This window comes from Coregonus clupeaformis, chromosome 6, assembly GCF_020615455.1.
Source record: "Coregonus clupeaformis isolate EN_2021a chromosome 6, ASM2061545v1, whole genome shotgun sequence".
In the NCBI taxonomy this organism is placed as follows: domain Eukaryota; kingdom Metazoa; phylum Chordata; class Actinopteri; order Salmoniformes; family Salmonidae; genus Coregonus; species Coregonus clupeaformis.
The window spans coordinates 2,298,786-2,359,733 of record NC_059197.1 but is presented as its reverse complement, the minus strand read 5'-3'; the positions used below and the strand labels follow the sequence as shown (position 1 = coordinate 2,359,733).

The window sequence follows — 60,948 nt, the reverse complement described above, 5'->3', positions numbered from 1 at the left end:
GTTAAGTGGAGGTTGGTTGTGTACCATTGGGTCATAACAGCATGGTGCCGAGAAGTATTCATTCTGTATTCAGTTCACATCCTTCTGGTACTCCTTTATAGCTTTGAACATGTTAGGTTATCCTTAGGCATTCTGTGCAGAAGTAAAAGGACACAGTATAATTCATTATGTGACTGGAAAGAGTAATGGGTTTAGTCCCTGCCAAGTGGTGATAGAAAATGAGAAATGCTCTATGACTCCTGACCTCTACCCTCAATTCAAAATTAATTCCAAACAAGGAAACAATTTGTCATTCATCAAGCCAGTATTCAGGAACAATTTGCGAGGAAATTCGTTTTTTCAGAATGGTAAAGGTCTATAGAATCACATTATCTGTCTCCATGGACTGGACACACACACACACATAGGCACGCACGCAGAGACCGACAGACAGACAGACAGACAGAGACACACACACACACGAACACACACAGAGAGAGACATAATCAGTTGGGTTGTGATAAGCTTTCATTTGTTTGGGGGAATAAAAAACGTTGACTGTTTAATTCAATGATCAAATAACAGACATTTGGGGATTTCTATCCAAAGCCAAGATATTTTAAGATTAATTGGATTATGGCCTCTATTGACGTGATATAATTCAAGTTTAGTCTATCCATCTATCATTTAGGCAGGCTATCGAAATACACAATATCAAAGCAAGAAGAATCTCAAACAAACAAACTACTGCGCTGTTGGGTTGGCTGCTTTGCTCCATATTGAACTTTGACCTAATCTTGTAATTCAAGGGCATAGGCAGTGTGTTTATAGTGGTGGAGGCAACTTCTTTGCACCAAAATGTTCTCTTAGCTTGTCCTGTCTCTTGCCCTAAGCCAAGACAGATAAGGTCAGCTTTTTCCACTGGTATTGCTTCTGGAATCTGAAAGCAATAGTAGCCAAGTAAATGCTCGAATGTGTTCATTAGCAGGCTTTCCAAATGATCAGTTAAAACAAAGGAAAATGGTCGCGTTTATCTTTGCCAGATAAGATTGAGGCGTAGAACAAAACTGTAGAAGAATTGGCTGTGCACCACTAGACTAGTAGAGGCTCTAGTTATTTAGCTTTATGCATTTCCCAAACTAATTAGCCCCTTAAGGTTCGGATAAATTTGTTTTAACACTGTTTAAGCAATCACTTAACAATGTGCTTTTAACAAACAAGGACCTGCTTGAGGTAAAGTGGAAGACTAAAATTGTGTGGTCATTATCTTAACGTAATTATTATTAAGATTATTCTCTTCACGTTGAACATGCAGATGGTCCGTGGGTTTTAATTAATGGAATTTTGATCTTCAGTGAGAACTGGGGATAGGCCTATGGGCAGTGTATCTTTAATGTTGAAGCATGACTTGTTATTTCTCGTCATGGGCCCTAATTAAATTCTGGATTTATGAATTATTGAAGTTATATTCAAGAGGAATCAGAGACAGGCAACTTTTTGAAATGAAGGTAAAATCAAATGTCAGTGATTGCATCTGATTGCGTCTAGACTCACCTTTGGGCAACTGTCCTCATGGCTGCTTTATGCAAAAGTATAAGAGTGAATTCGTACTCAAAGAAAGTTTCCAAACTTTGTATTAGGTCTCATAGCCTATACATGAATGTGTGTCTCGTTAATATATGTATATGCATAATATGATGTATCTTATTATTATTTAATTTCTGTGTATGTCTTGAAAGAATGCTTTGGGCAATTTCATTCAATGCATATTTTAAGTAATTGGTTCATGACAAATTCAATTTTTATCTATATACATTTTGTCAATAAATAAATCATCAGAAGGCCTACAGGAAAGCACCAGCAGGTTGAGCACAGTTACAGTTAGTGTAATTCAAGATTGTGGTATCCCTCCCAGGTCTCAGGTAGGGCTAAACATATCCCAGTGATTTATCATGTCGCTAACAGCCAGGTGTTCATTTCACTAACAATGGAGCTACGACGTCACTCAGAGCCGACGCCAGCTCGATTCTCTAATCACGCATGATAAAGCAGCCCCAGCCATTGATTCACTGTGGATGCTGACATGTTAATGCTATTTTTATTTAAGGCATCCCTTTGTGCACATAATCAAAGATGTTTTGTGTTTGAAGTGCAGGTGAATGAAATGGTGGGGAGTAGAAAGTAAATATGGGTGGACAGCCTTTGGTTAATTCATATCTCCAATTTTTGTATGGGGAGAGATGATAGTGAGTCGGTACAGTATGGTGGCCCTAAGGGGCAAACCAGATGTTTAAATGATAGGCAGATATCCCTCTTTTGATTATATCTTGTTGGAATTAATCAGTCAAAATATCAGAATAGACCAAATAAAATGTTTCAACTTTAATTTCATGCTCAATCTTGTTCTTTTGAACAGGGATCTCTATATCTCCTGTCTTTGAAGGCAAACAGAAAGAACACAAGGACATGATATTTCACAAAGGATAAGGGAACACCTACAGTATTTCTGTGTTTTTCACCACATAAAAAATATTCTGTGTAGGTGTAGAGAAAAACCTGCCACAATATTGTGTATTTGCAAGACTTATAGGGAAGTACAATAGTGTTTAGTCAAGACATCTGCATGTGAGAAACATGATGCAACGCAACCTCGGAAACATGATAGGAGCATGACAAATGGCAAATTCCTCCCAAATGGGTTGTGGGCTCGTAGCTGAATATATCATTCATCCAGCCTTACAAAATGAAATGTTATGGCCTCAGCATGTTTGTAAGAATGTAGGAAGTTGTGGAAGTGTCAAACAGCCAGGTGATGAACAAATAAGGTAATTACTTTTGCTCAATTTCAGTGCTCTCCAACCAAGTTGCATGAATCGAGGAGCAAATTGAAGTGAAGAGAAAATTCAGCAACTCTTGGAGGACAATGGAAGTTGCTAAAACCGCTTCATTATCGTTAATTAAGGTCCAATGCAGCCGTTTTTATCTCAATATCAAATCCTTTCTGGGTAACAATTAAGTACCTTACTGTGTTTTTTTTCCAATTAAAATGGTGAAAAATATAAAAAAGAATGATTCTTAGCAAAGAGCATTTCTCAAGCAAGAATTTTGCTAGGACTGAGTGGTCTGAGTGAGGAGGAAAAACTGAAAACTAGCTGTTATTGGTCTATTAAATAATTTACCGCCTGGTGATGTCACCAGGCAGGCCAAAACTCCATCCCACCAAAACAGGCAGAAATTTTAGGCTGTCTTTTTTAACCAGTTTTTACACTAAAAGTGCATTATCATAATTTTCACAATTTCACAGTATTATTCAAACCTCGTTGGATGGAAATATATATAAAACATAGGAAAATCAAGTTTTGACTGCACTGGGCCTTTAAAAGTAAAAAATGGATTTTGGCCCTTAGTCTTCGTTTGGGTTTTTGCTCATTTTCACTCAGTTTTGCTTATACAGTACTGGTAGAGTGTAGTACACAGTGGCATTGACTCATAAGAACTCATAATAAGTACTGGATATTCCAAAGGTGTCCCAGACCTAATTAATTTACTTTATACCTGTCAAAACCATGGACCCCCTCACACTCAGGACTGCTTAAGACGTCCTTTTGACTTATTAGTCAATGATAAGTTTGATCAAATTATGGCAATAACAAGTTTGATCAAATTAACTTAAGCCCTCACCTGACTCACCTTTGAAAATGCAGTAATTTGCATTCTTTAAAATCAGACTGACTGTATGGATTTGAGAAGAGCTTCTGTGGGTGCTCTGTTGACTACTTCAGCATAATATAGTGTTGTGCTGCAGACAGATAGTGCTTACTTGAACATGCTGGCATTTTGCCCGTGGGTTTCTCACGCTGACACTTTGAAGATGTCCAGGCCAGGGAAGACGTGATGAGGAAGAACGTCAACGTGTCTGTTGTCTATTTTATGGAGTTCTGGCAGTCTGAGAGAGTCAAGGAGATTCATGAAAACATTTTCAAGCATCAAAATGGAGTTGAAAGCATTCCTAGTTGAAAGCCCACATCTGCTGAGATGATTTGAGGGAGGAAAGTCATTTCTTATTTACTGACGCAAGATGTAAAAGAGAGACTAAAAAGCTAATGTCACCATGACATGAGAGGCTGCAAATTCTCTCTAGGCATAAATGTCATTTTGCTTTCATATTTGACAAGTGTTCCCTCCCAACTTCAGGCAGTTAATTAACTTTAGATTATATGTTTTTTTGTTGCAGTTGCATGCATTATTTATCTTCAATTAACATTTTAGCATTCTGTTGTGTAATTGGTAAAGTGTGAATGGATCACTCCTTGTGGATGTCTTGCACTCAGATGTAATCCTAATTCTCACTAGGCTTGAAATTCCCTTCACATATATTTCCAAAATGTCGATTTGTATCAAACCTTTAAGATGAGTATCATTGTTTACACAGTATCAAACTTTGGCTTAGATAGGGGTACATACACACACACACACCACACACACACACACACACACACACACACACACACACACACACACACACACACACACACACACACACACACACACACACACACACACACACACACACACACACAGGGTGGGGTGAATACTCCAATCAATAACATCAAATCAGCAAACACAATGAGATCATAAGGTAGAGTAAGGTTTAAACCAGTTGTCTTCTCTCAACCTGCCACCCATACAAAATCACAGCTCCTTCAGTAAACAGGTACACTGCCCTCCTATGGCCCTGGAAACATATTGCACTCTCATCTTATAACTAACATAAACTCAGACAGAACTAATGCGCTCAAATATTCTAGGCCTGAATGGAGACCATAGGAGCAAAATATATTATTTTGTCTTCCCAGTTTTTGTCAATGATGTATCAAGACATTTTTTCTCCATGGAGATACTTCTTGAATAGAGATCAATAAATGAATTTTGGGGGAGAGGAAAAGAGGAATTGTCCCTGCAGTCTCTGAGCTGAGTCAGATGTGAGGAGTCAAGTTTGGCTCATTAAGTGACTTAACAACTTAATACAGTGTGAAATAGGCTACTTTATATTCTCGTAAAAATCGGACTAAATAAAAATTTTTATTCAAGTAGGCTAATTTACAATAGTGATAAGACAAACTATAAAAACAGCTGTACTTACCATTGTTAATTACTTCATTATCCATAAAGTGATTAAATGACAATAGTATTTTATAGGCGTAAGGCACACCCTAACTGCGTCATATTAGGTTTTATAACTTGGTGTTTTATTATATATACACACTACCAGTCAAAGGTTTAGACACACCTACTCATTCAAGGATTTATCTTTATTTTTTACTATTTTCTACATTGTAGAATAATAGTGAAGACATCAAAACTATGAAATAACACATATGGAATCATGTAGTAACCAAAAAAGTGTTTGACTTTAGATTCTTCAAAGTAGCCACCATTTGCCTTGATGACACACTCTTGGCATACTCTCAACCAGCGTCATGAATGCTTTTCCAACGTTCTTGAAAGAGTTCCCATATGCTGAGCACTTGTTGGCTGCTTTTCCTTCACTCTGCCGTCCAACTCATCCCAAACCATCTCAATTGGGTTGAGGTTGGGTGATTGTGGAGGCCAGGTCATCTGATGCAGCACTCCAACACTCTCCTTCTTGGTCAAATAGCCCTTACACAGCCTGGAGGGGTGTTTTGGGTCATTGTCCTGTTGAAAAACAAATTATAGTCTCACTTAGTGCAAACCAGATGGGATGGTGTATCGCTGCAGAATGCTGTGGTAGCCATGCTGGTTAAGTGTGCCTTGAAATCTAAATAAATCACAGACAATGTCACCAACAAAGCACCCCCACACCATAACACCTCCTCCTCCATGCCTCACGGTGGGAACCACACATGCGGAGATCATCCGTTCACCTACTCTGCGTCTCACAAAGACACGGCGGTTGGAAACAAAAATCTCAAATTTGGACTCATCAGACCAAAGGACAGATTTCCACCCGTCTAATGTCCATTGCTCAGGTTTCTTGGCTCAAGCAAGTCTCTTCTTCAAATTGGTGTCCTTTAGTAGTGGTTTCTTTGCAGCAATTCGACCATGAAGGCCTGATTCACGCAGTCCCCTCTGAACAGTTGATGTTGAGATGTGTCTGTTACTTGAACTCTGTGAAGCATTTATTTGGGCTGCAATCTGAGGTGCAGTTAACTCTAATGAACTTATCCTCTGGCAGCAGCGGTAACTCCGGGTCTTCCTTTCCTGTGGCGGTCCTCATGAGAGCCAGTTTCATCATAGGGCTTGATGGTTTTTGCGACTGAACTTGAAGAAACTTTCAAAGTTTACATTTTCCAGATTGACTGACCTTCATGTCTTCAAGAAATGACAGACTGTCATTTCTCTTTGCTTATTTGAGCTGTTATTGCCATAATATGGAGTTGGTCTTTTACCAAATAGGGCTATCTTATGTATACCACCCCTACCTTGTCACAACACAACTGACTGACTCAAAAGCATTAAGAAGGAAAGAAATTCCACAAATTAACTTTTAAGAAGGCACACCTGTTACTTGAAATGCATTCCAGGTGACTACCTCATGAAGCTGGTTGAGAGAATGCCAAGAGTGTGCAAAGCTGTCATCAAGTCAAAGGGTAAAATATATTTTGATTTGTTTAACACTTTTTTGGTTACTACATGATTCCATATGTGTTATTTCATAGTTTTGATATCTTCACTACAATTAGTCTACAATGTAGAAAATAGTAAAATAAAGAAGAACCCTGGAATGAGTAGGTGTGTCCAAACTTTTGGCTGGTACTGTATATATATATATATATATATATATATATATATATATATATATATATATATATAATCCAGGCTCTGTCGTAGCCGGCCGCGACCGGGAGACCCATGGGGCGGCGCACAATTGGCCCAGTATTGTCCATGGTAGGGGAGGGAATGACCGGCAGGGATGTAGCTCAGTTGGTAGAGCATGGTGTTTGCAACGCCAGGGTTGTGGGTTCAATTCCCACGGGGGGCCAGTATAAAAAATGATGTATGCACTCACTAACTGTAAGTCGCTCTGGATAAGAGCGTCTGCTAAATGACCAAAATGTAAATGTAAAATATATATATATATATATATATTTGTATTACACTAGAGGGAGACAAAGACCTTTCGTAGATGTTACAATTGACGTTATGTCATGTTTTCTAAGATGTTAAGTCCCATTCTGTAACTAAATTGAGAGTAAAGCGATAGTAAATTGAGAGTAAAAGTGATAGGAAGTAGCATTGGCAGAGCACACAATGACACATTTGTTATGTTATTGCGAAGTTCTGTTGTTGCTGTTATCAAATTAAATCAAATTGTTGCTTACACAAATTTGGCTAATGTTATCGTGGGTGTAGCGAAATTCTTATGTTCCTAGCTACAACAGTACAGTAATACCTAACAATACAAAACAATACACGCAAATCCCAAGACATTTAAATAAAGGAATTAAGAAATATAGAAATATTAGAATGAGCAATGTCAGAGTCCAGAATATAAATATATATGTATATGATGGTGTGTATAGACATTATGGACAGTATATGAATAGAAAAGGTGTGTACAGCAGTAGTTATATATGATGAGCCTTGACTAGAATACAGTATATACAGTTGAAGTCGGAAATTTACATACATTTAGGTTGGAGTCATTAAAACTCGTTTTTCAACCACTCCACAAATTCCTTGTTAACAAACTATAGTTTTGGCAAGTCGGTTAGGACATCTACTTTGTGCATGACACAAGTAATCTTTCCAACAATTGTTTACAGACAGATTATTTCATTTATAATTCACTGTATCACAATTCCAGTGGGTCAGAAGTTTACATACACTAAGTTGACGGTGCCTTTAAACAGCTTGGAAAATTCCAGAAAATGATGTCATGGCTTTAGAAGCTTCTGATAGGCTAATTGACATCATTTGAGTCAATTGGAGGTGTCCCTGTGGATGTATTTCAAGGCCTACCTTCAAACTCAGTGCCTCTTTGCTAAGACCTCAGAAAAAAATGGTAGTCCTCCACAAGTCTGGTTCATCCTTGGGAGCAATTTCCAAAAGCCTGAAGGTACCACGTTCGTCTGTACAAACAATAGTATGCAAGTATAAACACCATGGGACCACACAGTCATCATACCGCTCAGGAAGGAGACGTGTTCTGTCTCCTAGAGATGAATGTACTTTGGTGTGAAAAGTGCAAATCAATCCCAGAACAACAGCAAAGGACCTTGTGAAGATGCTGGAGGAAACAGGTACAAAAGTATCTATATCCACAGTAAAACGAGTCCTATATCGACATAACCTGAAAGGCCGCTCAGCAAGGAAGAAGCCACTGCTCCAAAACCGCCATAAAAAAGCCAGACTACGGTTTGTTACTGCACATGGGGACAAAAATCGTAATTTTTGGAGAAATGTCCTCTGGTCTGATGAAACAAAAATAGAACTGTTTGGCCATAATGACCATCGTTATGTTTGGAGGAAAAAGGAGGTTCTTGCAAGCCGAAGAACACCATCCCAACTGTGAAGCACGGGGGTGGCAGCATCATGCTGTGGGGGTGCCTTGCTGCAGGAGGGACTGGTGCACTTCACTAAATATATGGCATCATGAGGAAGGAAAAGTATGTGGATATATTGAAGCAACATCTCAAGACATCAGTCAGGAAGTTAAAGCTTGGTCGCAAATGGTCTTCCAAATGGACAATGACCCCAAGTCTACTTCCAAAGTTGTGGCAAAATGGCTTAAGGACAACAAAGTCAAGGCATTGGAGTGGCCATCACAAAGCCCTGACCTCAATCCTATAGAAAATGTGTGGGCAGAACTGAAAAAGCGTGTGCGAGCAAGGAGACCTACAAACCTGACTCAGTTACACCAGCTCTGTCGGGAGGAATGAGCCAAAATTCACCCAACTTATTGTGGGAAGCTTGTGGAAGGCTACCCGAAACATTTGACCCAAGTTAAACAATTTAAAGGCAATGCTACCAAATACTAATTGAGTGTATGTAAACTTCTGACCCACTGGGAATGTGATGAAAGAAATAAAAGCTGAAATAAATCATTCTCTCTACTATTATTCTGACATTTCACATTCTTAAAATAAAGTGGTGATCCTAACTGACCTAAAACAGGGAATTTGTACTAGAATTAAATGTCAGGAATTGTGAAAAAAATTAGTTGAAATGTATTTGGCTAAGGTGTATGTAAGCTTCCGACTTCAACTGTCCATATAAAGTGGGTAAACAGTATGTAAACATTATTAAAGTGACCAGTGTACAATGACTATGTACATTGGGCAGCAGTCTCTAAAGTTCAGGGCAGGGTACTGGGCAGATGTCGGCTAGTGGTGACTATTTAACAGTCTGATGGCCTGGAGAAGAGGTGTTTTTCAGTCTCTCGGTCCCAGCTTTGATGCACCAGTACCGTCTCCGCCTTCAAATGAAAATATATTTTTTCGGGCACATGCGCCGAATACAACAGGTGTAGACTTTATCGTGAAATGCTTACTTACGAGCCCTTTCCCAACAATGCAGAGTTAAAAAGTACGAATTTTTTTAATTAAAAAGTACAATATTTTGGGGGGTTGTTGTAACAATAGTAACAATATCAAGGCTATATACATTTACATTTTAGTCATTTAGCAGATGCTCTTATCCAGAGCGACTTACAGTTAGTGAGTGCATACATTTTTTCATACTGGCCCCCCGTGGGAATCGACCCCACAACCCTGGCGTTGCAAGCACCATGCTCTACCAACTGAGCTACACGGGGCCCTATATACAAGTAGTACTGGTACCAACTCAGTATGCAGGGGAATGAGGTAGTTAAGGTAATATGTAAGTGTAAAAGTGACTAGGCAATCAGGATGGATAATTAACAGGGGTCAATGTGAATAGTCTGGGTAGCCATTTGCTTAACTGTTCAGCTGTCTTATTGCTTGTGGGTAGAAGCTGTTCAGGAGCCTTTTGGTCCTAGACTTGGCACTCCGGTACCACTTACCGTGCGGTAGCAGAGAGAACAGTCTATGACTTGGGTGGCTGGAGTCTTTGACAATTTTTAGGGCCTTCCTCTGACACCGCCTGGTATAGAGGTCCTGGATGGCTGGGAGCTTGGCCCCAGTGATGTACTAGGCCATACGCACTGCCCTCTGTAGAGCCTTGCGGTGGATGCAGTCAGTCAAGATGCTATCAATGGTGCAGCTGTATAACTTTTTGAGGATCTGAGGGCCTATGACAAATATTTTCAGCCTCGAGGAGACATTGTCATGCCCTCTTCACGACTGTGTTGGTGTGTCTGGACCATGTTAGGTCCTTAGTGATGTGGACACTGAGGAACTTGAAGCTCTCGACCCACTCGACTACAGCCCTGTCGATGTGAATGGGGGCATGCTCGGCCCTCCGTTTCCTGTAATCCACGATCAGCTCCTTTGTCTTGTAGACATTGAGGGAGGTCTTTGATCTCCTCCCTATAGGCTGTCTCATCATCGTCGGTGATCAGGCCTGCCACCATCGTGTCGTCAGCAAACTTAATGAAGGCGTTGGAGTTGTGCGCGGTCATGGGTGAACAGGGAGTACAGGAGGGGACTAAGCACGCACCCCTGAGGGGCTCCCGTGTTGAGGGTCAGCATGGCGAATGTGTTGTTCCCTACCCTCACCACCTTGGGGCGGCCCATCAGGAAGTCCAGGATCCAGTTGCAGAACGAGGTGTTCAGTCTTAGGGTGCTTAGCTTAGTGATGAGCTTGGAAGGCACTATGGTGTTGAATGCTGAGCTGTAGTAAATGAACAGCATTCTCACGTAGGTGTTCCTTTGTCCAGGTGGGAAAGGGCAGTGTGGAGTGCGATGGCGATTGCGTCATCCGTGGATCTGTTGGGGCGGTATGCAAATTGTAGTTGGGCCTAGGGTGACGGTTAAGGTGGAGGTGATATGATCCTTAACTAGCCTCTCAAAGTTAATGAGTGCTATGGGGTACAGGGACAATGGTGGACATCTTGAAGCAAGTGGGGACAACAGACTGGGATATAGAGAGATTGAATATGTTGTTGTTGTTGTGTAAAATGTTAATGAATTGTTGTGATGGATTGGCAATATTCCAGCTCCAATAGAACATCTAGCATGATTGAATTAATTTCTGTGATAAATGAATGTATTTCAGAGCAGTAACAGCCTGGTATAATTATAAAGTATTGAATGTGGGTCACAATTGTGGGTTGTACCCTTTGGGAGATAGGAAACTGTACCGTACTCCATAGATACGCTTGTTAAACAGAAGAGGAGGAAAAAGAATTACTGGCTGAATCAGTAGCAGCATACAGATAATGAAATGTTGAACTTTCATATCAATGATGTAGGCCTATGCTTTGGGTGCATTACTAGCTAAGGTTGTGATAACCCTTGTGCCCTGTACTATGTAGTCATTATCTTCATGTCTGGCTAGTGCATGACCCGCACAACTCTGTCATCATGGCATGGTTAAGTCGAAGCCAACCAATCTGCTCCCTGCTCGGGGCTTGCCTGAGTTGCTATAACGACAGATGCTATATCTGTCACCGGTGGCCCCAGAACAAGAACATGGCGGTGGTGAGATTGCTCTCCGAGGACTGCCCCCCATCCTAAGGTGCTTAACACCAGCTGTGCACTGCGGAGGTGGATGGATATTACAGATGGATGGCTAAACCCACCTAGACTTGGCCTAATTCATTCACACTCTACCTCCTCAGTCTCAATCAGCTTGGTGCCACCACCCCCAGTCCATCACCACCCCCAGTCCCCAGTCAAGACATGTCGTCGAAACCTTGTGGGTGGACTAGTCACATTGCATCTGTGGCAAATGGGATGATGCTCCTTTTCCCTGTGGTATTCACTATTCAGTCAATAACTAAATAGTTATATTTTATCTGTTATGTTTTTGAGGTATCTAAAAACCGTTACAATGCCTTCCTCTGTTATTAGTCACACAATCAGTAAGGAGGCTGACAGACAGCTTTGCACAAATTCTTATTGAGTGTTGATTTATTTTGAGCATTTCAATGAAACGCGACCTGCTTGTCTCGTCTCTGTGGCAACAGTGTAATTATATAGATTTTCAAGATCAATGTAGAACGACTTTACAAATGAGATAAGTATGGAGAAGGGTTCGGATACATTTGGAATGCATTGTCCTTTAATAGCTCAATACAGAGATAGTGTATAAGAGATACAGTGACATACATTTACATTTACATTTTAGTCATTTAGCAGACGCTCTTATCCAGAGCGACTTACAGTTAGACATACAGTATATGGTATGATTGTACACAATAGATACACTAATTGTAACTATAGAAGTAGGCACATATTTGAGTCTCAATAGCAATGCTACTGTAGATTAAAAAACAACAACCTAAACAGCCAGCATATGGTTTAGCATGATCAAGTATTTGGCTATTGGGGCATACAGTAGTTGTATTATGCAGCATCATTGTTTTGAATTTCTTCAGATGCCATTGAATAAACTTCATAGCTCACAACACGCTGAGTAAAAAAGCCATATTGATGATGTGAGTAAAAGATGGAGGAATCTCTGGGACCAATTACTGTGACTTTGTACCATCTTTTTTCTTCTTCTTTTGTAAAATAGCCTAGTCACTCTCTAAGATCCAAATACACATCTTCTCATACCAGGCTCTTTCTGTGGAAGAGAATTGAACTTAAAAAGGAGCTTCTGACATAGTTGGCTAAATGGAGCCTTGGAGTCACACTAAGAACCAGCGTGAGGACTCAGTGTTCATATCATAAACCACAGTCATACTGTGCATTAAACATATCATTTCACCAAACAACTTAAGTGAAGTAAACTTGAAAAGTTATGCAATCCAATTTCTGTAAAAAGATAATGAAGAGACACCGGTCGTATAAGAGCAAAACCTTGACCCGTAATAATAATAATATGCCATTTAGCAGACGCTTTTATCCAAAGCGACTTACAGTCATGCGTGCATAAATTTTTTTTGTGTATGGGTGGTCCCGGGGATCGAACCCACTACCTTGGCGTTACAAGCGCCGTGCTCTACCAGCTGAGCTAATCTCGCCAATGATGTGCAGTGCAGTATAATTGTTAGCATTTTAACAACATTTGACACATTTAAAAGTAATTTGCTTTGAAGTAATTCCTTGGTCCTCTGCAAGAGTAGGTTCAGTTTTTTTCTGTGGGTGACATTCAAATGGCATGAACAACTTCTTAATCATCAAATCCCTGCTGTCTGGCACAGAGTGGTTCAGAGTGAAATAAGAAGGGAGAGTACAACTTGAGCGTTCAAGTATTTGGCTAGCTCACACCACAAGACCAAGACAAAGGGGACTCCACTTGGCAGGTTTCCTGGTTGCTGAGAGGCGCTGTGACATCTTCACTGAATGTTCCCTTCAAAGAGTTCAGTCTGTATCGTCAGGTGACTATGAACTGCTTGGTACACCATTGGTCAGTACCTGAAACAGAGGACAGACTAAGTTGCTTGATGTGTTGAAAAATTCATATTAGGTACAACAATAACAGATATTCTAATACAGATTCAGAAATGTAAAACAATAAACTTTCTTCCACTTAAAAAAAACAGAAAGTACCACTCTAAAAACATGTACTGTGCCTCACACAGCCCCTTAGCAATACTAAGAAAACATGTCTCCGTCCACTGTTCTGAGAACTCAGCAGGGGGTATGTTCAGAGTGTTCAAAGGCCTCATTTCTATCACTGATGTAATCGGGCCACTCTCCCTTTGAAAACAACACTTCAAATCAGGTACCACAGAATCTCATGTGGAGAGTGGATTTCTTATTTAACTATTGTTTTCACCTCTCATTATTTTCACTATTAGGTAGACTTTTAATATTAGTACTAGTACGATGAGTGAGAAAGAGCTGATGGTAAATGGAGATAAAGCCCAGAGATGAGTGGTTGAGGAAGGGAACGTTATTACTATGGTGTGAGTGAGTAAAGTCTTATGGAAGAAAATGGTTGGATGCGGGTGCAACAGAAAGAGACTCGGTTAGTTACATACGATGAGTTGAAGGGGAGAGTGATTATCTGATCGAGATCAGATTGAGAGGCACATTCAAAATACCGTATTGTTGTGAGACAATCACTTTTATTCTGTAACTGGAACACCCAGATTCTCTTTATTTTCTGAGGGAATGGCTAGGTAGTCTGTCCTGTAGATGGGTAGAAAGAGAGGCAAATCTAAGACCCTGTGGTGCATCCATGGAGCACCAGACTGTGTATATTTCAGTGGGGCTTTCTTATTGAACTCCGTCAATGCAAAACAATTGAGACAACTGCAAAACAATTGAGACAATTGGGATACGTTTTCATTGGGAATGTTCCAGTTTATTCGTGACAATATGGCAACAGCAATATCGAACATAAGCCTGGATACTGACTTAGAAACTATGACACATTTGCTAATAGGATTCCCACAACCCATGAGTTAGCCTATTTCCTAACTATCCAAGTAAGAGGACCATGTCAAATGAAAGTGGGAAAACGGTAGGAAATCGGTTAATCACAGGTGCAACTGGTGGAGATCATCCTGTCTCCACAGTCCACAATTGATGTGATTTAGGATCAGTAATGCATGCTACAGATCCTTTTAAATGGATGCATTATCCTGTACTGTTGAACAGCCAGTCACATATTATGGCTGGCTGCCATCAATGTGCCTCTAGTGTTTATCTGCTCAAACAGCTCAATACCATAGCTATGTCCCAAATGGCACCCTATTCCCATAGTGCACTATTATTTACCAGAGCCCTAAGTCCTGTCAGCACTAGAACGGATGGAGGTCACGCCTCGCAACACACCACTGGTGGTTAAACTTACTGTGGTATTCCTGGGCATAGGGTCATTAGGCATTGCCTCTAGACTGATGCAAAGTGCAAAGTGATCTCTATTTAAAAAGGATTTGTGGAACAACTGTCATGAACCATGTAATGTAGCAGCGTACTCTCTTCATTTGTTCAGAAGTGCATTATTTTAACCCATTTCTCAATCGATGCCTTCAGGCATTCTCTCAATTTCCTAAGTAAGTTCTGTGTACATCTATCCTGCACTATTGGTACTTCCAGTGTAAGGTACAGGAAATAGCGTCATTGGATTCAAACATGCACTGTATATTACCCAATATCGTATTGCAAGGTTGAAATTTGATGGCCACAATCCACTGTACCGACTTCCATCTACCGCTCAGCACCATCACCAATCATTGGGAGCTGACAGCACAGGAATATATTTAAGCCTTGGCCACAGAACAAGTCAATTTCAGATCCGGCTGCAAATCCACAGAGCACTGAATTGGTTGTTTGAAAATGGCAGAACAGGATTCAGCAGAGCGCTCCAAACAATCCAGGGACCTCAGCAGAAAGACGACTTACTGAAACAGCTGACCGACTACTATTGACCGACTACTGATAGCAGGTGCCTTCAGACCATTACACCTCCATTACACTCTTTCACAAACCTCACAACCTATACATTGGATACTGCATGGCCTAACAGTAAATGTAAACTATTCACTACCCCCAAGTTATTGAAGGGGTCATAAAATCAGCAAGGGAAATTGTACGCCACATTGTCAGTAATGCCTACTGTGGGTAAGGCCAAAACTCCACATGCAGTATGAGATACTTAGCATCGTATCTATACTGTATATGCTGAAGCCAACTCTAGTCGTCAATCATTGCCCTGCACCATACATCTAGATACATGGTGCAGGGCAATGATAGACGACTAGAGTTGGCCTTGGTACATACAGTATGGAGACGAGGCCATGATATATGAGGCTACGAGATACGAGGCTACAAGATACGAGGCTACGAGTTACAACGCTACGAGATACAAGACACGACTGTAAGATACAAGCCTACGGGATTCGAAGCTACGAGATACAAAGCTACGAGATACAAGACAAGCCTATGAGATAAACAGCCATGAGACACATGGCTAAGAGCTACTCACGCGGTGTCCTGGGCCTGCTCGTCTGACCTGGAGATCTTCCTGTAGCAGTAGACCATCTCCACCAGGAGCCAGCAGGTGAGGAAGACCAGCAGGACGTACATCATGATCTCTGAGTACAGGGCAGTGGTGTTGTCACTGGCTGCCAGATAGACACACACAACCCATAGAGATGGATATAGGGCACACTTGCTACAAAGTCGGTTTTAGCATTGGCAGCGCCATCAAAGGCTTTCACCATTTTAAAGTAGTCAACTGGGTGGGACTACCTATGGGTTAAGGAAGGATAACAGAATTCCATCCAAGTCAGCAGAAGGGATTAGCCAAGTACTCCTGAGCAAAGATTCAAGCACCACAGGTGGCAGTTAAATCATTAACTTTAGCTTTATGCCTGTTCAGACTATACACACTCTAACACAGTAGGTGGAGCTATACACCTTTTTAGTTTGATTACAAACCGCCAATAAACTCATAGAAGTAAAAGAAGAAGACATTGACTACTTTGAAATTGATATAGCCCTCAATGGTTCTGCCCATGCTGTCACAGAAGTGATGAATGGCAAAGATAGGTATGCCCTCTTTCCATCTCTATGACACAACCCACACCGCATCTGTTTGGATAGAACACTGCAAGACAACAGAAATAGACAATGTATTTAAACTGCATTGGTTTGATAGGGACTTACTGTAAATTTTGCACAGACTGTTCTGCAATTATGTAATTTGTGAATAAGGCATAGAGCAGTAAAGATAACTATGTGTTAGTTAGATAACCATTTAGGCCTATTTGTTTGTATGGGACGGTGAACAGATTCTCAATGTGTTTTGAGACCCAGGCCTATTTGTTTGTATGGGACGGTGAACAGATTCTCAATGTGTTTTGAGACCCAGGCCTATTTGTTTGTATGGGACGGTGAACAGATTCTCAATGTGTTTTGAGACCCAGGCCTATTTGTTTGTATGTGACGGTGAACAGATTCTCAATGTGTTTTGAGACCCAGCATATCAGCCATAATAAATAACTGTCCTGTCGCCACTGGCAATGAAATGACAATTCTAATTAAAATGGCTTCAGTATGCAGCAATCTATTTTATGATTGGTCCATTCACTCATAATCAAAATGAGAGAACAGTCCCAAATGTGGGCATTACGGCTTGTTCTGTTAGCCAGGTGAAGTCAATCTCATTCAGTATAGGAGGCAGTTAAGCATGCTTTGTCTGTACATATGAGAGTTTCTTTGGTACATATTGAGAATATACATTTGATTGGATAATGGTCCAATCATAAAGATGGTAAAATCAAATTATTGCTAGTATAATCAAATGTGTAAAGTATACAGGATAGTGTTTCACGTAACCTTATTGGGAATAGCCAAAAAGTCCTCACATGATGCTTTAGTGTTTTCCTGCATGAATCCTACATTCTCTACCACTCTTGTCCAGGCAATTTATTGCCAGCTAATAGTTAGTGTAGCTCTATGCAAAACACATTAGATATTGTAGCTCATATTGATAGGTCAAATTCCCTCAGTTAAAAAATTGTCGTATTAAACAACGATTATGCAATCGCTTCCACCTGTTTTCTTAAATACACATGAGGTCTTAATTGAACTACACATTTAATTTACCCATTGTCATCCCTCTTGCAACAGTACTACCAGCCTTAAACTGGAGCGTTTAGGCTTCATATTTGTAACATAAAAGTGTAAACCATGCTATATCAAAACTTCTTGCTACAATACATAGAGAAAGAAAACAGCAAAAACATGTACGATAATAGCGATTCTCAATGTTATTTTTGTGTCTTTGTCAGTTTCAGATGTTATTGCTGATTTTTTTTACTGTGGCAATAAGGAAGTCCAATATACCACAATATATTGGTACAAGATTATCAAATGAATAGAGCAGATTAGATGTATACATTTAAAAAAAACTGTTTATAAGTGGAAAGATTTTCCTTCGATTTAAATAAGGTATTTTGGAGTTGGATCTGATGAGAACCACTGTCTCAATGAATTGATGCCAAACTCCAAGAAGCCTGAGGCACAGCATTTTCTGTGTGAAACTTCCAAATAGCTGCAGAAAGATATCAATATCGTAAATCCCTTCGTATATTGGAATGAAAAATGGATCGCTGACCCACAGCTTTTTGCAATAGGACACTACTATGGCATGAGATGCAAAAGAAAAGTTGTACATTTGACGTAATGTATACAAGGGCAAACTAAAATATAGTTGGTAATGACTATTGTCAAATGTAGATGTATGCAGATATGAACCAGCCAGCAGTCCACAATAGATAGGCAGATAGAGGTATTGTAAAGTGAATGTAGGAATAATTATATACAAATATACCTATTAAATAGTATTTTTGAGTGAGGTGAACATCCAGAAAGCATCCAGTAAATAGAAACCAAATGATGTATATTACCCCTTATAATAGATAGTAAAATAGTTGGTTAGAAAAACCAACTGAGCTTTGATAATAATAAAAACAGAACAAAAAAAACACAATTACTCATACAATACAACTATTAAAAACATTTAATGAAAATTGTAAATTAGATTAATATACCTAATAGCACCTAAGACCAAATAATACATTTTAATTTTAAGTTTTGTCAAAACACATGGCCACAACCAAGAAGAATAGGGTATACGGCCAGAGCATGTATAAATACGCAAACCACAGATAGTTAAGCCTCCAGCTAGGAGCTTGAAAGCACAGGAAGTACAATTACAAAACAAGAAGGAACAGGAAGTACCCTTACCTTCTTCTCTGACCACCAGGTTGATTACCAGGCTGTTGGTAACCGAAGGAGAGTAGCAGTCAAACTCAAACTGTCGGAATACCACACACTTATAGGTGCCCGTGTCGTTCATTGTGACGTTGAGGATACTGATGGAGAGTTCCTGCAGATCTTTACTTCCATTCCACACCAGGCGACCCCTCCAAGGCCCGTCCAGCTCCCTGGGTTGTCCATCAAACAGGTAGATCTGAGGGGGCAATGTAGCAGGCACACACACACACACACACACTAATCGTTGTTAGCTAACTTTGCCAGATTTTTCTCTCATAGTTCAAAGTATTTGTGGGCCATACAGCCTGACCAGGAAAAGCCTCCATGCCCTAGTTATAGGCAATCATTCCTGGTCAGGTCACATGGTCATGAAAAACTGCTGGTCCTATCATCAGGTGAAATAATTGTAATGAAAATGTAGAAGTTGGTGTTTGTGAAAATGGATGTTAGATGGAGACCTACAGGCATGGGTTCTTCGTCAGGTGGGATGTAGTACCAGTCCACGCGTGTCTCTGCGCTGACCTCCTCTCTCTTCATACAGGAGATGCAGGTCAGTTTCATGGGGTTCCCAACGACTGCCTCTGTTTCCGAGGGCACATCCACACATACTGGCCTGCTCACCTGCACTGGTGATAGTAACACACAGAGCGGCATCACCCAAGCACCACATTGTAGCATGTACAGTACACATCACCCAGAGATACATAATCGTGTTTGTATTTGTGTGTGTGTGTGTGTGTGTGTGTGTGTGTGTGTGTGTGTGTGTGTGTGTGTGTGTGTGTGTGTGTGTGTGTGTGTGTGTGTGTGTGTGTGTGTGTGTGTGTGTGTGTGTGTGTGTGTGTGTGTGTGTGTGTGTGTGTGTGTGTGTGCGTGTATGTGAGAGAGAGAGGCAGGTTCGCGTTTTTTGTCATGAATCTTGTTCTGCAGGCAGCTCTGCAGAGTGGTCACAAAGTCATACAATCAGATTTTAAACCTAACCCTAACCTTAACCCTGACCTTAACCACACTGTTAAACCTAATGTCTAACCCTAACCATAAATTAATATAGCCAATTTTGACTTTGCAGCTGGCCTAAGGGAAAATCACTCAGTTCTGCCTCCAGGATAACACTCATGTGAGAGCAGGTGGGAATAAAAGACAGCAAAAACACAAATGTATGATTGTATTCTATTCAATCACACCCTCCGCCCATCACCCCCTGGTCTGTTGTCAGAGTGTGGTGTTCTATCGGATAACCCTGTGACCTAATTTGCTGCCCTCTTAATGATGTAATGTGCGCCAGCCTTGGATGAGCTCCCTGTTGTGCCAGTCAGACTGGCATAATGCAGTGCCATAGACACCACTGTTCTCAAATCACAACTCACTCACCACATAATACACTCTCACACCCCGTACCAAAATATATTTCACACTGGACTGACAACCGTGGACACATGCAGCGAGCGTAGTATCATCCACCCCACTACACAAGGGCTGATTCCCAAACAGCACCATATTCCATATATAGTGCACTACTTTAGACCAGGGCCCGGGTCAAAAGTAGTGCACTATGTGGTCAAAAGTAGTGCACTATGTGGTCAAAAGTAGTGCACTATGTGGTCAAAAGTAGTGCGCTATGTGGTCAAAAGTAGTGCACTATGTGGTCAAAAGTAGTGCACTATATATGGATTAGGGTGCCATTTGGGACACAGACAACCCCAGTTAGGTTGCTATAGTGATTGAGGGATGAAAATATGTGGTTTTCTGCATGGAGTCTTTGTGTGACTGACTGATGAAACACAGGGTTAGTATTATGTAACCCAGAGCCCCGGGCTGTCTGTCAACATCGATCACATCTCCAGCTCATTCTAAAGGGTCATACATGCAGCCACATGGAAACCGGGACAGTCACAGTAGTGAAAGTGACACAGAAACATACTGGGAAAGAGGCCTAGGTAGAAACCCAGTCTAAATTATATGTCAGTAGCCTAATGTTATGTATGAATTCATTTATTTCTTATTTCTGAACGGCAGCACAGACAGGGCTCATCTGAGGCTTTAACTTACTGAGAAGTGAGAAGAGGATCTACTGTATGCTCCCTATTTAAGTACCTCTATTAGTTTGTTCATGTTTTTAAATGTTGGAATAACTGGTGAAATATTTAGAATATTTTATATAAAAGTGAATGTTATTATAGGCTTACTATGTCACTTGACCGTGTCAAATCATGCCATACTAGCCTTAGTCAGACCTCTCAAAGTGGTCAGTTGAAAAAAAGGTCACGTAAATGATGACGGAACATAAAGGCCTAAGTGTTGGGATTTCAACTTGTTTGATTGTGATGTGTCAATTCATGTCAATAACCGTCGGATCACAAGTCTAAATTAGGTGTGATTTTAAACTATTAGAGACAAATACATAATGTAAGTGCAAACACTTACCTACTAAAACCAAAAGTAATAGGGAATGCAATATAACCCTGGTTCGAGTTCTCATATTCAGTGTTCTCTGGGATAGCTGTCTTGGGCACTCTCCCTGTTCACGATCAAAGAAAGAAAAAACACTTTAAGCCTCGAATAATCTCATATTTCATCTACAGTATTTCTATGGCGTGGTGGCGAATTGCCCTAGTTTGATTAGGCTATTTGAAGAGCGTAATTTCAGAACAATGGACAGCGCACCGCTACCCAGGAGATCAGTCGTCGATAATTATAACACATTCTCTGTAGAGATTTCACGAAGTGTGAGAAAAATCCTGCTTTAGGCTATATGCTGGTCTATCGATTTTGCGTTATGTTTGAAAGTCGAATAGGTTACACAATAGGCAACGATTGGTTATTTGCCAGTGTCTGAAGATAACATTAATTATATATTATCATTGACTGGCCTGTTGCCTAAGATTAATCATTTATCTTTTCGTAAACTTTTCCCACATTATTCCAGTCGTAGTATATTTGTGGTGAGAAAAGAAAATAACTCACACACTCACAGTCATTCACTAGATATTCCTCGCAGCTTCGGCATGAATAAAACCCAAAAGAGACCTGTAGATTCCACACTCCGCTTAGGCCACTTTCTATTGCGGGATCTGGGTGAGCGTCTAGAAATCCTCAATCATACAATGACAATGGATTGTAAAAAGTTTCATATGAATAGCAAATAATAAATTGGTTTGATGAAAATAGGCTACTCCTTTGTCAGAATCTTCATAAAAGGAGGAGCAATCCGAAAATGACGTTTCTTGTTCCGCTGTTCACTGCCTTTGTTTTTCGCAGTTATCGGCCTCTTAGCGCTCCGATAACATATCCCTTGATGCGCATGCGTAAAAGTCACTCCCTATTTACAGTAGCTCCTCTTGTTCCCAGACACATGGACAAAAATAAGTAAATCGACCATTAAACTATGAGAATGGCTTGCCAAGAAAAACTTCCAAAAGGACTAATTCGCGGTAAAAATTAGTTGGAGCACTCCAGGAAAAAGCTGATAATTATTTATTTTTCACTTTAATCTATTGTACAGGCTGCGAACAGATGACTTACGTTTAGACGTTTTTTTTCTGGAGTGCTCCAACTCCTTTTTACCGCGAATTAGTCCTTTTGGAAGTTTTTCTTGGTAAGCCATTCTCATGATTTGTGTCATTGTTGTTGAGCAACCCTCCTTTCCTTTGTTGGCTGAAGCTCAAAGGCCTACCTGAACTCCGACCATTAAACTATTTGCTTTCCTATTTTTAACAATTTGACCTTTCACTCTAAATAAATAATACATTTCAAAATGGCTATTTACATGAAACATGAGTGCCCTTAAATTGTGCACACTATTAAATTATACTTATAGGCTATCACAATTATCTTCAAATGAATAATGTTTTTATTTTTTAAAGTATTCAAACAAGTAATCCAATTCATAGTTAGCCTAAGTAACGGAATTTGAATGAATACAGTAGTAATCACTGCTCTTAAGTTCACACAGAACTGGACTACAAAAAAAGATAAGCCATCTAACAAAGATGGAGGACTGTTTTTAATTTAATACAAAGACATTTTCAGTGCAGGTTGTTCCTCAATCTTCATACATTTCTTTCAAGTTAGTTTTAGTTTAATTCATCCACACAAAGGAAGACAAACGAAATACCAAACAGTGCACGTAAAAACAAGGTAAAAAAGGTGTGCAGATGAGGTTTGAAACCCAAGAGAGCATATATGAAAACCACATCAAAAGAAAAACGATTATTTATATATGCATATATATATATATACACTACCAGTCAAAAGTTTGGACACCCCTACTCATTCAAGGGTTTTTCTTTATTTTTACTATTTTTTACATTGTACAATAATAGTGAAGACATCAAAACTATAAAATAACACATATGCAATCATGTAGTAACCAAAAAAGTGTTAAACAAATCAAAATATATTTTATATTTGAGATTCTTCAAATAGCCACTCTTTGCCTTGATGACAGCTTTTCACACCCTTGGCATTCGCTCAACCAGCTTCATGAGATAGTCACCTAGAATGCATTTCAATTAACAGGTGTGCCTTCTTAAAAGTTAATTTGTGGAATTTATTTCCTTCTTAATGCGTTTGAGTCAATCAGTTGTGTTGTGACAAGGTAGGGGGGTATAGAGAAGATAGCCCTATTTGGTAAAATACCAAGTCCATGTTATGGCAAGAACAGCTCAAATAAGCAAAGAGAAACAACAGTCAATCATTACTTTAAGACATGAAGGTCAGTCAATACGGAACATTTCAAGAAAGTTTCTTCAAGTGCAGTCGCAGAAACCAGCACTATGATGAATTACCAGCCTCAGAAATTGCAGCCCAAATAAATGCTTCACAGAGTTCAAGTAACAGACAGATCTCAACATCAACTGTTCAGAGGGGACTGTGTGAATCAGGCCTTCATGGACGAATTGCTGCAAAGAAACCACTACTAAAGGACACCAATAATAAGAAGAGACTTGCTTGGGCCAAGAAACACGAGCAATGGACATTAGACCGGTGGAAATGTGTCCTTTGGTCTGGAGTCCAAATTGGAGATTTTTGGTTCCAACCGCCGTGGCTTTGTGAGACGCAGTGTGGGTGAACGGATGATCTGTGGCATTGTGTTGTGTGACAAAACAGAACATTTTAAAGTGGCCTTTTATTGTCCCCAGCACAAGGTGCATCTGTGTAATGATCATGCTTTTTAATAAGCTTCATGATATGCCACACCTGTCAGGTGTATGGATTAATTTAGCACAGGAGAAATGCTCACTTACAGGGATGTAAACACATTTCGGAGAAAAAAGCTTTTTGTGCGTATGGAACATTTCTGGGATCTTTTATTTCAGCTCATGAAACATGGGACCAACACTTTACATGTTGCGTTTATGTTTTTGTTTAGTATATTTGTAATTGGCAGAATTCAAGGGGGTTGGGATTTTTTTGAAACTTTTTTTACTGAGGATTTCTGGAGACCGGTTGTAAACCATGGTTTCCAGAACCCATCTGCTGCTCACTTACAAGGTCTGAATAAGAGAAAGTAATGGTGAAATACAGAATTGAAGGATGTGAGAAAAGTCTGGTAAGCAGACTCCACATCAGCATGATTATAAAAAATGTCCCATTAAATATCCTCAATCAACATCTTAAAGTGCTCGGTATTACTTTTGTTAAATATTCTACATTTAATGCTACTATCCATTCCCACCTGTTCATTTCCAGCTGACGAAGAGAAGTGGAATATTGGAAATTGGTTATAAATGTCAGTATAAAGTGTACCTGTTTTTGCCACATTATTCAATTAAATCAGTAAAAATATTATCAATAAGGATAACTGATGAACTGGTCACTTTTGTGGGCTTGTAGATGAGGGGGATATAGATAGCTGGTGTATAAAGTATTCAAAAAGTCAGATGTCAGTAAGTGGTTCTCACTTTTAAATAAATTCATGTTGTAGTCACCTAATAGAGAACACATTTTATCTTCTTTATTAATCAAATCCAAGGTTGATGCAAGGACAACGTTAAAACTACCAATGTCAGTATCGGGTGGCCTATAAACACATCCAATTATAACTTTTTTACCATGAAGAGCGATTCAACGTCAATGTTATGAGATGCAAGTGCGAGGTCCTCTTTTACAAAGAATGTAAGACTTTTATGAACAAAAATGACAACAGACATCCAATGTACCACCACAGCCACACAAATGTTATATAACGTTGTTCAGCATCTGGAAGGAGAGTGCTTGCTCATAGCCACCCATTTAATACAGATCAGTGAAGCACAAATTTGTTTCTTCACCCCCTCAGGCATCTCTTCAAAGAACCACACAGCAGTGACAGAGCTCAAAGATCACCCTGGAGTAGAATCTCTCTCTCTTGATTTAATGTATACACTGACCTCGATGTGTACAGTATGTGTGAACGGTATATGTAGGGCTTTAAACTAGGGCATGTGTAGGCCATTGAAAAACACATAATTCTGAGCAAACCAAGAAAACCCATAAGCCTACAAAGCTTCTAATGCAACATTACAACCCCCGTGATTCTCTCTCATATTTGGTGCTTATAGCAGGATGCTGCAATGACCTTTCATCTACATCTTCATCTACACATGATCCCATGTAGCTCAGTTGGTAGAGCATGGCGCTTGCAACGCCAGGGTTGTGGGTTCGATTCCCACGGGGGACCAGTATGAAAAAAAATGCATGCACTCACTAACTGTAAGTCACTCTGGATAAGAGTGTCTGCTAAATGACAAAAATGTAAATAAAACTTAATCTGCATTTGACACAAACCGATGAGCTGTTCGATTACATTTTGCTCCACTGCTTCTCTCTGCCATTACCTCTGAGAGCAGTCATTATCCCCCCCCATCACCCACACACCAGTGTGAAAGAAGCCTGGGTTGCATCTCAAATGTCACCCTATTCCCAATATAGTGCACGACTTTTGACCAGAGGACACTATGGGCCCTGGTCAAAAGTAGTGCACTATAGAGGGAATAGCGTACCTTTTCAGACTCAGCCCTAAAGTACTGATGAAGAATCAGCATGATATCAACCATACCCATTATTCTCCATGAGTCACATTGAGTATGAATAATGTTTGCCTTCATAGACATTTATTTAGTAAAGACTAAGCTGTTTAATGAATTGTTAGTCATTGACATATGGAATATGATAAATCCGATTAGCACTTTAATGGATGGTACTGTGTGTGTGAGTATTCCATACATTGCAGAAATATAGTACATTCTAAACCCAGCATCTAAAGTAAAGCTATCTTCTTACCAGTAGTTCTACATTTCTCTGTGGCACTTCGACCTCTTAAACTCTCGACTGTTCTTTAATGTTCCTAATCTGGAAAGAATTCAAAGGTTTATCCAGTGAAGACATCTTAAAGCTCCATTCAACTTCATAAAGCAGATACAGTGTATATGTAGTGCTGCGATTTGAAGATCCAGTGTAATCTAACAATGAGATCACTGTGGTTAATATAGAGGAATAAGAAAGGCTTACCTGAAAGGATACTGTAGGTTGAAGGATTTAAGCTTACTACCATGGATTACAAATGTAATTTGAAGTACGTTGTCATTCTATTTCTATGGATGTTGTATGTGATACATTTTTCCAATGTTTATATATCAGAGCACATGGCTGATTAACCCAAATCATTATATCCACGTCATAAAGCAAGTAGGCAGAAATCATCAGTTGAATGACTAATTCCACAGCATATTACTTCTAATGAAAACACCTAAATAACAATGAAAATGGCAGTGTGTTGTTGCCAGCAGGCTGGGTGAGTCTCAGACACAGACTAAATATGGCAGGCCTGGTGGCTGCCACTGCCACATCCCAGAGATACGGGAACCATGGCAACAGTGATGCACAAGGGCCGGATGATGGGAACAAGGCAGAGAAAAGGAAAAACCCTTCGACTAACACAGGAGCAGCTCACCTCTGAGAAAGAGGAACCAAACTGGTTTGTTTATCATGCTCATTTCCAAGAACAAAACAAATAGATGTGTTGCTACACACTGGTTGAATCAATGTTGATTCCACGTCATTTCAATGAAATGACGCGAAACCAACGTGGAATAGACATTGCATGGACATCTTTGCCTAGTAGGTTCTGTGTAGGGTGAATATCAAGTGATCCATGTCCTTATAAAGGTACACACAACACTAAGCTTTGAGGGTGGTGGTAATGCACTCCAAGCAAATACAATCCATCACTGTTGGCCTACTTACAGTAAAGTACACTGATTAGATATAGACACCCAACCGGTAAGTGGATGCACTGGTCAGCTGACACTTTGGCTCAGCAGAAATATGAGCTTGGGATGATTGAAAATGGAAAACTAGCAGAAGTATGAGGCTCACCACAAGTGGGTGGTGTTCAGTAAGAAGAAAATGTTTTTTGTAACAGAGTGAAACAGGAAGGTACTGTGGGAAATTGTCCAACAATAAACACATTTGATGTAAAAAATAAAATTTAAAAAATAAAAGTATGTTACACACATTAAAAAAAAAACATGTTTTTCCTCAAATGTAAAAATAAATAAAAATAAGGATTTAGTCAAACATTTAAAAAAACATTAAAACGCTTTGTTCAAACGTTTATAAAACCCTAACTACAGGCCTGTGTTCACTACTGCATGCGGTTTGGGGCAAGTTAACCGATTTTCAGGGATTTGGAGGGATTTCAAGATTACAACATGGTTACAGCATGTGGAAACTGATGTTGGAACGTAAACGTGAAATCTGGCCAGCAACTATAGAAACGTTTTAATTAATGAAACTCAGTGCTAAATTAATGAGAAGTAGACTACATGTTTATCCCCAATGGTGTAGTTCAGACGTTCAATACAAACATGGGGGTTACACACTTCTATATGAGGAGGAGGATAGATTTTGAGGGGTCTGATCATTGTTATTGAGCATATTTTTTGTGGCATTACTGATCTACTCATCAATTTCAATATTGATGTACCACAATTTGAGATTTTAAAACTGCAACAAATATACATTTTTAATTGTACGTAACACAAAATTATCAAATGAAATCAAATAGCAACACTTACAGTGAGTCTGTATCCATGGGATCCTGAAAAAACTTCTTTATCAAATGTGTTTCCTCAAAAATGTGTGCCGCTCCAAACAAAACTGTAATGACCAAACAAGTTCAAATAACATTTGTAAAAAGTATTTTGTGTTTGTATCATGGTCTATGTATTGCAGCTGTCCATTGTTATGGACAGACAGTGATGGGACAGGAACAGTTGTGGGCTCCGCTAGCAGCTGGAAAAAGGTAACATCGTGCCAACCTGAGGAAAAAAACATACACAGGGCTTTACTTTCTATAAATAACACTGTTGTTGTTGTTTAAGCAACTAGGGAAGAAATAATATTGAAACATTGCAAATCCTTACATGAGAAAGATGTATGCTGGTTTACACTCTTAGAAGGAAAGGTGCTACCTAGAACCATATAGGCTTCTTCGGCTTACAAACCCTTTGGCAACCCTTTTTCTAAGAGGACAGTGTCAGCTGAGAGAGGTATGACAAGTAGTCAGATAGTGGGTGGTATGAGATATGATATTCAGTGAGACATTGTTTCTAATCTCCATGATAGGGGCTGTCAGGCAATGGAACTTTCTAAGGGGCATCACCCCATTTTAACCCGGGACTTGGCACTGAGTCATGGGCACTGATACTGATAGCCATTGACGATTGGTCCAGCTGACCTCCTCAATCTGCTCAAAGTCTAACCCCCCCGTAGGAATACTCCCTTTCTATTAGCAGAGTGCCCTGTGGATGAACTATCATGCAGCACTAATATTTTCTAGGTTACTCAGCCTGGAACGGGTCTAGGGGTTGGAGAGATGATAATACATTTACTGCTGCTCGGAGAGAGAGGGAAATGACCATTAATGGAATAAATAATATTGTGTAATAAAATATTCATAGATACTCTTGAAAGGTTCTGGGTCACTGGTACAAAGATGTTGGGTTGAAACAAAGAGAAGCAGGCGCCAGAGCAGACTGGTCATCCAATTAAACTGTGATGTTTTGATTTGACAATGGTGGCTGAAGCCTGAAAGATATGGAGGGCAATGACCTGGAAAGTATTTCTACTTGGCGACACTGTGATAAAAGCGATAGTGCACAAGCATAATTCATATCTTTAATAAATATCACTCCAATGAAAATGACCAGTTTGATTAAATCAGATGTGATAAACCTATTATACATCTATTATTCACACTATACACTAAAATGCACATAAAATCTACAAAATCACGAGAAGACAAATCATACCAAAACCACACACTTCAGTAGTGCCCCATTTTCACATGCTTCTGACTGGCTTATTCCCATACATCTAATTCTGGGTAGCCTGTTTTACCCATGCTTGTCATCTGACTGCTTGGTCCGTGGCTTTCTACTTCCTGATTGTATGGGCTCTGGTTATCTTCTAGTTCATGGTTCTTTGGTACCCTGCTGTATAGGTCCTCATGGTCTGGAAAATGACTGTGTTCCTCCTGACCGTCTGATCTATGGTTGTCTGGCTCTGGGTGTGGGTGGTCTCCTCCTCTTCCTCTGGACTGTGGCCATCTAGCTGGTGCCGGCTCATCCTGTTTAATATGATTTGCAGCTAGAAATACTTTTATCGCTGTAGTCTAAAATCAAATTAAGAAAACAAAGGATTGTGAACATTGTTTTACCATTTTTATGAAGTCAATCTCAAAAGTGCAACACAAACCTGTCTGACAAGAGGTGCTCTGTGAACTGGCTTTCAATGGGGACACGGACATTGAGAAAGTCCTCCACTAACTTCCCAGGAGACTGGTCTGAGGTCAGTGAGGTGTCCCTCTTTGCCTGAATAACTGGGTTACAGAAACTTCAATGCTTCTTACCTTGTTTACTTCACATCTGAAAGAGGAATTAAACTACTGAAGGCCATATATAGGCCATAGAGTGTAGGAGAGTGGCAATAAACTGTCCCACACTCTCAAGCTTTGCCTCACAGAGATACAGAATCTGGTTGGTGGTGTCAAAATAAAAGTCCCCATTGCAGTGTGACACCAGGCCCTCGTAGGCTGAGACAGGAACCGTTTTGGCCAGAAGCAGCGTGATCAGGGGGAAGATTTGGGTGTTGCACAGCAGTTTCACAACATGCCAGCCGAACAGGAAGACGGCAAAGTGCTGTGCGGAGAAGTTGTCCAGGGCAACGGGGATCAGGTGCACTGCTGGGTCCTCTGTGGTCTTGTCATTACTGGCTGGAATACAAACTGTAGTGTCAGAGGACATCATTAGTGTACTATACTAGTCAGCTAAGCAGATAAACACTAAGAGAGTAATGTTGTGGCCTACTTTTCTGAGTGTCTTACTGAACAATTTCTGTATTATGAGGGCAATGACATTTTAATTGATTGGTATACCAATACTTCTTTCCGTTTTTATAGAATTTATACTGTGAATAAAAGTAATATGCAGCATTTATTGATTTACAGTACAATTGACCATAGCCCATGATGGGCACTCTAGTCAATATTGCCTTGGACTCTAGTCTGTCTCGAGTCACAGTTGTTATCTCCACCATTTCAATCAACAGTTACAGAGGATTATCTCTTATCTCAGAGAAGAGAAACATGGAGCATTCAAGAGGTTCAAGCTGTCCCTAACCTCTGTCTACACCGGGTAGGTTCTGGAGGGACTCCTGTATCTCCTGCAGGTGTCACGATCGTTATGAGATGAAGCGGACCAAGGCGCAGCGTGATAAGCGTACATTCTTTATTTAGTGTACACAACACGAACCAAAACAATAAACCAAACGATACGTGAAGTCCTAGGTTATACACAAAACCTTACGGAACAAGATCCCACAATGACTAGTGAAAACAGGCTGCCTAAGTATGGTTCCCAATCAGAGACAACGAGCTACAGCTGCCTCTGATTGGGAACCACCCTGGCCAACATAGATCTAACCGATCTAGAACGAAAACCATAGCAAACAAAACATAGAAAATCCACATTCTGGCTCAACAATTAAGAGTCCCCAGAGCCAGGGCGTGACAGTACCCACCCCAAAGGCGCGGACTGCGACCGCGCCAACCAAACACAAGAGGGTAGGGGCCGGGTGGGCATTCCGCCTCGGAGGCGGATCCGGCTCCGGGCGTGACCTCCACACTCTCTCTACCCCCCCGTTGCGCCCCTGGTCTGGTCTGGCCCCGGGAGCAGGAACGGGCCGGACCGGGCTGACAACGCGCACCACTGGCTTGGTGCGAGGAGCAGGAACGGGCCGAACCGGGCTGACGACGCGCACCACTGGCTTGGTGCGGGGAGCAGGAACGGGCCGGACCGGGCTGACGACGCGCACCACAGGCTTGGTGCGAGGGACAGGAACGGGCCGGACCGGGCTGACAACGCGCACCACAGGCTTGGTGCGAGGGACAGGAACAGGCCGGACCGGGCTGACGACGCGCACCACAGGCTTGGTGCGAGGGACAGGAACAGGCCGGACCGGGCTGTGGAGACGGACTGGAGGTCTGGAGCGGAGAGCTGACACAACCCGTCCTGGCTGAATGCCTATCTCCACACCCTGTGAGTGAGGCATCAGCACAGGACATACAGGGCTGTGCACTCGTACTGGCGCTACAGCACGTGGCACTGGCGCAGGATATCCGGGACCGAGGAGGGGTACTGGAGGCCACGAGCGTTGAGCCGGCACACTCCGTCCTGGCTGCATGCCCACCTTAGCACGACACGTGCGTGGTGCTAGCACAGGACGTACAGGACTGTGCCGGAACACTCGCGGCACAGCACGTGGCTCCGCATAACCCGGAACCTGCCCAGTCTCACGCTGCCTAGTCTGAGTACGGGGAGTTGGCTCTGCTCTACCTCTAGGCTCCGCCAACCACCCTTCCAGCCCCCCAAACCTGGTGGCCTCCTCTCCTAGATCGCCGATGCGCCCTGTAGCTGCCTCCAGCAGCCCCGTCGTCCACGCCGTGTGCCCCCCCAAAAAAATTACTTGGGGTTGCCTCTCGCGTGTCCGTCGTCGGCACGGTTGGCGCCGTTTCTCCTCTCCTGCCTGGGCCTTTACTTTTGCCCATGGCCCTCTGCCCGCGAATATGTCCTCCCAAGACCACCATTCGCCCACCTGGGACATTGCCAACTTCTCCTGTTTGGCACGCTGCTTGGTCCTCTGATGGTGGGATCTTCTGTCACGATTGTCGACAGATGAAGCGGACCAAGGCGCAGCGTGATAAGCGTACATTCTTTATTTAGTGTACACAACACGAACCAAAACAATAAACCAAACGATACGTGAAGTCCTAGGTTATACACAAAACCTTACGGAACAAGATCCCACAATGACTAGTGAAAACAGGCTGCCTAAGTATGGTTCCCAATCAGAGACAACGAGCTACAGCTGCCTCTGATTGGGAACCACCCTGGCCAACATAGATCTAACCGATCTAGAACGAAAACCATAGCAAACAAAACATAGAAAATCCACACCCTGGCTCAACAATTAAGAGTCCCCAGAGCCAGGGCGTGACAGCAGGGTCCTGGACAGATGGGTCATGGCCACTAGTTTGGACAGGTGCTGATCAGGGGCTGTGCTCTGTAGGTGTACTAGTACAAAGAAATCAGAAGATAAGTCGGAAGTTAATACACAACACTGCAATGTCCTATATGTGTGGGAGTAGTTGCATGTCGTACTTCATAGGGTGACGCAAGTTGACCGAGTTTATAAATACTGTGTTGAAAAGCATTAAAGTCTTTCAGGTTGAATAAACAAAACCACTGTTCCTAGACGTGATCCAACTACGGTGTCCGTGTCTCCTCACTTCATAACTTAACACTATATACTGAATTTACAGTGGACCGAGGTTACATATTCTCGCAATATGCCTGGCTCTTCTAATCATTCCTATAAGAAGTTGTGTAGAAATATACTCACTGCTGGTGAATGAGTCTACAGGTGTACATGAGGGAAAAAATGTGTACAGTGTCTGTATCCTACCTAGATCATGAGGTGGTGGTCCGGTCTCATGGCTTGATGCAGGTTTGGTCATGTTGGCTGAGGAAAACTAAAAATGGAAATACTATGATGAGTTATTAGTCGAAGAGTTAGAAACAATATCCACATCCCATATTCCTTTAGATTGTCAAAGAAAACCTTTGGATGTAAATACAGGTATGCTGGTGAATGGTGGTGGTCAAAAAGCTCAATTTTTGTCTCATCTGACCAGAGTACCTTCTTCCATATGTTTGGGGAGTCTCCCACATGCCTTTTGGCGAAGACCCAATGTGTTTTCTTTTTCTTTAAGCAATGGCTTTTTTCTGGCCACTCTTATGTAAAGCCCAGCTCTGTGGAGTGTACGGCTTAAAGTGGTCCTATGGACAGATACTCCAATCTCCGCTGTGGAGCTTTGCAGCTCCTTCAGGGTTATCTTTGGTCTCTTTATTGCCTCTCTGAGTGGTGTTGCAGACTCTGGTGCCTTTCAGAACAGGTGTATATATACTGAAATCATGTGACAGATCACGTGACACTTAGATTGCACACAGGTGGACTTTATTTAACTAATTGGTTGCACCAGATCTTATTAAGGGGCTTCATAGCAAAGGGGGTGAATACATATGCACACACCACTTTTCCAAGTTATTTTTTTCATTTCACTACACCAATTTGGACTATTTTGTGTATGTCCATTACATGAAATCCAAATAAAAATCCATTTAAATTACAGGTTGTAATGCAACAAAATAGAAAAAACGCCAAGGGGGATGAACACTTTTGCAAGGCACTGTATGTTCATGTTCTGTTACTTTGCAGATTCTAGTAGGACTATTTCTAACCTGGGTTGAAATACTACTTGAAATCATTTAAAATACTTAATCTGTGTTTAATTGAGCATGACTGTTGCAATGGAACCAATATAAAAGTCCCAAAAGTGCAAACCTTGCCCACTTGGCCCTCCAGGCAGGCCAAAGTATTTGAAAGATTTAAAATAGTAGTTGAACCCAGGTCTGTTCCTTTCTCCCGTCCTATTATGCCATATTTCTCGTACCCTCAAGGCATCTGTCTGTTGGCAGATATTTCGGTAGAACTCTTGGGTGTCCTTGCGGTGCCTGCCAGCTGGGATGCAAAATGCAGGTTCTGATCCTCCAGCTTGTCGTAGAGAGTTTTCACGTTGAATTCCTCCAGTTCAAACTTTCCAGTCAAGTATCCTTGGGTAGCATTTGTGGAGACAGTGGATAATAACAATAACTTGAAATGCCAACGCAAGACTACTGATAATGTCATTGATCTAGAGGGAAATAGCTTCACGAAATAGCTTCACTTGTACATTATCATGGCTTAGCTAGAGTTGGATTTGTGTATAAAATGGATATTCTATACCAAAATGGAAATGGCAGAGCAAAATACTCCTGAAGCCATTACTCATGGTATTTCATTGTCTATGATATGTGGGTATAATCAAAAACGTAAACTATTAATCTAGTGGGGCAAATAATCTTGTACATGACTATATACAGTGGGGAGAACAAGTTTTTGATACACTGCCGATTTTGCAGGTTTTCCTACTTACAAAGCATGTAGAGGTCTGTCATTTTTATCATAGGTACACTTCAACTGTGAGAGACGGAATCTAAAACAAAAATCCAGAAAATCACATTGTATGATTTTTAAGTAATTAATTTGCATTTTATTGCATGACATAAGTATTAGATCACCTACCAACCAGTAAGAATTCCGGCTCTCATAGACCTGTTATTTTTTTTTAAAGAAGCCCTCCTGTTCTCCACTCATTACCTGTATTAACTACACCTGTTTGAACTCGTTACCTGTATAAAAGACACCTGTCCACACACTCAATCAAACAGACTCCAACCTCTCCACAATGGCCAAGACCAGAGAGCTGTGTAAGGACATCAGGGATAAAAATGTAGACTGCACAAGGCTGGGATGGGCTACAGGACAATAGGCAAGCAGCTTGGTGAGAAGGCAACAACTGTTGGCGCAATTATTAGAAAATGGAAGAAATTCAAGATGACGGTCAATCACCCTCAGTCTGGGGCTCCATGCAAGATCTCACCTTGTGGGGCATCAATGATCATGAGGAAGGTGAGGGATCAGCCCAGAACTACACAGCAGGACCTGGTCAATGACCTGAAGAGAGCTGGGACCACAGTCTCAAAGAAAAGCATTAGTAACACACTACGCCGTCATGGATTAAAATCCTGCAGTGCACGCAAGGTCCCCCTGCTCAAGCCAGCGCATATCCAGGCCCGTCTGAAGTTTGCCAATGACCATCTGGATGATCCAGAGGAGGAATGGGAGAAGGTCATGTGGTCTGATGAGACAAAAATAGAGCTTTTTGGTCTAAACTCCACTCGCCGTGTTTGGAGGAAGAAGAAGGATGAGTACAACCCCAAGAACACCATTCCAACCGTGAAGCAGGGGAGGATGGATGGGGAGGATGGATGGGGCCATGTATCGCGAGATCTTGGCCAACAACCTCCTTCCCTCAGTAAGAGCATTGAAGATGGGTCGTGGCTGGGTCTTCCAGCATGACAACGACCCAAAACACACAGCCAGGGCAACTAAGGAGTGGCTCCGTAAGAAGCATCTCAAGGTCCTGGAGTGGCCTAGCCAGTCTCCAGACCTGAACCCAATAGAAAATCTTTGGAGGGAGCTGAAAGTCCGTATTGCCCAGCGACAGCCCCGAAACCCGAAGGATCTGGAGAAGGTCTGTATGGAGGAGTGGGCCAAAATCCCTGCTGCAGTGTGTGCAAATCTGGTCAAGACCTACAGGAAACGTATGACCTCTGTAATTGCAAACAAAGGTTTCTGTACCAAATATTAAGTTCTGCTTTTCTGATGTATCAAATACTTATGTCATGCAATAAAATGCAAATTAATTACTTAAAAATCATACAATGTGATTTTCTGGATTTTTGTTTTAGATTCCGTCTCTCACAGTTGAAGTGTACCTATGATAAAAAAAATTACAGACCTCTACATGCTTTGTAAGTAGGAAAACCTGCAAAATCAGCAGTGTATCAAATACTTGTTCTCCCCACTGTATGTATCATGCATGGGTGGTTGTGAAATTGCGGTGTAGATGGGGATTAACCCATCATGACTATGAACCTATCATCATTAATGCAGTGGGTAATATAACTGAGTTAGTCACCTCCTCCATGGCAGACTGCAGGCTCCTCAGCCTCGGCCCCCTCTCCCACTCCCCTGCAGCCCAGCACCCCCTGGCCATTCAGGCTGAGACACAAACAAAAGATAGAAGTCAATCATTGTAGATAGTGGCTTTTCAGAAGGAGGTTTTCAGAGAGGAGTTTCACTTGCCAACAAGGTGTCCCTGGTCAGATGGATGGAGTTTACTTGATTTAGAAAAACAACACTCCCGTTGCATGATGACGCACCTGAAGACTTCTCAGCCATGCTCACTTTCAGAATTGAATGGGTCATGCAACAGGACTGCTGATTTTTAAGGGACATGCTTGTCACGAATTCCGCCGAGACTGCTCCTCCTCCTTGTTCGGGCAGGCTTCGGCGTTCGTCGTCCCCGGAGTACTAGCTGCTACCGCTTGATGTTCTCTATGTTTGTTTGGTTTTGTCTTGTTGGTGCACCTGTTTCGTCTTATGTATTGATTATTGATTGTCTCCTGAGTGGCGCAGTGGTCTAAAGCACTGCATCGCAGTGCTAACTGTGCCACTAGAGATCCTGGTTCGAATCCAGGCTCTGTCGCAGCCGGCCGCGACCGGGAGACTCATGGGCGGCGCACAATTGGCCCAGCGTCGTCCAGGGTAGGGGAGGGAATGGCCGGCAGGGATGTAGCTCAGTTGATAGAGCATGGCATTTGCAACGCCAGGATTGTGGGTTCGATTCCCATGGGGGGCCAGTATAAAAAAAATATGTATGTATTCACAAACTGTAAGTCGCTCTGGATAAGAGCGTCTGCTAAATGACTAAAATGTAAAAATTATGTCACCTATAAGTTTCCTTTGGTTTTGTTTGCAGTTGTGTGTTGTTGTCCGTCTGTCCGTTGGTGTATCTTTATTGTGCTCTAGTTGTTAGTGTTTTTACGCACTGTTTGCGTAATCGCTCACCTCCTGTGTTTGAGGCCCGTTATTTTTGTTATTGTCTTTGTGACAATTAAAGTCGTTTCGACTAAGCTTCTGTGTCCTGCGCCTGACTCCAACATCGCATCCACATCAGCTTGTGACAGAACAACACACCATACTATGGAGTCAGCAGGAGCAGCATCGGCGACCGAGTCGCTGGAGGCTCGGGTCAGCTGCCAGGACGCCAGGATCCAGCACTCGGCTCCGCCATGCAGGAGGTGATGAACACCCTGCGCCGATGGGAAAGGGGAGGCGTGCCCACACCTCCTCCTACATTACCACCACCATCGGCCAGCCCCACCAGACCAGCTCCGGAATCCAGTGGGATTCGGCTCTCGCTCCCGAGGGCGTATGATGGCACCGCAGCCGGGTGTCAGGGGTTCCTCCTTCAGGTGGAACTATACCTGGCCACCATACACCCGGCGCCCTCGGGATACGAGAGCGTTTCCGCCCTCATCACCTGTCTCTCCGGCAAGGCGTTGGAGTGGGCCAATGCCGAATGGAGGGGAATAGATGCCGCCACCATCAGCTACGCAGAGTTCTCCCGCCGCTTCAGGGCTGTTTTCGATCACCCTCCTGAGGGTAAAGCGGCGGGGGAGCGTCTGTTCCACCTCCGACAGGGGAAGAGGAGCGCACAGGAGTTCGCCCTGGATTTCCGGACTCTAGCGGCGGATGCGGGGTGGAATGAGAGGGCCCTCATCGACCACTATCGGTGTAGCCTGCGTGAGGACGTTCGTCAAGAGCTGGCCTGCAGGGACACCAATCTGTCCTTCGACCAGCTGGTGGACATGTCCATCCGTCTGGATACCCTGCTGGCCACCCGCGGACATCCCGAGTTGGGGCCGTCCATTCCATCCCCTAGCACCTCCGAGCCGAGCCCTATGGAGCTCAGGGGTGCTGGCGCTAGAGAGAGAAGGAGAGAGAACCCGAGGGGGGCCGTCCCCTGCACCAACTGTGGCCGTGGAGGACACACTGCGGCTAGGTGCTGGGGAGGGTCTCCAGGGAATCGGGGCAACAGGTCGCGCACTGGGGAGTCATTTCAGGTGAGTACGCGCCCCACTCACCCAGAGCTCTCTGTTGTTCACTTGTGTATACCTGTGGTATTTCCCCAGGTTGCATCTCATTCCCAGCATAAGGCGCTAGTCGATTCAGACGCAGCTGGGAATTTTATTGATCGGAAATTTTGTACTAAGTTAGGGATTCCCCTCCTGCCCGTTGATGCACCCTTCCCTGTCCATGCCCTAGATAGCCGCCCGTTGGGATCAGGGTTGATTAGGGAGGTCACAGCACCACTAAAGATGAAGACGCAGGGGGGTCATGAGGAGATAATTCAGTTGTACCTGATTGACTCTCCTGCGTATCCCGTGGTGCTGGGGCTTCCTTGGTTAATCACCCATGATCCCACCATTTCGTGGCAACAGAGGGCTCTCAAGGAATGATCTGACCAGTGTGTTGGGCGATGTTTAGGTGTTTCTGTTGGGGCGACCACGGTGGAGAGTCCGAACCAAGTGCCCGCAATGCACATTCCCCCTGAGTATGAGGATTTGGCACTCGTGTTCAGCAAGACGAGGGCAACGCGATTGCCACCTCATGGACAGGGAGATTGTGCGATAAAACTCCAGACAGGTGCGGCACTCCCGCGGAGCCATGTGTATCCTCGGTCTCAAGAGGAGACGGCGGCTATGGAGACATACATAGCTGAGTCCCTGAGACAAGGATACATACGGTCCTCCACTTCCCCTGCGTCCTCAAGTTTATTTTTTGTGAAGAAGAAGGATGGAGGGTTGCGCCCGTGTATTGATTACCGTAGTCTCAATCAGATCACTGTTAAATACAGTTACCCTCTTCCTCTGATTGTGAGTATGACTGAATCATTGCGCGGAGCGCGTTTCTTCACAAAACTGGATCTCAGGAGCGCCTATAACTTGGTGCGCATTAGGGAGGGAGATGAATGGAAGACGGCATTTAGTACCACCTCAGGTCATTATGAGTATCTTGTCATGCCATACGGGTTAATGAATGCTCCTTCAGTCTTCTAATCATTTGTGGACGAGATCTTCCGGGACCTGCATGGGCAGGGTGTGGTAGTGTACATTGACGACATCCTAGTGTACTCTTCTACACGAGCCGAGCATGTAGCCCTGGTGCGCCGAGTGTTGGGTAGGCTGTTGGAGCATGACTTGTATGTCAAGGCAGAGAAATGTCTGTTTTTCCAGGAGTTCATCTCCTTCTTGGGTCATCGGTTGTCCGCATCAGGGGTGAAGATGGAGATTGACCGTGTGTCAGCCGTGCATAACTGGCAAACCCCAACCACTGTTAAAGAGGTGCAGCAGTTTTTGGGTTTTGCCAATTACTACCGGAGGTTTATCCGGGGTTTTGGACAGGTAGCAGCTCCCATTACTTCCCTGCTGAAGGGGGGCCCGGTGCGTTTGCAGTGGTCGGCTGAAGCGGACAGGGCGTTTAGTAAACTGAAGGACCTGTTCACTTCGGCTCCGGTGCTGGCGCACCCGGACCCCGCTTTAGCGTTCCAGGTAGAGGTGGACGCGTCAGAGGCCGGTATTGGGGCAGTACTGTCGCAACGCTCCGGCACGCCTCCTAAGCTCCGTCCCTGCGCTTTTTATTCTAAAAAGCTCAGCCCGGCGGAACGTAATTATGACGTAGGGGACAGGGAGCTGTTAGCCGTGGTTCAAGCCCTAAAGGTGTGGAGGCATTGGCTTGAGGGGGCTCAACACCCTTTTCTCATTCTGACTGACCATCGTAACCTGGAGTACATCCGGGCAGCTAGGAGATTGAACCCTCGTCAGGCTAGGTGGAACATGTTTCTGACCCGGTTCGTTTTTAAGATCACTTACATCCCAGGGTCCCAGAACGATAAGGCAGATGCCCTGTCCCGGCGGTACGACACAGAGGAGAGGTCCATTGAGCCCACTCCCATACTGCCGGAGTCTTGTCTGGTGGCACCGGTGGTATGGGAGGTCGATGCGGAAATTGAGCGGGCGTTACGCACCGACCCTACTCCCCCAGAGTGTCCAGTGGGTCGGACGTACGTGCCGCTCGAGGTCCGTGATCGTCTCATTTATTGGGCTCATACGTCACCCTCCTCTGGACATCCAGGTATTGGCCGGACGGTGCACTGCCTTAGCACTAAGTACTGGTGGCCAACATTGGCTAGGGACGTGAGGGTTTATGTCTCCTCCTGCTCGGTGTGCGCTCAGTGTAAGGCGCCTAGACACCTGCCCAGGGGGAAGTTACAACCCCTGCACGTTCCACAACGGCCGTGGTCTCACCTCTCGGTGGACTTTGTCACGGACCTTCCCCCCTCTCAGGGGAACACCACTATTCTGGTCGTTGTGGATCGGTTCTCTAAGGCCTGTCGTCTCATCCCAATGCCGGGTCTCCCTACTGCCCCACAGACCGCTGAGGCTTTGTTCACCCACGTCTTCCGGCACTACGGGGTTCCCGAGGATATAGTGTCTGATCGGGGTCCCCAATTCACCTCTAGAGTCTGGAGGGCGTTCATGGAACGCTTGGGGGTCTCGGTTAGCCATACCTCGGGTTTCCACACTGAGAGTAATGGGCAGGTGGAGAGAGTGAACCAGGATTGGTAGGTTTCTGAGATCATATTGCCAGGGCCGGCAGGAGGAGTGGTCGGGGTATATCCCCTGGGCAGAGATGGCTCAGAACTCTCTTTGCCACTCCTCTACTAACCTGACCCCTTTCCAGTGCGTGTTAGGGTATCAGCCGGTTCTGGCACCATGGCATCAGAGCCAGATCGAGGCTCCTGCGGTGGATGAGTGGTTTCGGCGCTCGGAGGAGACGTGGAATGCTGCACACGTACATCTGCAGCGGGCCATCCGCAGGCAGAAGGCGAGCGCCGATCTCCACCGCAGTGAGGGTCCAGTATACGCACCTGGAGATCGAGTCTGGCTCTCGACTCGAAACCTGCCCCTTCGCCTGCCCTGCCGGAAGCTTGGCCGGCAGTTTGTGGGGCCATTTAAAGTCCTGAGGAGATTGAACGAGGTGTGTTACAAGTTGTAACTGCCTAATGACTATCACATTAACCCCTCGTTCCATGTGTCTCTCCTCAGGCCGGTGGTAGCTGGTCCACTCCAGGACAGTGAGATAAGAGAGACCCCTCCGCCCTCACTGGACATCGAGGGGGCTCCGGCGTACTCAGTCCGGTCCATCGTGGATTCGAGACGTCGGATGGGGGGTCTACAATATCTCGTGGAGTGGGAGGGGTACGTTCCGGAGGAACGGTGCTGGGTGCCTAGGAGGGACATTTTAGATCCATCCCTCCTGACTGAGTTCCACCGTAGTCATCCTACGCGCCCTGCTCCACGTCCTCCTGGCCATCCCCGAGGCCGGGGTCGGCGCACGGCTGGAGCCGCGCGTCAAGGGGGGGGGGGTACTGTCACGAATTCCGCCGAGACTGCTCCTCCTCTAGTTCGGGCAGGCTTCGGCGTTCGTCGTCCCCGGAGTACTAGCTGCTACCGCTTGATGTTCTCTATGTTTGTTTGGTTTTGTCTTGTTGGTGCACCTGTTTCGTCTTATGTATTGATTATGTCACCTATAAGTTTCCTTTGGTTTTGTTTGCAGTTGTGTGTTGTTGTCCGCCTGTCCGTTGGTGAATCTTTATTGTGCTCTAGTTGTTAGTGTTTTTACGCACTGTTTGCGTAATCGCTCACCTCCTGTGTTTGAGGCCCGTTATTTTTGTTATTGTCTTTGTGACAATTAAAGTCGTTTCGACTAAGCTTCTGTGTCCTGCGCCTGACTCCAACACCGCATCCACATCAGCTTGTGACAATGCTGCAGTGCAAATCAAATACACCTCTGAAAATACAATTCAGAGAACCCATTATCTGCCATGATTGAATTCTGACCAGAAAGCAGTTAGTAGAGCCATTCTCTGCTATCTACCAACTCTCAATCATAACTGCGGTAATATCAGATATCAGATAAATGGCTGGCACACTTCCTGAAAGCTATTAGCCAAGCTAATAAAAGCTAATTCAATAAACCAGTATTGATCATCTGGTTGCGTCTGGCTGACCTTTCTCCACTGTAGACGTGTTCCAATGGAGGGATGGCCTCTCCCAGGCTCCGCCACTTAGGCCTCAGTTTGCCCTGGCACACCAGCTTGCCTTCAGAACCAGAGCAGTGGTGGTGAGCACCAGGATCAGCCCAAGCAGGAGACTCAGGACACCTACAGTGAGGAGATTCATGAGTCATTCTATGTCAATTCAGCAAGCCATGACACCCACTATTTCAGATTGTTCTAAAGGTTTATGTAGTTAAAAACAGATCATATAAACATTCCTGCAACAATTTGTTGCTGAAATATAATTTGATCTCTGAGAAATTAAGCTACTTGATTGCGCCCAAATTGGAACAATCTGGTCGCCGTCAAAATTCTCTTTCTTGTGCTCATTTGAAGTGAAACGACCCTAAATGAAACTTCAATTCAACCTTATTTTCCTGTGGAGGAACTGACACACACATGGCTATGATATGTAGTGTAAAGTGTGTCATGCCATATGACAGAGAGGTGCACAGAGATTGGTAACCAGTTGTGCTCTATAGTACCTTTTTTGTTGTTGCCGTTCATTTTAACTGGTTTTAAGAGACAAGGCACAACTTAACTTGTTCTTAGTCTATTCAGACCCTTGGATCCATTGAGCATCTTTTTGATCCATTTTGTATTTTCCACAGAATCAATGCAGCCTGTATTCTCTGTCTTTTTTCTGCTCAACAGTACCTAGTTCTCTCTTGCTGTATGACAAACTGCTTATGAATTGGAACACAGCATTTAAACACAGAAAGGAAAATAAATTATTAACCAATCAATTCAAAGAAAAACAGGAGGGTGATATGCACATGACCAATTGATTCACACCTAAGAATCAGTCTATGATTCTATACTATGGTACTGTGCCTTGATTTCTCTTGCTGTATTTAAGTATTGTTATTGATTACATACCCTTTCAGATGTGAATGGTCAGTGGCTGTGTCTCAAATGGCACCCTATGCCCAAAGGGCTCTGGTCAAAAGTATTGCACTAATGGTGTTTTTCCATAGGTGTCACTCCAGCCTTTTTGGGATTTAAGCACTAGCGATATTTTGGGAATTATGTTTCCATCACCCAAAGTGATTATTGGGACTTGAAAAGAGACGTGTCTACAACCTCTGAATAATCAAAACAGTTGCTTTGTGAGAAGGTTACCATGGAAGAAATACACCATAAATAGGGAATAGGGTGTTATTTGAAATACACAGTGTACCTCACCTACGATGGCGCCCCAGTCAGGCAGCAGGTTGAGCCGGTGTTGTTTGATGACCCCGTGCATGACCAGTTGGGCGGGGTTTATGGGCTGGAAAACAGCTGCAGTGGGGTCACACTCTGTCCCTCTCTCACTGACCACTGCCACTAGACTCCACTCTGGAACGGCGTTGTCCAGGAACACATACTTCCCCGTCTCCGAGAACACGTGTGCATATCTAATGGAAAAAGAGGAGACAAATCTGAAAAGGCACGCCATTACTTACACTCTTCGAAAAAATGGGTTCTTCGGCTGTCCCAATAGGATAACCATTTTTGGTTCCAGGTAGAACCCTTTTGGGTTCCATGTAGAACCCTCTGTGGTAAGTGTTCGACATTGAACCCAAAATGGTTCTACATGTAACCAAAGGGTTTCTAACTGGAACCAAAAGGGTTTCTTCAAAGGGTTCTCTTAGGGGGACAGTCGAAGAACCTTTCAAGGTTCTAGATAGCAACTGTTTTCTAAGAGAGTATATAGTGCACTACTTTTGCACAGAGCCCATTCACATATTGTACTTCCCTGTCTCAGAGAACATGTGGGCATATACTGTATATGGTAAAAGAAGAGTCACTAATAAAATCTGAAATGGCATCTTATATCACGACAAGACCCAGATGCAGACAGTTCGAAAAAGCAAAAGTTGGATTACAAAAACAAGGTACAGAAATGGCAGGCAGGCTCAGGGTCAGGGTCAGTACTCAGGACAGGCAGAATGGTCAAAACCGGGAAAAACTGGAAAACAGGGGCTAGAGCAAAACAGGAGTACGGGGAAACCGCTGGTAGGCTTGACGAGACAAGACGAACTGGCAACAGACAAACAGAGAACGCAGGTATAAATACACAGGGGATAATGGGGAAGATGGGCGATGCCTGTAGGGGGGTGGAGATAAGCACAGGTGAAACAGATCAGGTTGTGACATCTTATTCCCTATGTATTCCCTATATAGTGCACTACTTATTCTATACAGGGAATAGGGTGCCATTTTGGATGCATCCACAAATAGAGAACAGATGCTTCAGATTGCTAATGTAAATCTAATATGACCTAACTGAAGACTAAAGGCCATAAGGTACCTTCATACCTGGTAGAATTGAACTGTCGCAAAACAGAATAGTTAAAGGGATAGTTCCCTTTTTTGAAGTTTATCGCAAGATGATACAATCCGTTTCCACTTGTTACTTGCTCCAAAAATGCTAGCCAGGAGATTATGGACATTGCTAAATACTCAGCAAACAAACTCAAAAGCGGATTGGATGAAACAACTACACCCTAGGTAAATCGAAAATAAGCAAAAACTTCAAACAGCTGAACTATCCCTTTAAGTTAGAGCCCCAGGGAAGGTTTGAAAGAATGACATACCAGTGTAGTTGATGGTGCGCTGTAAGATAAGCATGTCATTGGAGGATAGGCATGCTATGGGGTTGGGGATGCGAGGGAAGACATTGGAGTGTAGAAGTTCTGCCATAAATTCTAGACCCCTCCTCTTCCTTGATCCCCTATCAATACATTTGATTGGCTCTGCTGCAGGCAAATAATGAACTATTGAAAACATACAGCTTTGCTTTAAGAAATGGCTTAGATAAATATAATAGAAACTGATGTAATTCAATCAAATCCAATTACCTGTCAGGGCCATTTCAATAAGATTTCGGTCTATCAGAATCCAACCGTATACACCTTCAGAATCAAACTAAACTAAGTGGATGTTTCCAATGTTCTTCACATGGACGTCTGGTCCCAAAACATCCATCATTTTCTACAGGAAAGAAAGGATACATGTCATTAAGGATCTAATGATAATTGGAGTAAATGGATAATCATTATTATTGTATTTGTCTGCTATATTACTGTGTAAATTTAGAATATGAATCCATACCAGCATTGGGGTCAATTCCATGTCAATTCAGGAAGTAAACTTGAAATTCAATTTCCTATTCCAATTTTCCCCAATGAGGAAAAATGTGGAATTGGAATTTCACTCTACTTCCTGAATTGACTGAATTGAAAAGGAATTGACTCCAACTCTGATCCATACTGTTTCTTCACCACAAGGCTATCCCAAGGATACAACAGCTTTAATAGTTAAGTCATCACACTGCAGCTATCTTCGTATCCATACTGTACAGTCATGGTCAAAAGTTTTGAGAATGACACAAATACTAATTTTCACAAAGTCTGCTGCCTCAGTTTTGATGATGGCAATTTGCATATACTCCAGAATGTCATGAAGAGTGATCAGATTAATTGCAAATAATTGCAAAGTCCCTCTTTGCCATGAAAATGAACTTGATCCCCAAAAAATATTTCCACTGCATTTCAGCCCTTGCTAGAAACAGATGACATTCATATTCTGACTATCTCTGAAACTCACTTAGATAATACATTTGCTGATATAGTGGTAGCAATACAAGATTATAACATTTACAGAAAACACAGAAATGCCAATGGTGGAGGTGCTGCTGTTTATATTCAGAACCACATTCCTGTAAAGCTTAGAGAGGATCTCATGTTAAATAATGTTGAAGTACTATGGCTACAGGCTCATCTACCTCACCTAAAGCCCATTCTTGTGGGAAACTGCTATAGACCACCAAGTGCTAACAGTAAGTATCTGGATAACATGTGTGAAATGCTTGGTAATGTATGTGATATCAACAGAGAGGTATATTTTCTTGGTGATTTAAATATTGACTGGGTTTCATCAAGCTGCCCACTCAAGAAAAAGCTTCAAACTGTAACCATTGCCTGCAACCTGGTTCAGGTTATCAGTCAACCTACCAGGGTAGTTACAAACAGCACAGGAACATCAACATGTATTGATCACATCTTTACTAATGCTGCGGAAATTTGCTTGAAAGCAGTATCCAGATCCATCAAATGTAGTGATCACAAAATAGTAGCCATATCTAGGAAAACCAAAGTTCCAATGGCTGGGCCTAATATAGTGTAGAAGAGGTCATACAATACGTTTTGTAGTGATTCCTATGTTGTTGATGTAAAGAATATTTGTTGGTCCGTGGTGTGTAATGAGGAGCAAACAGACGCTGCACTTGACACATTTATGAAATTGCTAATTCCAGTAACTAATAAGCATGTACCCATTAAGAAAATGACTGTAAAAACTGTTAAATCCCCATAGATTGATGAGGAATTGAAAAATTGTATGGTTGAGAGCGATGAGGCAAAAGGAATGGCAAATAAGTCTGGCTGCACAACCGATTGGCAAACGTATTGCAAATTGAGAAATCATGTGACTAAACTGAATGCAAAGAAGAAGAAACTACAACATGAAACAAAGATAAATTACATAAAGAATGATAGTAAAATGCTTTGGAGCACCTTAAATTAAATGTTGGGAAAAAAGGCAAACTCAGCTCCATCATTCATTGAATCAGATGGCTCATTCATCACAAAACCGACTGATATCGCCAACTACTTTAATGATTTTTTCATTGGCAAGATTAGCAAACTTAGGCATGACATGCCAGCAACAAACGCTGACACTACACATCCAAGTATATCTGACCAAATTTTGAAAGACAAGCATAGTAATTTTGAATTCCGTAAAGTGAGTGTGGAAGACGTGAAAACATTATTGTTGTCTATCAACAATGATAAGCCAACGGGTTCTGGCAACTTGGATGGAAAATTACTGAGGATAATAGTGGACTGTCATTATGTTTGACCAGATACAATGCTATTTTAGATTAAACAAATTGACAACAGACTTTCAGCACGCTTATAGGGAAGGACATTCAACAAGCACAGCACTTACACAAATTACTGATGATTGGCTGAGAGAAATTGATGATAAAAAGATTGTGGGGGCTGTTAGACTTCCGTGCGGCTTTTGACATTATCGATCATAGTCAGCAGCTGGAAAAACATATGTGTTATGGCTTTACATCCCCTGCTATATTGTGGACAAAGAGTTACCTGTCTAACAGAGGGTGTTTTTTAATGGAAGCATCTCCAACATAATCCAGGTAGAATCAGCAATTCCCCAGGGCAGTTGTCTAGGCCCCTTACTTTTTTCAGTCTTTACTAATGACATGCCACTGGCTTTGAGTAAAGCCAGTGTGTCTATGTATGCAGATGACTCAACACTATACAGGTCAACTACTACAGCGACTGAAATGACTGCAACACTTAACAAAGAGCTGCAGTTAGTTTCAGAGTCGGTGGCAAGGAATAAGTTAGTCCTAAATATTTTTACACTAAAAGCATTGTATTTGGGACAAATCATTCACTAAACCATAAACCTCAACTAAATCTTGTAATAAATCATGTGGAAATTGAGCAAGTTGAGGTGACTAAACTGCTTGGAGTAACCCTGGATTGTAAACTGTCATGGTCAAAACATATTGATACAACAGTAGCTAAGATGGGCAGAAGTCTGTTCATAATAAAGTGTTACTCTACCTTCTTAACAGCACTATCAACAAGGCAGGTCCTACAGGCCCTAGTTTTGTCGCACCTGGACTACTATTCAGTCGTGTGGTCAGGTGACACAAAAAGGGACTTAGGAAAATTGCAATTGGCTCAGAACAGGGAAGCACGGCTGGCCCTTGGATGTACACAGAGAGCTATCATTAATAATAATACTACGCATATCGAACTCTCTCCTGGCTCAAAGTGGAGGAGAGATTGACTTCATCACTACTTGTATTTGTGCGAGGTATTGACATGTTGATTGCACCGAGCTGTCTGTTTGAACTACTGGTGCACAGCTAGGACACCCATGCATACCCCACAAGAGGTGTCTTCACAGTCCCCAAGTCCAGAATAGACTATGCAAGGCGCACAGTACTACATAGAGCCATGACTACATGGAACTCTATTCCACATCAAGTAACTTTTAAAAAGTTTAAAAAACAGATAAAATACACCTTATGGAACAGCGGGGACTGTGAAGCAACACAAACATAGGCACAGACACATGCATACACACACACACGATAACATACGCACTATACACACACGTACACATGAATTTTGTATTGTAGATATGTGGTAGTGGTGGAGTAGGGGCCTGAGGGCACACAGTGTATTGTGAAATATGTGAATGTATTGTAATGTTTTTTAAATGGTATAACTGCCTTAATGTTGCTGGAAGAGTAGGCAGCAGCTAATGGGGATCCATAATAAACACAAAAACAAATGCCATCACAACAGCAGCAGAGTTGGCTATAGCACATACAGTATGGCTTTGAGGCTACTGAAGCCATATTGGGCAGAGTCATGTGATGGAGGTCAGGTCCCCTGAGTGTGTGACTTCTCAGAAAGTTCCAGATGGATAGGGCCATAATGCTGTATTACTGTACATGCGGTGGTGGCTGGTGGTGGTGCTCACTCTGCTCCACACTCGGCTTTCATCTGGCTCTTTGATCCCCAGCAGCAGCTGTCCATCTGGGGAGAGCCTGGCAGAGATGTGGGGCAGTCTGGACAGACATGATGTGTTGCACAGCTCCTCTGCTGATACGTAGCGCTCACAGTGGCAGCTGATGAAGAGAGAGAGAGACTGTAAGCTCCTGAGTTGGAAGTAGGAGGGATTTATATAGGCTCCTCTACATCATGGCATAGATTAATATAAAATAGATCTGCTTATACACAAATACAACTGTAATATAACTGAGCAGATGCTTTTATCCAAAGCGACTTACAGGGAGTGCCTACATAGTAAGTACATGTGATCCCTGCAGGAATTGAACCAACAACCTTGTGTTGCGAGCACCACATTCTTACCAACTGAGTCACACAGTACGGTTGGTAAAGGACACTGGATGACTGACATTGAACAATATTACAGTTTATTCAATAGACCAGAGATAGTTTTGAATAAGCCAACAATAAATACAACAGAAATATTGGACATGGTAAAAATTGGAAATGTGGTCCTCTGTAGCTCAGTTGGTAGAATATGACGCTTACAACACCAGGATGGTGGGTTCGATTCCCGGGACCCATACATAAAGATGTATGCACACATGATTGTAAGTCGCATTGGATAAAAGTGTCTGCTAAATGGCATATATTATATTATACAGAGTACTCCACATCCAGACTCCCTCCCTGAGGTCCACAGGTGATGTTACAGGAGTGATGCGAGAGGGAGACGCACCTGTCCCGCACTGCAGCGCTTGTTCACCTACAGTCCAAAAAGGGTTCCTACTCTTATTCCCTCCATTAGTGCAGCAGGAGACAAACATGCACTCACAAGGAACAGTTCTAAAACATGACAAGTGCCATGTGTGGTTACTTCTGTATCCGAGCAGCCAAACACAGATGCATCCGCCTACACTGATTGCTGAATCTAACCTCAGACTGGCAGTCCAGTTCTCTGTCAGAGCTGGAGCTCCTGAAATCCAGATCGTTGTAGAAAATAAAGCCAGTTCGACACAGACAGGAGCCGTCTGAGTGCTGGGTCGTAGCCGGCCGCGACCGGGAGACACATGGGGCGGCGCACAATTTGCCCAGCGTCGTCCAGGGTAGGGGAGGGAATGGCCGGCAGGGATGTAGCTCAGTTGGTAGAGCATGGTGTTTGCAACGCCAGGGTAGTGGGTTCGATTCCCACAGGGGGGCCAGTAAAATATATATATATATAAAAAGTAAAATAATGTCACTAACTGTAAGTCGCTCTGGATAAGAGCGTCTGCTAAATGACTATAATGGAAATGGAAAGCACGGTTCTTCCCAACGCAGGTGCAGGAAGAGGCACCTGTGGTATAGTAAAAGTCAAGTTGTAATACTTTGGCTGCATTTACACAGGCAGCCCAATTCTGATATTTTGCCCAATTATTGGTAATTGATTGGTCAAAAGGCCAATTAGTGGTAAAAAAAAAAAAAAAAAAGATAAGAATTGGGCTGTCTGTGTAAACACAGCCTTATTGAAGCAGACTTTCAAACTGATTTGAGGCAACATCAAATGTAAGTCATACATTATATTTAGGGCCCTGCGTTTTGGACAATCATGTCACATGACCTTTACGTAAAGCTTTATTTAAAGCTTCATCAAACTGTCCCCTTTTCTTTTTATGTCAGATGGTCCAGCTCTATACTATCCTCAGACAATTACTTACATCTTTGGAGTAATTTTTCATTTCTGGAAAAGGCTCAAATAAAGGTTGTCGGAGGGGTTTGGAACGTTTCAGATGCCTCGCTGCCCTAAACGAGTACCTGAAGAATCTTTGCTACGACATATCTCCTTTTGTGACAATTTTGATTTGCTGAGGGAGCAATCAGCACTTTTTAAAAGCGACAGGAATCACCCTATACACAGGGGTTCCAGGATTATTTTCAGCAACATTGCAAACTATTTTAGAGACTGATGGCCTGGTTCTGGTAGTGCTCCAGTCCTCCCTTTCATAATCAGCAACAGAGGACATGAAAAGCATATGTCCCGTAATGTGGTTAATATAAGTAACCTAATTTATGTTCCTCTAACTCCCTGTTCCTCTAACTGAATACCTCTATAAATCCTGCAGCTATCCATGTCAAGATCGGTTTATTGAATGTAAGTAATAATAAATTGTTCTTATGCAATGATTTTATTATTTCCAATGACATTGTTATTTTCATGCTAACTGAGACTTGGCTTAAACTCAAGGATTTTAGTTCTCTAAATGAAACAACCCCTCCAGCCTTTTCTTATCTATAGAAATCAAGGCCGTCTGGCCGTGGTGGTGGGGTAGCCATCATTCATAAAGACAAGTTTATATGTATCAATCAAATCAGCACGTCACGAAGTGCTATACAGAAACCCAGCCTAAAACTCCAAACAGCAAGCAATGCAGATGTAGAAGCTAGAAAAAACTCCCTAGAAAGGCAGAAACCTAGGCAGAAACCTAGAGAGGAACCAGGCTCTGAGGGGTGGCCAGTCCCCCTCTGTAGCCCTGTGTCATGTGGTAACTTTTCCTCATTTTGAGAGCCTTATATTTTACCTCTGTCACGATCGTTGAGAGACGGGTCAGACCAAGGTCCAGCGTGGTATGCGAACATGTTTATTAAACTTCATAAACAAAACAAGAAACAACGTAACATGAAGTCCTCAGGCTATACAAATACAAGCCTACACACAGAACAAGATCCCACAACTAAGGTAGGCAACTTAAGTATGATCCCCAATCAGAGACAACGAGCGACAGCTGTCTCTGATTGGGAATCACACCCGGCCAAACATAGAAATACAATACCTAGATCACAAACATAGAATTTCCAGCATAGATTCTCACGCCCTGACCAAACCAACTAAAGACAACAGGCCTCTCAAGGCCAGGGCGTGACAGTACCCCCCTCCAAAGGTGCATACTCCGGCCGCACCAACCTGACTCATTAGGGGAGGGTCCGGGTGGGCTTTCAGCCTCGGAGGCGGATCCGGCTCCGGGTGTGACGACCTCTTCCTCTCTGCCTCCCCGTTGCGCCCCTGGTCTGGTCTGGACCTTGGCGCAATGCTTCCCCTCTCCTTCCTCCCACGATGCACCAAGCCCTATCTGGACCCTGGTGTGGGAGACCCCAAACCTGGAGAGGGGCTGACGTCTGGGCCTGGATCGGCAATCCCCCCACGATGCACCAAGCCCTGTCTGGACCCTGGTGTGGGAGGCCCCGACCCTGGAGAGGGGCTGACGTCTGGGCCTGGATCGGAAATCCCCCCACGATGCACCAAGCCCTGTCTGGACCCTGGTGTGGGAGGGCCCGACGAGGGGCTGACTTCTGGGTCTGAAGTGGAGCTGAACTGGACCCCGGTGGAGTGGACTGCTCTGGCTCCGGAGCGGAACCACTGACCGGAGCTGGACTGGAAACCGGTGGAGCGGAATGCTCTGACTCCGGAATGGATCCGCTGACAGGAGCTGGATCAGGCACCGGTGGAGCGGATTGCTCTGGCTCCGGAGTGGAGCCGCTGACCGGAGCTGGACTGGACCCCGGTGGAGCTGACTGCTCTGGCTCCGGAGTGGAGCCGCTGACCGGAGCTGGACTGGACCCCGGTGGAGCGGACTGCTCTGGCTCCGGAGTGGAGCAGCGGACCGGAGCTGGATCAGGCACCGGTGGAGTGGATTGCTCTGGCTCCGGAGTGGGGCAACCGACCGGAGACGGATCATGTACCGGTGGAGCAGGCCGGGCCGGACTGGGGACACGCACCATTGGTCTGGTGCGAGGAGCAGGCACGGGCCGTACCGGACTGGGAACACGCACCACTGTCTTGGTGCGTGGAGCAGGTACGGGGCGTACCGGGCTGGCGACACACACAACTGGTTTGGTGCGAGGAGCAGGGACGGGCCGTACTGGACTGGGAACATGCACCACAGGTCTGGTGCGAGGAGCAGGAACGGGCCGAGCCGGACTGGGGACACGCACCACTGTCTTGGTGCGAGGAGCAGGCACAGATCTTACCGGACTGGGAGCAAGCACCATTGGCTTGGTGCGAGAAGCAGGCACGAGGCGTTCCGGACTGGGAACCGGCGCTGAAGGTCTACGACTGTACCTGTCCTTTACTCTCCGCGCCCAATCCTCCTCCAGTGAGGCCTCACGAGTTAGGGAACAGAAACTCATCGTCGTCATCATCCGACTCCTCAGTATAAAACAGTTCCCATTCCTGTTCCCATGGTCGTATGGACTCAAACTGGAAACCCACCGGGTGCAGTGGTCGGGGCTCTTCTCTCTCGCTCCCCGACCACCCCTTTAGCCCCCCCAATTTTTTTTATTGGGGCTGCCTCTTGGGCTTCCTCCTCGGTCGAGTCCTTTTGGGTCACCGTTTCTCCTCTCCTGCCTGGGCTTCCTCCTTCGCCCAGGGTCCTTTACCCGCAAATATCTCCTCCCAAGACCACATCTTCCCCACCTGTGTCCAGGGTGTTTGCTCCTCCTGGGCACGCTGCTTGGTCCGTTGGGTGTGGGATCTTCTGTCACGATCGTTGAGAGACGGGTCAGACCAAGGTGCAGCGTGGTATGTGAACATGTTTATTAAACTTCATAAACATAAACAAAACAAGAAACAACGTAACGTGAAGTCCTCAGGCTATACAAATACAAGCCTACACACGGAACAAGATCCCACAACTAAGGTAGGCAAACAGGCTACTTAAGTATGATCCCCAATCAGAGACAATGAGCGACAGCTGTCTCTGATTGGGAATCACACCCGGCCTAGCAGGGGAGTTTCTTAACCTGTTAGAATCTTTTAACTTGTGCTACATGCCACAAGGCCTACACACAACAAAGGCCATGCTGTTGATCTTGTGCTGTCCTATGGTCTGAATATTGATAACTTGGAAACTATTGATGTATGTGTCTCTGACCATCTCAGTATTGTTTTTAAAATGCTTTCTCCTCCTCCTCCTAAAATGTGTCTGTCCCCACTCGCTGTCGCATCATTAACTCCACAACTGTTAGTACATTTACAAATGCTTTTCTATTCCCTACCGCTGATCCTGTTCTTTGTCTTCACACCGATGATTTGGTGAACAGTTTGGATGACATACACTATATATACAAATGAGTGGATTTGGATATTTCAGCCACACCCGTTGCTGACAGGAGTATAAAATAATTGAGCACACAGCCATGCAATCTCCATAGACAAACATTGGCAGTAGAATGACCTTACTGAAGAGCTCAGTGACTTCCAACGTGGCACCGTCATAGGATGCCACCTTTCCAACAAGTCAGTTCGTCATATTTCTGCCCTGCTAGAGCTGCCCCGGTCAACTGTAAGTGCTGCTATTGTGAAGTGGAAACTTCTAGGAGCAAAAACGACTCAGCCGCGAAGTGGTAGGCCACACAAGCTCACAGAACGGGACCACCGGCAACCCTCCGGTTGCTAGCCCGCTTTTCGAATCTCTAGGCTACCTGCCACCCCAATGCTACAGTAATGGCACAGTAATAGTATGGTGAGATATTGAAGTCTAAGGTGTTTCAGTCTGACCTGTAGAGATACAGTAGAATCCAGGGGACAGGGGTCCCTCTTGCTGGCTGACCCGTGGGTGGATCTGTAGGTGAATAACGGACATTCCCTGGGTCCCTCCCTCATAGTCACTACCAGCCACCCCATCACAGTATTGACCAGCAAGACACAGGTGCAGGACAGGGTCACCTGTAGAAGAGTTCAATGGAATTCAAAAAATGTCTGGTTCATGGACAAAATACTAAGGGTGTCTCACAGACGTGGGTTCAAATACTATCCTGAACAAAAATATAAATACAACATGCAACAATTTCAACGATTTTACTGAGTTACAGTTAATATAAGGAAATCAGTCAATTGAAATAAATTACATAGGCCCCACATGACTGGGCAGGGGTGATGCCATGGTTGGGCCTGAGAGGATATTGGCCCACCCACTGGGGAGCCAGGCCCAGCCAATCAGAATGAGTATTTCCCCACAAAAGGGCTTCATTACAGACAGACATTTTCCTCAGTTTAATCAGCTGTCTGAGTGGCTGGTCTCAGACAATCCCGCAGGTGAAGAAGCCGGATGTGGAGATCCTGGTCTTACGTGGTTACACGTTGTCTGTGGTTGTGAGGCCGGTTGGACGTTTTGCCAAATTCTCTAAAACGAAATTGGAGGCGGCTTATGGTAGAGAAATGAACATTTCATTCTCTGACAACAGCTCTGGTGGACATTCCTGCAGTCACCATGTCAATTTCACGCTCCCTCAAAACTTGAGACATCTGTGGCATTGTGTTTTGTGACAAAACTGTTCATTTTAGAGTGGCCTTTTGTTGTCCCCAGCACAAGGTGCACCTGTGTAATGAACATGCTGTTTAATCAGCTTCTTGATATGCCACACCTGTCAGGTGGATGGTTTATCGTGGCAAAGGAGAAATGCTTACTAACAGGGATGTAAACAAATTTGTGCACAAAATTGGAGAGAAATAAGCTTTCTTTGCGTATGGAAAATTTCTGGGATCTTTTCTTTCAGCTCATGAAACATGGGACCAACACTTTACATGTTGCATCTATATTTTTGTTCAGTATATTTGAAATCATTTTAAAAAATGTAACTGTGCTAGATTGAGCTGCCTGTTGCAATGGAACCGATATAAAAGTCCCAAAAGTGCAAACCCCGCCCAGCCACCTGGCAGGCTAGAGCACAGTCTCAAAGTAGTTGAAAGATCTCAAATATGATTTGAACCTAGGTCTGGTGTCTCAAAGTACAATATGTCTCCAATGTTTTGATTAAAATGGGAAGAAAGAATAAGCATTATAATGCATCATTATTATTTAGTATTATAATTACCTTTTTTGCACCACTGCTGTGGTGGACATGGCAGACAATCATGGACATTGGCTGGTCCAGGTAGAACTCTGATACTGTTGTCACAGCAGACTTCAGGCTTCTCTGAACCTTCTGGGCAGTAGAATCCTGAGACAACAAAGACTCCCAATCATTACACATTAAAATCGATGCTCAGATCTGTATGACCAAGTACTGTAACAACAAACGTCGAACACAGGAACTCCAAAATCGTAAGCAAAAATCTCTCATATCCAATAAACGGCCAATAAATTACGCCCCTGTAATGATCTTGGACTTTGAAATAATACTTTGCATGTTATCCTGTTTTTGAACAACTCATAAGAAGTGACCCATCTGCTGGACAGGGGCCGGCACACTGCATTCCCCATTCACACTGGCTCCAGTTGGAGTGAGGCCCCTGTGGTTTGAACTTAGAGCTGCCAGACATAATAGCCTACAGTAACATAAACTAATTAAAATGCTATTATGTGTTTTTTTTATTAAAGTTTACTAATGTTACCTAAGACCTTCATAAACACCACCAAATGAGTATTCTTCTGATAACCAGTGGTGTAAAGTAACTAAGTAAAAAAAAATGTTGATGTTGGGGTATCTGTACTTTACTTTACTATTATATTTTTGACAACATTTACTTTTACTCCACTACATTCCTAAAGAAAATATGTAATTTTACTCCCATACATTTTACCATACACCCAAAAGTCCTAGTTACATTTCAAATGCTCAGGCAGGACAGCAATATGGTCCAATTCACGCACCTATCAATATAACGCGTTATCATACCTACTGCCTTTGATCTGGCGGACTTGCTAAACACAAATACTGCATTTGTAAATTATGTCTGAATGTGCCCCTGGCTGTCCTTCTGGTTTGCATAATATTAGGAATTTGATGTATAGCATTTACTTTTTACTTTTACTCAAGTATGACAATTGAGTATTTTCCCCACCACTGTACTTAAGTACATTTAAAACCAGATACTTTTAGACTTTTACTCAAGTAGTATTTTACTGGGTGACTTTCACTTTTACTTAAGCCATTTTCTATTCAGGTATCTTTACTTTACAAGTATGACAATTGAGTGCTTTTTCCACCACTGTCGATAGCATATATGAAATGAATTTACTGTATTAGACTGTTAGAACATTGACTCGTCATTGGCTCGAAGGGGGGTCCGTCAAGGCCAGGCGTATGCTAATGAGACGCCTGACAACGTTCTTTAGCGGATACTTAAAGGCCCAGTTGTTCTAGTGTTAAGCCTAGTCCTTGAATAAAAAGCGCTTTTAATGAGAATGTCCATTGAGAATGCTTTTTAGTCCAGGACTAGGCTCAATCTATGATTGGGAAACTGGCCCGAAATGTATCACAGCACATAAAAAGGACACAGGGGTTACATACATTAGGCTATAGTCAACATAGACAGTTCTGTGGATGAGCTTACAGAAGAGGATGGGGGAGGGGGGGACAGAAGTGCAATGTAACTGCATTGCAATGGTCACAGTACACAAAATAAGTGATTTCAAAGGTGTTAATAATTGGCCCTCTCTTGAACCATAATCACTGAACCACACATGCTTGAGGGCCTTTATAATTTGGTAGGTAACTAAGAGTTTAGTGCGTGACTGTAGAGTGAGGTGTTAATGAGAAGAGAGTGTTCTGTTATTGTACCTGCAAAACCTCAGGTCAGCAGGGGTGAACGTACCGTTGGGGCACAGCTGGGGAACCATGGTGGCTGGTAAAGATAAAGGTGGAAACAGTATGACAGTATGATAAGGTTGCATTTCTGCAGCTGATGTTGATGTTTTTGTTCTGTGTCGGCTTACCCACCTAGATCAATTCCTAGTAACACTCGTTGCATGGTAATAATGTTTTTGGATTTGGATTCTGGTAGATATGGGCCAGATGAGTCTATATTAACTTAATATTTGTGTGTATAACTATATGCCTAGAGTCTCTCCTAGAGTGGTCCTCTGTAGCTCAATTGGTAGAGCATGGCGCTTGTAACGCCAGGGTAGTGGGTTCGATCCCCGGGACCACCCATATGTAAAAATGTGGGGGGGAAGGGCCAGGGCTCCCAACAATGGCCTCCTCACAGTAGAAGCCAGGGTGGCAGGGGATGCAGGAGTCAGAGCCTGGGTTGGGCTGGTACTCTCCTGTAGGATAGGGCAGGGCCAGGGGAGAGCCCTCTGGACAGTAATGACGCTGGGTAGGGAGACATTTCAGTAGTCTCAGAGCCTGTCCCAAATCGCTCCCTAAACCTTCTCTTGGCCCTAACCCTTCAGTGTTTGCAAATCTGAAGGGTCTGGAAAGGTATAGTCTCACGCAGCCATACCTTCAAATCACGTTGTTGGCACGCCGCTCCTTTGGAGGTCTGGAGAATTTTGTATTAGCCGAAACGGATAGAATGGCCTGCTGGCTTCCAGCGGCTGCATTTTGATTGGATGTTACATTTCAAGTACGTACATTCCCCCCAGCAGTCTTATGTTCGTCACTGTTTTCCGACCAAAACAACTCTCTACCTGTCTAGCTACAGGCTATGAAAAAAGTTTAGTGTATCAAGTGTGGCCGACAGTCTGCGATTTCACCACAAACACGGCATATATCAACATACACTGAGTGGTGGTCATTGTACGCTGATGATTCATGTTTTCTTTTAAATCCACAACTAGAATCACTCCACAGCCTCATAGAGGATCTAGATACATTTTCTAACCTCTCTGGATTACAACCAAATTATGACAAATGTACTATATTACTTATTGGATCAATACAAAATACAATTTTTACATTGCCATGTAGTTTACCTATAAAATGGTCTGATGGTGATGTGGATATACTCGGAATACATATCCCAAAGACAATAAATTATCTCACTTCAATAAATTATAATCAAAAGGTAGCAAAAATAGATAAGATCTTGCTACCATGGAAAGGTGAATACTTGTCAATTTGTGGAAAAATCACCCTGATTAACTCTTTAGTATTATCCCAGTTTACCTATTTGCTAATGGTCTTGCCTATGCCTAGCGAACAGTTTTTGAAATTATATGAGAAAAAAATAGTCCATTTTATTTGGAACGGCAAGCCAGACAAAATTAAACGGGCCTATTTATATAATGAATATGAATTCGGAGGACAGAAATTATTAAATATTAAAGCATTAGACCTATCACTAAAAAGCTTCAGTCATACAAAAGTTATACTTAAATCCGAACTGGTTCTCTAGCAAATTAGTAAGATTGTCTCACCCAATGTTCAAGAATGGCCTTTTTCCCTTTATTCAGATTACAACCTCTCACTTTCAGTTATTTGAAAAGGAAATCATCTCCCAGATATCACTATTTCTAAAACAAGCCATAGAAAGTTGGTTGCAATTTCAATTTAATCCTCCAGAAACGACAGAACAAATAATGCAACAAATATTGTGGTTAAACTCAAATATACTAATTGACAAAAAACCTTTTTTTTTTTTACAAAATGTTTAAAAAAGGTATAATCTTTGTAAGTGATTTTATCGGTAGGACTGGTGGAGTTATGTCGCACATGCAGCTTACAAAAACATATGGAAATGTCTGCTCTACCCAAAATTACAACCAAATAATTGCAGCTTTACCGCAAAAATGGAAGAGGAAAGTGGAAGGAGGAGAAAGTAAGGAACTTGTCTGTCGGCCTTGCATTAAAGAACATAATTGGTTAAGGAAAACTGTGATAAATAAAAAAGTATATCAGTTTCATTTAAGGACCAAAGGATTGACAGCCGTCCCAAATAGATTGCAAAATAGTTGGGAAGATATTTTTGACGTACCGATCCCATGGCATAGTGTTTATGAACTGATACGCAAAACGACACCGGATTCAAAACTTAGAATCTTTCAATTTAAATTATTATATAAAATTCTTGCTACCAATAGAATGTTATTTATATGGGTGATACAATCTTCCCGGCTCTGCAGATTTTGCTGCGAAGAGACAGAATCATTAGATCATTTGTTTTGGTACTGTCCATTTGTAGCTTGTTTTTGGACAAGCTTGTTTTTGGCCAAGAATGGCTAAAGGATTGCAATATTTACCTGGAGCTAACCCTGCAGATAGCACTACTGGGTGATCTGAAAAGTCTTAGTCAATCGATCAATAACATAATACTATTAGCAAAAATGTTTATTTTCAATTCACAATCTGTAGAAACAATGAGAATAGAAAGTACAGTTGAAATATATATGGCAAATAGAAATCCTATATGGATGGTGTTAAAAGATAGATGGGAGGTGTTGAATGGAATTGAAGGATGGGACTAATAACAACTAACAACAAACAATAACAAGATACCTAATAATGTAGGCACGCTGTGTCCATAATAAGTGTATGGGTTGTAGGTTGGGAGCTTTTGTGAAGGAGCACAGTTAGAAAGATATGGCATATTGAAGCAAACCGGATGGACATCATGAAAATGATCGGAGAGGTTGAGAGTAGAAGAAGTTCAGGAGAAAGAACAAACAAAATGTAATTATTGTAAAATTGACTGTGTCCATAAAATGTAGATAGTGGGTATGGGCTGGAAGTAGAGGCCTATGCATTGTTGTTCACTAGTTTACTCCAAGTGGGGAAAGGGTGGTGGGGTTGGAAAGTAATAAAGGAGAATAAAGGGGAATATATATATTTTTTATATATTATATATATGTATGTATGTATGTATGTATGTATGTACAGTGAGGGAAAAAAGTATTTGATCCCCTGCTGATTTTGTACGTTTGCCCACTGACAAAGACATGATCAGTCTATAATTTTAATGGTAGGTTTATTTGAACAGTGAGAGACAGAATAACAACAACAAAAAATCCAGAAAAACGCATGTCAAAAATTTTATAAATTGATTTGCATTTTAATGAGGGAAATAAGTATTTGACCCCTCTGCAAAACATTACTTAGTTCTTGGTGGCAAAACCCTTGTTGGCAATCACAGAGGTCAGACGTTTCTTGAAGTTGGCCACCAGGTTTGCACACATCTCAGGATGGATTTTGTTCCACTCCTCTTTGCAGATCTTCTCCAAGTCATTAAGGTTTTGAGGCTGACATTTGGCAACTCGAACCTTCAGCTCCCTCCACAGATTTTCTATGGGATTAAGGTCTGGAGACTGGCTAGGCCACTCCAGGACCTTAATGTGCTTCTTCTTGATCCACTCCTTTGTTGCCTTGGCCGTGTGTTTTGGGTCATTGTCATGCTGGAATACCCATCCACGACCCATTTTCAATGCCCTGGCTGAGGGAAGGAGGTTCTCACCCAAGATTTGACGGTACATGGCCCCGTCCATCGTCACCATGTCCTGTCCCCTTAGCAGAAAAACACCCCCAAAGCATAATGTTTCCACCTCCATGTTTGACGGTGGGGATGGTGTTCTTGGGGTCATAGGCAACATTCCTCCTCCTCCAAACACGGCGAGTTGAGTTGATGCCAAAGAGC

The 60,948-nt window shown here is 43.0% G+C and overlaps 1 protein-coding gene across 7 annotated transcripts; it reads right to left on the bottom strand.

Moving 5' to 3' along the window:
* Positions 1–12,993: 12,993 nt before the first annotated feature.
* On the bottom strand, positions 12,994–28,281 carry LOC121567339 (sodium channel subunit beta-3). 7 transcript variants are annotated; one of them, XM_041877313.2, is made up of 8 exons: positions 28,193–28,281; positions 27,845–28,087; positions 21,210–21,303; positions 19,251–19,414; positions 18,759–18,984; positions 15,991–16,129; positions 14,102–14,189; positions 12,994–13,469 (listed from the first exon to the last, which is right to left on the bottom strand). In XM_041877313.2, the coding sequence occupies exons 3-7, from the start codon at positions 21,262–21,264 to the stop codon at positions 14,126–14,128; spliced, it is 648 nt and encodes a 215-aa protein (XP_041733247.1). In that variant the 5' UTR covers positions 21,265–21,303; positions 27,845–28,087; positions 28,193–28,281; the 3' UTR covers positions 12,994–13,469; positions 14,102–14,125. The 7 variants fall into 7 exon arrangements, with proteins under 7 accessions (XP_041733247.1, XP_041733246.1, XP_041733245.1 ...); XM_041877312.2 differs by lacking the exons at positions 27,845–28,087; positions 28,193–28,281 and adding an exon at positions 21,758–22,318 and having other exon boundaries at positions 15,991–16,099; XM_041877311.2 differs by lacking the exons at positions 27,845–28,087; positions 28,193–28,281 and adding an exon at positions 21,758–22,313 and having other exon boundaries at positions 14,124–14,189.
* Between the last annotated feature and the right edge of the window lie 32,667 nt (positions 28,282–60,948).

Excerpts from the sequence above, each read along its gene's own strand:
- LOC121567339 (XM_041877311.2), bottom strand. Across the intron at positions 19,415-21,209 it reads ATTACTTTTGGTTTTAGTAG|TGCAGGTGAGCAGGCCAGTA; the intron begins GTAAGTGTTTGC and ends TACTATCACCAG. Across the intron at positions 18,985-19,250 it reads CTGACGAAGAACCCATGCCT|ATCTACCTGTTTGATGGACA; the intron begins GTAGGTCTCCAT and ends TTGCCCCCTCAG.